Source organism: Spermophilus citellus (genome assembly GCF_964194105.1).
Source record: "Spermophilus citellus genome assembly, chromosome: 12".
Classification (NCBI taxonomy): domain Eukaryota; kingdom Metazoa; phylum Chordata; class Mammalia; order Rodentia; family Sciuridae; genus Spermophilus; species Spermophilus citellus.
In genome coordinates, this window is record NC_138198.1 from 1,788,800 (window position 1) to 1,860,888 (window position 72,089).

The window sequence follows — 72,089 nt, forward strand, 5'->3', positions numbered from 1 at the left end:
TCTCTGCTGGAGATGCTGCAGGACAGGTAGGGACCTGGAGAACAGGCAGCTTCTGATTAGGGAAAGTGGTTGGTGGACCCTTCCATCAGGAAGCTCAAATGTCAGAGGGATTTGATGAATAAGGTAAAGCATTGCAGAGGGTACAGTGATGTCTTGGGGGAGTAAACAAGAGGGGTGTGTTGAGCTGGACCCAGGGGTGTGTAGGGCCTTGTAGGTACACAGAGTTGCATTTCATGTGTATAATCATCAGTGTGTTTGCTAATATTTTGAGTGGACCATGAGAACTAGGTCAACCTTACATAAGGCTGCAATGAGAAACTCTGAGATTACAGAGAACAGATGTCAGCTTTAGCATCTGTGGAGCTTGGGTAAGCTGCAAAGATTAAGAACAGATAGCTAGCACATAGTGCCTCTTCCTTAATGGGGTACACAAGGCACCAAAGGAGGAGAGGAAGAAGAGAACCGAGAAGCTCAATAGACTTAAAAGCAGTTAGTGTATGTAGAGAGCCTGAAAGGGTAATTAGAAATACAGAATCAAGATGAAAATCAGTGGAATAACAAAGAACCTTCTCTTCTTTGCAAAGAGACCTAGCTCTGAGGTTCTTCATTTGCAACAAACTGATCCATCTGCAAATCACTCTAGGTTTCTGTCACCCACCCCCACGGCCATCAGTCAGGACTGAGCTATTGCCCTGGTTGGCTGGATGAGTATTTCTGCAGGAACCTTTCATCAACTTCTTCCCTGGGCATTGTCCTCTGCTGAAGAGACTGTCCCTGATTGCATTCCTTGGGGTAGGAGAAGAAAAAAACACCTACAGTGAGAAATCCCGGGGGTGCTCCCACGTTGTACCTGAAGAGAGCTCTTATTTGAGGGACAGTGAATTCATGGACAAAACTCTTAGCAAAGCTTCTTTTTTTTTTCTTCCTTTTTGGAGGAAGGCTTTATGGTTTAGGCCTGGGTTTGCTTTCTCCAAACTCTGCAGAGCTCGTTGCCATTGAGGGCTGAGATCTTGGTTTGCAGGGTCTGGATCCTCTGGAGATTAAGCCAGAATGATTTGATGGGACAGAATATGGGAACTGGAGTTCAAGGCAAAGAGAGATATGGACCAGCCCCAGGAAGGGAACATCTGGATTGCTGTCAGGATTGCTGGAAATGGGGTGTCCCCAGGGGAGCAGAATCCTGAGCTCCACCCTTATTTGGTAGCATCTTAGAAGGGATGGCTGCATAGACAGGTGAGGAATGATTGTGATACTGGAAGAATCTGCCACATCTTCACTACCAGAAACACTACCGGGATGGCCTGAATTCCTCCCCTGAGCAAACTCTATCAAGATGGTATCTTTTTGACAACTTTAAAGGAAATATGTTAACATGGCATTTGTCAAAAATATAAGTCATACAAAGACACATCTTGGGCAATGGATCTCAAAACTGTACTGTGCATTAGAATCACGATTATTTGCAAAAAAAAAAAAAAAAAAAAAATGCAGAATGCTGAGCTCCACCTTCAGAATGTCTAAGTCAGTAGGTCCAGGGTAGAGGTGAAATGTGCATTTCTGCCAACTCTCTCCAGTTCTGATCCTGCTGGTCCCCAGACCATTCATTGTCTTAGTGGACAAAGGCAGCAACACTCCTGGTGAACACAGCCCCACGGTATCTTTTCACCCATTACATGTTCACTTGCTCAGAGGCCAAGGGGGGGGGCTCCCACTTTCTCCCTCAGTTTGTGCCCCTGACGTCAGCATTCGGTTCTGACTGGTACTCTGTGGCCCCAGGGCATAAATGGAACCGCCATCCCTGACATAGACTGATGGGGAAGTGGGGATGATATGTAAGGTTAGGGGTTGGGCAGTTTGTGCCATGCAAAAAGATGTCTAGCAGAGGGCAGGGTTGGGACTGGGACTCAACCCATACCCCTTCCCCTAAAGCTGGGCACCTAGAGTAGGTTGCACCTGCCCAAGAAAGTTATTCGCACCAAGGGCCCTCTGCCCCTCAAATCATGCACTGTCTGGTGTGGTGAGGGATAGCCTCCCTCCAGAGAGGGGACTTCTTTTAATTTGACCATAAGCCAAGTGTAAGCTGGCATGGTTCTAAGAGCAAAGTGGGAACCTGGCTGCAGGAGACTCTTCTCACAACCACCCAAAGGCCCTAGGGCAGGTGTAAGTCTGTGAAGGACAGGCCTGCTCCAAAACCAGTCACACTGGATTGACGGGCTGAGCCAGTTTTTATTTGCCTTAGAAAAGGGAGTAGTTATGCTTCTTCCATTTGGGCAGTGAGAATCCCCGTTACTATTTGCTACCAGGTTCCGCATCATCTCACCTGGGGCCTAGCTCACCTGGATCCTGCTCTCAGCAACTGTTGCCTGGCCTTGTGCCCCAGGCCTAGTGAATCCAAGAATCTGGAGGTGTGGCCTAGCCCCCCTCCCAACCCAGGTGACTCAGTTGAGGCTAACATTTGAAAGACATTATTATGGAGCTCTTCCCCATCTCACAGGCCTAGAAATCTCCTGAGAGTGTTGTTAAAGTCAGATTCCAAGATCCATTTCCGTGGTGGGGTTTAAAAGTCTGTTGTCTTAATGAGTTTTGGGTAAGGTGATGCTGCAGACCCATAGCTCCGCTTTTGAGTATAAGGTTCTACATTAGTGCAATGCTTCTGGGCCTTGATTTCTGTCTTCCTCCAGGCTGCTCTAACAAAATACCACAGACTGGGTAGCTTATAAACAACAGAAATTCATTGCTCATAGTTCCAGAGGCTGGGACACACAAGAGCTAAGAACTTGAGATTCCATGTTTGGTGAAGGCTTATTTCCCAGTTCAAAGATAGTGCCTGATGGTTGTGCCCTCATGTGGGGCAAGAAAGAGGTGGTTCCCTGGGCCCTCTTTTAGGAGGGCACTAATCTGTACCCTCCCAAAGGCCTTCCTGCTTTCCATACCATTTCATTGGTGATTAGGTTTTTCAGGGTCTGACTTTCAGTGTATGAATTCAGACCATGGCAACCTCACCTATAATCATGATTTTACATATGGATGCTTGGGTCCCACCCACAGGGGTTCTGATCCAATTGTGTCATGCACTGGGCTGGAAATTAATCCTGGCTTTAAAATTTATTTACAGCTCCCCTGCTGATCCGAATGTGCAGCCAGATGTTAGGAGCTCCTAGTCTAGAAGCAAATGGGGCAGGCTCTTAGGAGGACATAAGTTAAGGGGAAGAGAAAGGAGGAATTTGGGAACAATCTGCTCCTCTGGCTGATGAAAGCTTAGGGCTCCCAGCAAATGACAAAGAGGCCAGGAACATCATTTCAAGTGAGCTGTTTCTTGTTTAAAGGGTCTCTGGGGGCCCTTGTTTCACATTCTCAGAACAAATTATGATGCTGTACAGCAAATGGCTGGATTCTTTTGCTTGTGGGATTTGCAGAATAGAAGGACTCCCTTCAGCTCCAGGTCTTTGTTCTCCAATTCGATGCTGGAAAGGCCTTCTTGCCTTCAATATTTGCATCTTTTTAATCTTTTCACCCTCCTCTGTTTGGTCTTCAAATTCCATTTTATCATTTAACCCAATAACCTACATTTTGGTTGTCATGGAAAAACAACATCCTGCCTTGTTAGCTTGGATGTTGTTTCAGGTCTCAGAAACAATAGCAGGCAGTGTCCAGACCCACGGTCAGCATATGCAGACCGTCCCCTGGGAGGGCTTTCCTGAAGAGAGGGCACATGGCAGGGGGTGGGGGACCCTGTTTTCAGGCATCATTAAAATAGGGGTAGATTTGTTGACAGTAGTCTTAAATGACTTTGGTAAAAAAATGGTGTATCTTTATTTACATATTCCAGTGGCCATAAACCCAAGGCCAGAATTATGCTAACCTAGTGCACAAAATAAATCTTTTTTGAATGATAAATAGTAAAATGCACAATTCTTCAGCAAGATTTAAAAAAAAAAAACACATACCTTTCTTGTGGATAGCAGGGCAGAAATTTACTTTGGAAATGCACTTCAAAGACTAATGCTGTTGGAAATTACAAAGGAAGTCAAAAGGGTGTCAGAACAGGTAAGCTAAACCGAATTGAAAGGACAAGAAAATGTGGATTTTGCTCAATTCTCCTAGTGCATTTGATATTTCAGAAGAACGAACAATATAAGCGGGAGAAGAAATCTTCATCTTTGGGGCTTAAATTCCATATGGATCCATGTTATTGTCAAACATTTGTAAAGATGCCTGTATAGAATTGTTGACCATCAATCTTTTTTTTTTTTTTTTTTTTTTTGCTGATTCACCTCTTTTTGATCAGTGGTTCTTTGACAAAATTGTTTATCAATGTCAGAAAAATAAACGTGCTTATTTCCTTGAAACGTTCATGTAAAAACCCCTCAGCGAAAAAGCCATTCTCACCCAATTTGACTGCCAAGGGCGGTTTGGGACCTAGGCTGCTGTTCAATGAGAGTCTCTTGGTGTGTGCTGTCTGGTTGGCTGGGAGCAGGGCATTCCGTCTGGCTGGGAAATGGGAAGGTCTTCAATTTAGTGTCTGCGAACTGGAAGGAGGTCTTACGTGGTCAGCAGTGATTCTCGCTTTGTCTACCACAAAGGAGAGGGCGTCCTTTCCCTGAGCCGATTTTACTGCCTTGAATTCAGAGAATCCCAGTCCTGGCCGTCGATGCCAGGAGCAGGCAGTAGGTGGCACCGACCAGCTCTTGCGGAGGCGAGCGGGCGCCATCGAAGCAGGAGCAGCTGCCGCTGCAGCACTGGCACGACTCCCGAGACTCAGGAGGGAGCAGGAGGCCGGGAGGCCGGGAGGAGGACGGTGCCAGGTGGTGACGCGCGAGCCGGCGGGCTCGGGCCGGCGCAGGTGCGGGGCCGCTGGGGCGGCGCGGGGCGCGGGGCGCGGGGCGCGGGGCGGAGAGCAGCTGACAGCGTCGTCACGGCTGCGGGCGGGAGCGCGCGGCCCCAGCCTCGGAGGGAGCCGCCTCCGCTCACCAGGCGCTGCCGGCCGGTCCTGCGCGAGCTGAGCCCGGGGAAGCTCTGAGCGGAGTCGAGTTCTCCTCCAGGTAACCGACTGCTCCCGCGGCTTCCCTGCACCCTGGCGGGGCTCCCGCGGCTTGGGCGTGAGCCCTCCGGGTGGGCGAATCGGTCTTTGGATACTGAAGTTGGGTAGTGGGGAAAGCCAGCTGCGTTTCTGCAAAAGGAGAAGGGAATTCTGTATCTTGCCCACTGTGGGGGATTCCTTGCAAAACAGGAGTTACCGTGTTGTTTTTGTTTTTTTTTTTTTTTTTTTTGGAAAATTCTGTGGTTGCAGGTGTTTCTGTTGTTGGAAGTTGATTTTAATGCATTTACAGAAAGTCATCCAAAGATGCGATCCCAAGTGAGGAAAATGCCAAAGCACGTTCAAGGCGGGGCGTTGGATTCAGCCTGTTTTCATTCTGGACCACTTCGTGTCCCTGGCTGGGACCTGTCTAAATATTTTATTATGTGTCTTTAAAAAGAAGATGCTCCCAGGTATCTACTGGTGTTTTTCCTCCTTGTCAGAGCTGAGGATAGGCCAGGCGCTGCATCTAGCCCTGAGTTGTAAGACTGTGATTTCCCCTCAGATGAGGTGACTGCCCACAGCTCCAGGCTCCCCTGCAAGTATTGCTGGCTCTTCCCAGCGTGGGCATCTCCGCACATCATCCGCTTGGGAATACAGTGTCCCTTGGCTCCTTTAAAAACTCCAATTCGCATACTGTGGAGGTTTGAGAGACTTTTTGAGCTAGAAGCTTGGGAATCATCTGCTCCATCCTTCAACTGTGGAATTCAGGGCTTAAGGGACAGTGACACAGCTGGTCTTCCTTAGGAATTTGTTTTTCATACTGACCCCTATTATCTTTTAAACAGCCCCCTGTGCTTGTGAGAAGCTAGTCTAGCATATCAGAACTTTCCTGGTTTGACATTAAAAACAAAACACCCGCCACCCTCCAAAAAAGCCCAACTTTTAAAAATATCACTTTAAAGGATATTTTCTAGATAGCAATAAAAGGTTGGAGCGTTTTACATTCCAAATCAGTCCAAATGTACTTGGTTTCCAGCGGCATTTGGATTTGAAGAGGTGGAGTGGGAGGGAGAGAACAGAGAAAGATAAAATTAGAATAAATGTAATGAATTTGTAGGGGAATCATACTATTTTTCCCCCCTGGTTGTTGCCTGAAATTGCAAATTGTCCACAATGCTGTCTATCCTATCTCTGGATATGCAGGCGGCCCTGTGAGCTAAAGGAAGGCTTTCAGTTCATCTTAGAGAAATAGAAGACACAACGACAAGGAAATCTTTCCATCCTATTTAAAAGATGACATTTAATTTGGTAATGAGGGTGATGTTCCCTGGTGAACACAGGAAAGGAGGTGGGGAGGAGAAGGGAGTTTGCTTTCTCTGTACCAAAGCAAGCACAGAATTGCTGCTCAGCCCTGCTGTCCTGCAGATGGGAGTTATATGTTCATGGTTCATACAGAAGCCTCCAGAATCTTTCCTCATTACTTCTTTAATAGTGTTGTTCCTAAGAAGAGCTGCAACCACAGTGAACACTAAGCTCAAGGAGTACTCTTTAGCAACTGGCTAGAGACCCAGCATCTCAGCAAAGCCATTCCACCCTGAGAGACGGCTGTTTTCCCCATCCACACATCACTTATTGCTTCGTGAGAAATATATTATTTCAGCAGTAAGTGACACCCATCTCAATGAGCAATTAAAACCTTTGAAAAATCATACAAGTTATTAAGAAGAAATTATATTGGTTATGATAAAACTATCATATCATTCTTCTAATTTGGGGGCCATTATTGATCTATTAGAAATCAATCTATTGATTTAGGCAAAACTCATCACTTCCCCAAGATGAATGCAGTACATTTGTGCACCAAAGAATTTCTTTGTGACCAAGGGGAGCATTTGGTTGTCTCGGGTGAGAAGGTTGCCAGCCAGAGATTTTAAGATAAAATTTTGCTCATGTTGGCCTGTAACTTAGAATTCATATAATCATTGTTGTCTGTTTTCCCTCACAAGGTGGACTGGATCTTTCTATTGATCATCTATCTTTCTGGTATGAGTATTAACTATGGACAGATGTCTCAGGGATGAACTGATTTATATGATATTACTTGGTTTGGGTTATGATTATTTTTTTGCAGAAAACAGCTGCTCTAAGAAAGAAGATGATGGTTTTCATGTTGTCCAAATTGTTGATGTTCCTTTAAAATCTAAGTTTATTAACAAGTGCATATATATTTGAGCATAATCTTAAAATTATTTAACTGCTTTCAAATAATGCTTTAGTTTTTATTGTGTGGCTTGCAAGTCTCCTCATTGATCAGGTAAGAAGAGGTCTTTAAAAAAATTGTCAGAACAAATACACTCTCATTCTCTTGTTTGCTCTTGCCACTAGCAAATTCTGGAAATAGATTTCTTGTAGCCCTTTTCTCAGTGCAGTGAAGTATTCTCCTATAAACCAGTGCTGTCCAATAGAAAACGTGTGAATAATCGAACGAGTCCTGTTAGTTACATTAGAAAAGTAAAAAGAATCAGGTGAAGTTAATTTAAACAGTATATCTCCTTTAACCCAGTACATCAAAAATAACCATTTAAACATGTAGTCAAAGGCTGGGGCTGGGGCTCAGTGGTAGAGCGCTTGCCTAGCACGCGTGAGGCACTGGGTTTGATCCTCAACTCCACATAAAAATGAAATAAAGATATTGGGTCCACCTACCCCTTTGCCCTTAAAAAAACAAAAACAAAAAGATGTAGTCAATACAAAATACCTGTAAGATATTATCTTTTTTTTTCTTCCTCCATGCTCAGTCTCATTACTTAGGAAGTCTCGGTTTGGATTAGCCAGACTTGCTTCAAGACCTCAATAGCCTGTGTGGTTGTGGCTGCTCTGTTGACCAGCACAGCTACAGACTGCTGACAGTTGACAAAGCAATTGAAAAGCTGAAATGTTAGGGCCATTGTCAATTAAACACCATCAAATATACAGATGGTGTCCAATTAATGAGAGACTTGTGTCCCTTCCTTTGCACAAACTTGAGCCTCTTATTTTACTTCTTTATCGGTAAAACAAGAGGGCAAGGTCAAATACTTAGATTCTATGAAAAATATCCAGTGGACAGATTTGTGGTCCAGTCTGCCTAAAGACTAGAGGGCTGTGTTATAGACACAGAGGAGACAGGTGCACCTGATCATTGCCAATTTTCACCACGTGTTCCCCCCGTGAGCTCCGGCCATCTCTGGTGACAGAGTTCAGCAACCAAGCCCCAGTCCCATTAGGGATCACTCAATTTTCAATTTAAATTCTTTTACTGGGGAAGTAGCAGCAAACCTGTCGTAAAGCTAATAAAAAACGGGTGTGCTATCATGGACCTTGTGATTAGATCCACTTCACAGATCTTTTAGTAACATCCTTACTGGATGAGTATTTTCAATGCTTGCATCTGTTTATTTTGACACCATGGAATAAAGACTAGTGAAATGTAATGGTTGATGATCGAGCCATGAACACTGCATTCTTGAAACACAGAAACTAATAACTTTCATGGAAAGATGTCAATTTCTTCTCGCTTCTCTGGATAGCCTCCATGATCAATGAGTGCTGGAGGGTAGACACTGTTTCCATTACAGGGCTCTCTGTCTAAGAAATCATGATAGGAAATTAATAGAGAGCAGCATTTTGTGCAAAAGAATCTTGGTCAGAATTTTTCTAAAGTTAATTAATGTCGGGAAAGTGATCTTATTTTTTGAGGAAATAAGAGAATGCAAGATCTTTCTCATAGGTCTTTCCACAGTAAACACACACCCATGCACACTACAGACCCACATGCACACTACATACCACACGAACACCACACATCACACACACCACATACACCTTACACACCACATACACCCACACGCACTACAGACCCCATGCACACTACTTATCACACGAACACTGCACATCACACACACCACATACACCTTACACACCACATACACCCACACGCACTACAGACCCCATGCACACTACCTATCACACGAACACTGCACATCACACACACCACATACACCTTACACACCACATACACCCACACGCACTACAGACCCCATGCACACTACCTATCACACGAACACTGCACATCACACACACCACATACACCTTACACACCACATACACCCACACGCACTACAGACCCCATGCACACTACTTATCACACGAACACTGCACATCACACACACCACATACACCTTACACACCACATACACCCACACGCACTACAGACCCCATGCACACTACCTATCACACGAACACTGCACATCACACACACCACATACACCTTACACACCACATACACCCACACGCACTACAGACCCCATGCACACTACCTATCACACGAACACTGCACATCACACACACCACATACACCTTACACACCACATACACCCACACGCACTACAGACCCCATGCACACTACCTATCACACGAACACTGCACATCACACACACCACATACACCTTACACACCACATACACCCACACGTACTACAGACCCACATGCACACTACATACCACACGAACACTACACATCACACACACCACATACACCCACACGCACTACAGACCCACATGCACACTACATACCACACGAACACTACACATCACACACACCACATACACCCACACGCACTACATACCCCATGCACACTACCTATCACACGAACACTGCACATCACACACACCACATACACCTTACACACCACATACACCCACACGCACTACAGACCCACATGCACACATATAAAACCTAAGTTCTCTAAAAGGATCCAGGCCCTCATCAGTGTTCAGATGAAGTCGCTCTTGGAAGGGAAGCTTTTCTTCCTCGGTCACTCTTAGGTTTCAGTTGTTTTATTGGAGCACCTCTGTGACTTTGGAGTCTGGGGATTTATCTGCAGATACAAACTAAATTATGTACTGAGCAAAGAGGGGAAAATGATCCCATGCCGAGTCTCTGCATCCAGGACAAATCCAGGTGGAATTCAGTCAACTCTCCATTGCATTGAAAACCTACCCCCATTACAAGTCCAGCTCAATGCCATTTTGCTGTTCTGAGTAAACTTGAACTCATCTCGCTAGGCTCACCCCATCCGCCCACCACCTCAGTATGCACACACTCGAGATCCATGGGTTGTCTCATTCCTTCCTGCCTACAAAATAGTTCCTGCGACTTAGAGGTGTCAATGGAAGAACCCCTTGGGACTTCTAGAATGCTCTTTACCTGTACCTCTTGGTACAGGTAAAGAACCTCTAGGTTCTTCATGAAGAATGAATGGTGGTTACAGCCGACTTAGAGGCGGAGGATGGGCAAAGGTTGATCAATAGGTATGAGGTTACAGTTAGACAGGAGCAAGAAGGCTTGGCTACGGTGTGCTGGTGCACAGTTTTCTTGACTAACGATAAGAGTCATGAACTGCAGGTTTCAAAAAGTAGCAGAAAGTATTTTGAAAGTTTTTACCCTAGAGAAATGATAAATATTGAGGAGAGAGGGATGTATAACCTGATCTAAACATTAGATGATTTAGCAGAGCATCACATTACCCCGTTAATATGAATGATTTTAATCTTTGTATCAGTTAAAAAATTTATTAAAATCGGAAGCAGAATGAATGGGAGGAGAAGACAAAGTGTAAAATATTACCACCATTTAGTAAGGTCTTTATGAATGTTTGCAAGTGAAGAGAAAGTTGGAACTGTTAGTTGATAGAAATGACTCAGTGACCTAGATTTGAAAAGAACCCGAATTTCCCAGAATATCATGACACTCAAGTGTGGCTTTTTGTTTTAATTTTTCGAGATAAACTTACAGAGGACACCCTGTGAATCTCTTCTTTGTCCTTCCATTCTTTAAATGTTTGTTTAAATGGACCTGTACCACAATTTCAAGATGCAAAAATGCATGAAAAATTTCAAATGCATGGAAATGATGTGAATATGGAAGAAACTTCAGTGATCTCAGGGGTTGGGAAGAATTTTCTGAGGAGGATCCTAAACTAGGATACTAAAAAAGGGCAAATGTGTTAAATTGGAAGAAAATAACAACTAACATAAAAGTACAGATAATCGTAACACACTTGAGATGAGGTCGGATGGATCTCAAATTTTCTGGTCCTTGGAGTCACCTGAGACTAGGGGCTGGGATGTGGCTCAGTGGTAGAGCTCTTGCCTAGCATCCTTGAGGTCCTGGGTTTGATCCCCAGCACTGTGCAAAACCATACCAACCCCCGAGACTCTGATTCGGCAGGTCTAATTCAGTGGGGCCCAGCATGTCTAACGAGGTTCCCGATGATGGTAATAATGCTGGGCTGCGGAGCATACTGTGTGAGCCACAGTCTTTAATACCATGTCAGATGAATATCATCCTTGCAAAGTAATAGGCAAGTGAGCAGGGGACAGGAACATGCAGGTTTCAAAGACACGGCTACTTTGAACATATGGAAAGATGCTTCATGTTCTCGTAGTAAGTGCAATTAAATCAGTAATGAGAAACAGACATCTTGTCACATGAGAAAGGATCAAAGAGTTTGATGTGTGCCAGGTCAGGTGTGAGGAGACAGACAGCACGCATGTACTATGGAGGGATAGGTGGTGGAGAAATCAGTGGTCATTTTTGGAGTGCAAAGGGCAATCCATATTAGATTTAAAATGCAGGTCCACTCATAGGAATTTCTCCTGCAGACTCCAACACTTGATGAGATACTTGTGATAAGGCTGTTGGTTGAGCCAAAGATGTCCCTTAAGGAGTCCCAGTGCAGCTGACACAAAGCACAGTATGGTCTAAATATACTCAGGGAGAAATCTACATGCAACACTGTAGGTGAGATACTCCCATCGGTGGGTCTCTCTCTCTCTCTCTCTCTCTCTCTCTCTCTCTCTCTCTCTCTGACTAAATGGTTGTCAATAGATGTCATTCTGACCGTATGCCCTTGTGTTAATGCCTGATCACAATGCTGGTCCCTTCCAGTGGCCGCTCAATTTGTTATTCACACAGGACCTGTTTGACCTCAGCTTTCCTTTTTCTATCTGATTTATGGCCGGTTACTATTACTGGAGATTGAGAAAAAAAAAAAAATCACTTTAAGTTGCCACTTTGGATTAATGTGAAGCCATGAGCCCATTATGTTAACATTAGAAAAACACTTTTCTTTTTTCTTTTAACTTTTTACATTTCCAAACGTGAAGTAGTATTGGTTTGTGCATTGGCAACCATTTTGTGATATTTTCTTTCTTACAGTGACATTCTGAGATCTTTCATGAGAGTTCCATCTCTGTCCTTTAGGACAATTTCAGATTTCATGGAAGCCATTCTGTTCTGGAAACAAACCATGTTTAGGGCTAAGGCTTCTTATGTTACAACCCCAGTGTGACTTGTACTAATAGAAACCATCCTATTTAGGAGAATTCTTGGCTCATTTTTATAATATATACACTTTCACCTACATACTTACCTTCCTTAGAAAATGCTCAAATACTCATCAGCTCAGATGAAGGAGCCTTTGGAGGCCAAAGCTCTCCTTCCTCTGTCATCTACCTGGTAAGAATATTAAACATCAGTCCGACTTCGATCTCAGTCTCCTGTGGTCTGGCCTTTGTAAGATTTATCAGGACACTTTTGCCTCTGGTGTTAGGGCTATATTAAAATAATGATTAGCATATCTCATGTTTTCCTCCAAACGTGTTACTACATTCGCTGTGATTATTTGGAGTTTGGCTTTGGGTGTGGCCCTTTTATGAAGCATCTAAAATATTTTTTGGAGGAGTCAGAAAAAATCCACAGTTATCCATTAGAAGCTGCTTAAAATCATCATTGCAGTTTTCAAATGAATAGGATGTAGACGTGAAAGTGGCAAAAGTATAGGTTAGTATGAAACACTTTATCAGCATCTAGAACCCTCCCAGGGCTGCTTGTATGGATTGGCATGTGGCCCTTCTCAGATCTACCGTGCCTCAGTGTAATTATATGCTATTGAAGATTTTTCTGCAAATACCCTGCACGACACATAGCGTTCCTCCAATGGTTTTCCTGTTTCTGTCAAAACCGGCCTTGTTTTTCTACTCTCCTGAGCTTTTATGTCTTTCTCCTCCTCCTCGTCCTTCCGTGTTTGGAAGTGCGGGTTCCATCACAGACTGGCTGTGCGATAACTGGCAGCTACTTTAACCATCCAGAATCTGTTTCCTCATTTGTAGAATGGGGCTACCAGTCCCTAGGTCAAAAGGCATTTCCAAGATATGCTTATCTTGAAACTCAGGTTTTTGCTACTCAGGGAAGATTCTTGGTGGTTTGGGTGTTTGCTGTCTGGTCAGCATTTCAGTGGCTCCTTTCTGAATCTGAGATTTATCCTTCTCCTCTATGACCTGGCAGGAAGCCCAGCGTCTAATAGGTGTACTCTGCATCTTCAGGGAATTCTGGCCTCTAGCCTCGGCCCCTCTTAACCTGCCCAGTGCTCACACTTGCAAATTAATCTGAACATATTGATTTTTCCCCCTTACATTCTCTCTTTTAGTTGGACCCACATGGACTCCGTTATCCATCTGGTTAACCCCTTGTTCCTTTTCTTGTCAATGCCCTTGCTCTGCTCTTTGAGCGTCTCTCTCTCCGTGGTGGGTCCTGCTTATCATTTTGAATAGGAAAGCCTAGGCCTCACTTGATATTTTTGTCTTTCTAACCTTGAGCTGTTCATCTCTGTAAAGTTTCCAGATTCCTCGGCCTCCCCTAGGAGGCTGCGGAGGAAGGCTACTCGGGTTCAAGGGCTGCAAGATGCTGTTGGTCAGTGGTCTAGACATATTGGTAGATTTGCCATTTTGCAGCACATATTACAAAGCTGCATAATAACTACAGAGTGGACTGAAATATTCTCTCATTCCACCAGGCTCCTTCTTGGATTTTCTTCTCTACCCCTCGAGGACAGTTCCGCTTCCTGCCCAGTGGTGTGGTCCAAATACCTCCAGCTGGGTCCACCGGTCACTCACTGTTTCCCACCGATGAACAATGACCAGTAACAGTGTCACTGGTGTAGTTATCTCCTATCCTGTTCTTTTTATCATTATTTTAGATTATAGTCCTACCCCATGTCTTGCCAGCAGTACCCTCGTGCATGCCCCTTGTTTACGTCGTCTTTGGGTTTATCAAGAGGCCAAGTTACATGATGGGCCCCTTCCATCCTGGTTTGCGTAACACGCTGTATGACATTCACATGAGGAAACTGCCCAAGGATGGCTTCTAAACTGTATCCCCCTTGTTAAGTGACACATGACAGTCTCATCCAACTCATTCAGCTCTATACAATGGAAACATTCCCTTTCCTTGATCCTTCTTCTCCATCCAGTTGCCATTGATGTCTAAGCTGACTTAATTTTTCACGACATGGTGGCCAGAAATGCCCCCCCCCCATGGTGGGTCATTGTCCTCTGAAGCCCCATGTGACGTTAGCTAGGATTCTTTTGCAGCCTCACCTCAGGTTGCTACCCTTTCTCTGACCACTATGGTCACTTTCCTCGCCTTCCAGTGTCTGCAAGGTTCCATACCGTCTCCCTCCACGGGGCCTGCCCAGGGCATGGTCTGGCTTTGTTAATCCTTCCCCACCAGAGGTGTGAAGGGACATCAGCAGGGGTGGCTCTGTCCTACTGTGGAAATGGCAGCAGGGTCTGCACTAGTATTCTGCGGTGATAGGTAGGGGCTCTCTCCCTGCCCACCAGGCATCCCTAACTCCCACAGGTGTGTGAAGGATGTCACAGCAGAGAAGAGACAAAGCCAGAGATTAAAGCCAGAGTGACACATAACAATCTCATCAACTCCACCCCCCCCCCATAGTTTTTGCCCAAGGCAAGTGCATTAGAAATAAAATACAGATTAAGTCAGACACTGAGCAATTATTTTGCATACTTTCTATGGGCCAGGTAAGCTTGGGTGGGGGTCGGGGGGGAGATGGCAATAGCCATCAATGGAATGGGTAAGAAACCCAATGGGTATGCTTTTACATAGTGGAAAGAAATACAAACCTTTTTTATTTTTTTTAAAGTAAATTTTCAAGTGGTAGGTCAGAAAGGGGATCGTGTTCAGGAGAAAATAAAGTGAAGATGGCTGTAAACGACCACACTTGAAGTTGGGGTTGTAGATGGAGACAGGCTAGTCAGGGGTATTCTCACAGACAAGGTGGTGTTCCAACACTGACCCGTGGGCCTCTGTGGGAACAGTGGTAGAAGGAACCGTGCGTGCAAAGATCCCGAGACAGGAGTGTGTTGGGTGTGTCCAGGAGGCAAGAGAAGTGTGGCTGGAATGAAGTGAGCTAGAGACCAAAGAGTGGGAATTTGGGGGTGTTTAGAGAGTGGGCAAAACCCTTTAGCTGTTATTCCCAGGAAGACTGGATACCGGGGTGGTGGGGGGGGAGGATTTGAGCGTATGAATGAATGTTCTGAAACCTAGGGTGAGAGTTGATGGAGCTGCTCAGGGCTTGGGCGGCTGCTGCAGGTAAGAGATGAGGAGTTTGGAGAGTCTGTGGATCATGGAAGAGGTGGGCGGTGACGTTAAGAGCTCAGTTTTGCAAGGTGACGTTTGGAATATCTCTTCAGCACCCAGAGATGTCAAGGAGAGAGAAGGTGGTCCCGGGTCTGCAGTTTAGGGAGGAGGACATGGCCATAGGTGTAAGGTTGGGAGTTGTTGGCATATGGGTGACATTTAAAGTAATGGAACCAGAGGGCACCACTGACCAACTGGACAGTAGAGAAGGGAGGTGTAACCAGGATGGAGATGCAAGACTATCTGGTGATGAATGATGGTGTGGATCTCCCTCTCTGGCCGCCATCCTGGCACAAGTCAGTCTAGGTACACGTCAGAACTCGCTGCTGGGTCCTCAAACTGTCATTTCACAATGGAGGTCAAAATCCATCATTTCCCTGCGTGAAACCCTCTGGCACCTTCCCATCTTTCTCAGAGGGAAAGCTGACTTGTGGCTCACGTTTCAAAGCTCTGCAGGGTCCTCCTGTCCGTGCCCATCCCTGCTCCACCACATGGCTGGCCTCATCTGCTTTGCTTCCATTGGAGAATGCCACCACGGGACTCAGCGTCTGGGACAGCACCTGTGTTTGCATTTGATGTTTCCTCTGCCAGGGGAGCTACCTCACAGATCCCCACAGGGCTCGCACGCCACCTCTCTAAAATCTTTGCTGAAATATCACCTTCTCAGGGAGTCCTTCCCTGACTTCTCAATGCCTCGGAAGCTCACAACATATTCTTGAAATGTAATGGAAAGATATTGCATTCATGTGTTTTAACCAGATGGATCCACTGAGAAATCTTGCATCTAGAAGACCTTTATGATGATTAAAATGTTTGATTTTCAAGCTTTTAATTGTGTTATAGGAAAGTTTCTTAAAAATACATTTGAATTATTTGAGGCAAAATCATGTAAAATTGCTCCCTTGGTATCTGAGAGGAGTTGTTTCAAGATGCCCCACAAATAGCAAATCTGCAGATTTTCAAATTCCTTATATAAAATTTAGTATTTGCATATAACCTATGCATATCCTCTTCTGCTTTAAATCATCTCTAGATTACTTATAATACCTAGTACAACATAAATGCTGCGTAATAGTTGTTATATTGTCTATGAAATATTGACAAGAAAATAAAAGTCAGAAAATAATGACAAGAAAATAAACTTGTTCAGAACAGATACTTTTTCTTCTAAAGATTTATTTTTGGGAGAGTACTGGGGATTGAACTCAGGGGCACTCGACCACTGAGCCACATCCCCAGCCCTACTTTGTATTTCATTTAGAGACAGGGTCTCATTGAGTTGCTTATTGCCTTATTTTTGCTGAGGCTTCCCGAGCCCCTGGGATTATAGGCATGCGCCACCATGTTCACCCTTTTCTAAAGATTTTTGATCCAAGATTGGTTGACTCCATGCATATAGAACTCATGGACATAGAGCCAACTGTAATAGTGGAATCATTAGGCATCTCTCTTCAAAAATGCTCTATGGGATGATTGATTTTCTAAAGCAGGTACTGTGCCTGTCATGTTAAAATGTTACCATTATATTGTAAGGATGGAGGAAGTATGCTTATTTTTGCAAAATATCTGCTCTGTGGCATGCTACTAAAAGCCTCCTGTCAAATGGAAAATGCTAATAAATTTAGAACAGTTGTTCTTTCCATAAAAGCAAAATGTAGAACTTGATATCAGTTCTACAACTTTCATTTGTTTGCTGCAAAATAACTAGTGAAACTCCTAGGGTAGCAATTATTTCTATTATATCTTAAAGTTCTTATTTTTTATTTCAAAAACAAAATATGCAAATGCTTGATATCTAGTTGCTCCTGCCTACTTTGGCTTCAATTTCTTTGCTGCAACAATATACACACTTTGCTGAGTGATACAGCCAAGTATTCACCTTGATTCTGTGCCTATCATGTTAATAGACATCTTTGTGTAATTTTTAAATTTCAGTGGACGTTGCCATACTGGGAATATTTATTCTCACATAGTTTCTCAAAAGACTGTGTTTTTATTTTGCTTCTTTTTTTTTGGAGGGGGAGGAGTCCTGGGGATTGAGCTCAGGGGCGCTCGATCACTGAACCACATCCCCAGCCCTATTTTGTATTTTATTTAGGGTCTCATTGAGTCACTTAGGGCCTTGCTTTTGCTGAAGCTGGATTTGAATTCACGATCCTCCTGCCTCAGCCTCCTGAGCTGCTGGTATTTTGCTTCTTTAAAGAGTTCATTTACTCTTTCTGGCACAACTTTCCTCCTGTTAGCACACACACACACATGTATTTTTTGCAGCGAATCATATGTGCCAAATGTTTTCCACGAGTCCGGCTTTGGGTTGGAAGGCAGTGATGTGCTGATGAGGGAGGCCAACAGTCCCTGCAGAGAGACTGCAGAAGTCTGTACACAAGTAAGTGCTGAGAGAAGGTTTTATAAACCAGAATATCGGTTATTGAAAGAGAATCATTCTAGTAAATAGCAGATGAGCTGAGATATGTTTAAAACATTTGTACTTCTACCCAACTGTCAAGCAATTCTCTCCATTATTTTGGTTTCTTTATACCTTCAGCATTTTGGTATTTTTTTCCCTATACATTTTCCTGTAGCATTTAAGAAAGGAATGAATTTGAGCTTGTCACAATACATTCTGGTGTGTTATTTTATATATTTCACAGTAGCAGGAAAATATTTTTTTTTCCCCCAGTGGTTTGTGGCTTTTGGTTTTTCCTTATTGATAACAAAAATCAAAAAAGAAGATTCTGGGCATTCTTTAGAAACCTAGGTTAGTTTAAATTTTGTGGCACTTTGGATTAAGTGTTATGTGTCACTAAACCTTGTTGAAAGGCGTACAGGGCTTTGTATTCATGGTCTTGAACAGTGCACACCAAGAGGCGTAAAATAGGAGCAAGCTAGTAGTTTTATGTTTTCTAGCAAAATCACAATTTAAATGAGTAAAAAGACACAGGTGAATTAATTTATATATTTCAATGAGACAGATGCTGTATTATCATTTCGACGGGTAATGGCTTCACGTGATCATTCACACGATCAAAACAGAAAATTCATGCCAAGATGTAAGTGTGCATTTTAATTGGTCTTCTTTAGTAACTAGATTTTGGTGGTGGAGGTGGGGGCTTGTCAGATCTGATTAGGTCTTCATTGTTTTTCTGGGTGCTGTGGATAAAGAGGAGGAGCCATCTGCCAACTGTGCTGAGACTGAGTGTCCTCTGTCATCCATAGCTCTGTCATTGCTAAAAAATGTTCACACACAGAATTTGCCATTTTAACCACTTTCAAGTGCACAGTCCGGTGGCATTAAGTATCTTCACCATCATCCAGAATTCCTCATCCTCCGAAATGCAGACTCCACACCCAATAAGTAACAACAACCCCCCCCCTCCCCCTAGTTCCCGGCCGCCTCATTCTGCTTCTGTCTCTCTGAATTAGATCGCTACCTCCTATATGTGGACTCACGTAGTACATGTCTTATGGCGGCTGGCTTCTGTCACTTGACATTGATTTTAAGTTCCATTCATTGTGTAACCACATGTCAGAATTTCTTTCCAAGGCTGAATTTTATTCACCCATTCATCTGTCGATAGATATTTGGGCTGCGTCAACCTCCAGGCTATGGCGAACAATGCAGCTGTGTACATGAGTGTATGACTAATCCCTCAGAGTCCCTCTTTTCAGTAATGTTGGGTTATACCCACAAGTGGAATTGCTGGAGCCTATGGTAATTATATGTTAAATTTTCCCACAGAGGTTGCGCCATTTTTGAGTTCCACCATCCATGCAAGAGGGTTTTGATTTCCATACTTTTGTTAACATTTGTGATTTTCTTTTTATTCTTAATAGTCATTCTGAGTGGGTATGAAGCATATTTCATATTTAATGGGCACCTGGTATCTTTTCCTGGAATGTCTACTGGTGAGTGAGTGATTTGCTGCTCTAGAGGGCTCTGTTCAAGATTTATTTTTCCTTTACCCATTGGAATTGCAACAATAGTAGCTTATTTACTCTGTGCTTGATGTTTTGTCCTATAATCTCCAAAAACACATTATACATAAATGGAGTGTAATTTCTCATCCTTCTGGTTGTACATGTGGTAGAATTACACCAGTCGTATAATCATATATATATATATCCAATATTAACAGTGCCTGTGGAAACCCCCCATCACCTGAATTTATTTCATGTTTTTCTTAATTTTTCTTGTAAGGCCCAAACTATTGCAAGAAAACACATGCATTGCATGTAATTTTTTTTAACTCATAGTACATGCTGGGAAAACTGGAAATCCATTTGCATCAAAATGAAACTGAATCCCTTTCTCTCGCCATGCACAAAAGTTAACTCAAAATGGATCAAGGAGCTTGATATTAAATCAGAGACACGGCATCTGATAGAAGAAAAAGTTGGCTATGACCTACATACTGTGGGGTCGGGCTCCAAATTCCTCAATAGGACACCCATAGCACAAGAGTTAACAACCAGAATCAACAAATGGGACTTACTAAATCCAACTCTCTACTTGTTCTTATCAAAACAGTTTTATTGGAACAGTCTGGCACTTTGTTTCTGTATTATTGGGTTTTGATCTCCAACAGCTTCCTTCTTGTTAGGATTTAGCTCAACTCCAAAAACCTTCCCTGAGTTTCTTGCATTTGCAATGCCTTCCCTGGGTGTTGTGAAAAGTCAAGGGGAAGCGTTCAAATACTGGGTTGACGTTATGCAGATGGTTCTCATCCTTCTGGTTGTACATGTGGTAGAATTACACCAGTCGTGTAATCATATATGCCCATAGGGTAACAATATCTGATCAATTCTACTCTTCTTCCTAATCCCTACCCCCTCCCCTTCCTTCACTTCCCTCTGCCTAATCCAAAGTAGGTCTATTATTTTTCCCTTGCCTCCCCCCCCCCCCCCGCACCTTATTATGAATTAGCACCTGCATATCAAAGAAAACATTTGGCCTTTGTTTTGGGGGAGATTGCTTATTTCGCTTAGCATGATATTCTTTCATTTTAATTTGCATTTCCGTAATGATTAATGGTGTTGAATATCTTTTCATGTGCTTGTTGGCCATTTATGTATCTTCTTTAGAAAAAGCCTATGCAAGTTATTTGCCCCTGTTTTATTTGGTCTGTCTTTCTATGATTCATTTGCATGTGCCTTTGTATATTATGGATACTAGATCCTTTTGAGATATATGATATTTTCGCCTGTAGATTCTCTTTTAACTTTTTTGGGGGGTGGGTGGCAGTTCTGGGGATTGAACTCGGGGGCACTCAACCACTGAGCCACATCCCCAGCTCTATTTTCTATTTTATTTATAGACAGGGTCTCACTGAGTTGCTTATCACCTGGCTTTTGCTGAGGCAGGTTTTGAACTCATGATCCTCTTGCCTCAGCCCCCTGAGCTGCTGGGATTACAAGTATGCACCACTGCACCTGGCTTATTTAACTTTTTTGATAATATTCTTTGTTGCACAAATGTTTTTAATTTGAAGAAGGTTGAATTTATCTACCCGTATAGAATTGCAAGGGGTCTTGAATAGCTAAAACAATCTTAAAAAAAGGACAAGGTTGGAGAACTTTGACTTCCAAATTTCAAAAACCTACTGCAAAGCAAAGCTACAACTAAAAAAACAAAAACAAAAACAAAAAAAGTGTATTTTTGGCATATGTGTCGAAATGTAGACCTGTGGGACAGAATTAAAAATCTGAAAGCAAACCTTCTTATTTACAGTTGATTGATTTTTAGCAAGGGTCCTAGACCATTTAATGGGGAAAAAATTGTCTCTCGGAGAACAAATGAAAACCTGGGTATCCACAGTTAAGAATGAAGTTATTCACACAAGAATAACTCAGGGTAGATCAGTGCTCTACATATAGAAACGAAAACCGTAAGACTCTTAGAAGAAACAGGTGTGAATCTTCACAACCTGGGATTTGGAAATGGATTCTTAACATGGTATTAAGAGAATGAGCAGGGCTGGGGATGTGGCTCAGGGGCTGGGGATGTGGCTCAAGCGGTAGCGCGCTCGCCTGGAATGCGTGTGGCTCGGGTTCGATCCTCAGCACCACGTACAAAGATGTTGTGTCTGCCAAAAAGTAAAAAATAAATATTAAAAAAATTCTTTCTCTCCCCTCTCTTTCTCTCTCTCTCTCTCTTAAAAAAAATGTTTAAAAAAAAGAAAATGAGCAATACAATTATTCATGATATTTTTTTAAAAAATTGTTTTTAGTCAGTTGCCCATTTGTAAGTCTTGTATTTTGCTGACACTAGAAATCAACCTATCCAAGCACACACACCGGTAGCCCTGTGTTCCAATCTGCTGGCCGTGAAGGGGGCACCTGAGCTGGGTACAGTGTCCCCCCAGTCACCGTGACCAGGCTGTGTACCTCCTCCACAGGTGCAGAGGCTGGTGCCCAGGGAGACTTTACTCTTTAGTTTTCATTTCCCTCCAGGGATTAGCATGCTGCACTGGTATTGGTCCTTAACCAGAGCGACCATGATATTTATTATGTACATGATTTTCCTTCCCCATACCCACATGGAAATGAAAGCGATAAAACAGAAATCATCCCAACATAATCAGGCTCAGGGCAGTCTTAAAAATATCTCTAAGAACAATTTCTGTGGTCCCTGGCCATCCAGGGACCTAGTTTCATCCTAAATGAGATTGTTTCAAACAAACATCAGCGAATCTTAAGCTGTGAGCTTATTGGTCTCTTGGAAATGAAACTCCTAAAAATCATTTATTCCACTTCTTCTATTCCAAGAAGTAACCTGTTTCTTTCCACTTGATCATTCTTTCCAATATTATGCATCTTATAATGAGCACCTGAGACCCCCTGGCTATGTCCACCACTTCTGTACCTGGGGGTCAGGGGATAGGCTGTCTCCAAATATCATAAAACAAGATTCCTGAGAGAGGATTTTGCATTTCTGGAGAAAGATGAACCATAGGTGTTGGCTTTTACTATTACATATCTTTTACTATCAGAAAGAGATCTCCCACTGTCAAACAGATCTTTCACGTTTAGGTTCAGCTAAGAAAGTAGACGAAACAAACTTTTATTTAAACTGAGCTTCTAAAAATATACAAAAGTGTATGCCTTACCTAGAGAGGTATATCTTACTAGAGAATTTAAACCCTGTTGAAAATTACCCTGTTGGAATTTGTTTCAAGTTAATAATGATTCAGGGTTATGATCTGGAGAAAGTATTATGGGCAACCAGGGTAATAGCTGATCAGAGATTATCTATGTACCCATGAAAACATGCTACTCTAAGCTCAGGATACAGAGGGGTGTTTGGGGCAGGAAAGTACACCAAATTTTCAGGCATTTCCAAATGTTTACTTTTAAAGGGGTGAATTCTTCTGCTCTTTAATTTTTCTCTGCTTTCAACTATAGTCATCGTTGATATCTACAGGGTTCCAGGAAACACAACCTCCCACCACCAGCAGAACAAATCTTAAAGATGCTCAAGTCTGGGATAAGGAATAGTTTTGCATAGAACTTATACTTCTACTTTAAATAATCACTAGACTGCTTACAATGCCTCAGGTAATGTGAATGCTATAAGGCATCATTTAGGGAATACTGACAAGAAAATGTCTTTTCAATATTGACAGCACTTCAATATTGTTCAATATTGTTCAATATTGACAGCACTTCTTTTTCCGAATAATTTTGATTGTGGTCGGTTCAATCTGTGGGTGTGGAATGCACAGATACAGAGGACTGACGATATTTGCTTTTTCTTAAACAGGTCTAATGCTGGGTACAATACAGAGAACAACGACTGTGGGTGTGTTTCACCTGAGGTCTTCCTTGTATTTTATTCACATGAACCTAAGTTTCTTCAAAGGATGTTTGAGTGAGAACCTTTCGTGACCCAGAAAATCAAAATCTATTTCCCTAGAATCTGAATCCTTAGTGTCCAGGATAGCCCCTCACCTGATTTTCATTATTAAAAAGTTCTGAATTCTTTATTGACATGCATTTTTATATCAGTTGATAGTGGGGATGGGTAGAGTATTTCCTTTCCTTGTTCCTTCCGTTCCTCTCCCTGTCTGTGCATACGCCTTTTAGAAGTGTAAGGGACTGCAGTGACAGTTCAGTCCCACCAAGTATTAAGAAGAGAGAAATGAATCTCGGCATCTAAAGTTGTCCAGACAGCTTTCCTATGAAGGGGATGGCTGTGGTCAGCAGACCGGTGCGTCCAAGAGAATTTATTGTGACACCTTCGTAGCTATGATGGTGTTTTCCTAGGTCCAGTTGAAATCCAGAGACCAACAGGCATTTGGGGAAACCAACAATGTGATGGAGAAGAATCCAAATGAACAGAGCCAGGGAGATCTTAGATAAGGGAGGAGAACAGGAACAGCCAATTTCAGTGAGCATTCTCATTCAAATTCAGTGTGGTATCACAGTTCCTAAGATAAGAAAGTGCTTCTATGAAAAAGCAAAAAAAAAAAATCAGCACAAGAAAGGTTACTGAAAATATAAGGGAGAAGCTTCTAGAGGAATCAAGAATAGAAACCATCAACCTATCATCTAACAGAAGCTATAGAAAGAAAAGATACAGGGGTGGAAATGATGTCATGTTGAGAGAGAGAAGAAAATTTCCCTGAGATGCAGACGAAAACCAGGGATTTTTGCCCTTTCTGCCCCCTCCCCTTCAAACAAAGTTCAAAAGCAATTCTAGATACATGATGATTAAGTGGTATAACTTCAAGGTGAGATAAGTGAGGACCCTAACTCTTTTGAAGAGAAGGAAAAAAATCCATAATTTCTTGCAAAGGAAAGAGAATCATACTGACTCTGGATTTCATGATCAAAATGCTGGATGCTAAAGTCAAAAATAAAATAACCCTTAAAATCTGAAGAAGAAAGAATTTGAATTTAGTTTGGCTATATTTCTGAATTTTATCAATCCAGTGAGCGGGCACACACTCATATATTTTAATAACATCTGTATTAGTTCATTATTCATTACTATAATGTAATATCTGAGGCAGACTACTTTATAAAGAAAAAGAAGTTTATTTAGGCTCATGGTTCTTGAGGAGCATGGTCAAGGGGGGCTGTATCTGGTCAGTGTCCTAAGGTGGCACAGGGCAGAACATGGCAAGAGACAGGGAGCGGGTGATCGGGTGTGTGTTCACGTCTGTCTCCTTACAGATTCAATCCTGGGGTTCCACCTTAATGACTTTATCTAATACTAACCAATTTCTTAAAAAACAAAAAGCCCCACCTCTAAACACTTAATCAGATGAGGTTTCTACTCTCTCAGTGACTCCAATTAGGGTGTAAATTTCAGTGTATGAACCCTTGAGGGACACGGAAATCATACCCAAATCATAGAACGTCTACAGTGATTTGTCAGAAATGTTTATACCAACACATTCAATGGATTCCAGGAAACAGACAAATTGAGATTTTTAAAGTTGCTAACAGAGAGTTATTTTAGGGAAAAGATAATCCATAAAAAGTGTAAAATAAAGTGTTACAGACAGAAAATTGCCCTTCAATTAGAAAAGTTTGATGGAAGAAGTTGACCTTTTTTCTCCTGAACGGCTCCAATCTGCTGTCCACTTTGGCAGTGAAAAATACTTTTAAGATTCGATGAATGCCACTGTCGACAGGATTCAGAAACAACCTGCAGACAAAGCACAGGAGGCTGATTTTATACTTTGGAACAGCCGGGCACAGTGGCACACACCTGTACTCCCAGTCACTCAGGGAGGCTGAGGCCGGAGGACTGCACTTTCAAAAGGCAGCCTCAGCAATTCAACGAGGCCCTAAGCAGCTTAGCCAGACCCTGTCTCAAAATGAAAAAATATAAATGGGTTGGGGGATACGGTTCGGTGGTTAAGTGATCCTGGATTCGATCCCTAGTACCATAAATAAATAAATATAAAATTTAGAATAAATTGCAATATTGTCTCTCAAAACTTAATGATTGGTATATACTTTAAAATATAGCATAACTACCAAAACATCAGATAATGGACCACAAAATTGTTTGGGTGTATCTCCTAGAACTCCTGTGTTGGAGGTTTGATCCCTAAGGTCCTATGTTAATGGGATGTGGAGGTGACATTGAGAGGTAGTTAGGATTAGATTAGGTCAGGAGGATGAGGCCCCCATGATGATATTGGTGGCTTTATAAGAAGAAAAGAGCCTAAGGTAGCACACTTACTGTGTGGCTGTATGATGCTCTGAGCTCCCTCAGCGTGATGCAGAACCCTCACCAGCATGAAGGCCCTCCCCAGATACAGCCCCTTGGATCTCCAAGCTGAGTTAACTTTCTTTCTTTCTTTCTTTCTTTCTTTCTTTCTTTCTTTCTTTCTTTCTTTCTTTCTTTCTTTCTTTCTTTTCTTTCTTTTCTTTCTTTTCTTTCTTTTCTTTCCTTTCTTTCCTTTCTTTCCTTTCTTCCTTTCTCTCTCTCTCTCTCTCTCTCTCTCTCTCTCTCTCTCTCTCTCTCTCTCTCTCTCTTGTATTAGAGATTGAACTCATGGTTGCTTAACCACTGAGCCATATCCCCAGCCTTTTTTTTTTTAATATATTTTACTTAGAGTCAGGGTCTTGCTGAGTTACTTAGGGCCTCACTAGATTGCTGAGGCTGGCTTTAAACTCGAAATCCTCCTGCCTCAGCCTCCAAAACCACTGGGAATACAGGCATGCAACCATCATGCCTGGCTAACTTTTAAAAAATATTTTTTAAAAATTTTGTTGGCTTTTTAAATTTATACATGGCAGTAGAATCTATTTGATATAATCATAACCATCATGGAATAGATCTTATTTTAACTAGGACCCCTGTCTTGTGGATGTACACAATTGGTAAGATTCACTTTGGTATATTTATATGTGTACCTAGAAAAGTTGTGTCAGATTTATTCTACTGACCCCAGTTAACTTTTATTCTTTATAAATTATCCCGTCTCTGATATTCAGTTATAGCCACTGAAAACAGAATAAGACATGAGGGAATGTAATTTGTTAATTTCATAAATATGGTCTCAAATCATTAAGTCAGGACATTAAGATTTATTCAAGTCATGAGTGCATGATTTAAAATCATAAGGTCAGATGCCAGAAAAGGAGAATGGTTTCAGTCTTTGTAACAGCGGTTGTTTCTGAGAAGACAGAGTGGGGTCGTCTAAAGAAAGGGCCTGGGTTTCGACAAAAGAACATTTTATACTTTCCTTACATATTGGTAATCAAGTGCATGCACTGTTATTTCTTGCTTGTTTTGAAGTTTACCATGTGTCGGTGGTTATTAAACATAGATCACGGCGGCTTTCTCCTGCTCTGCTGGTAAGCTCAGTGGTTTGGGTGGGTCTGGGAAGGTTTAGTGTGAGCATCCTGGGCTGCCGCCGCCACGCTCTCCTTCCTGCTGTCTTTGAGGACAGGCCTGCCACGCGCACCCTGGACCCCAGTGACCTGCTACCTTCCGGATGTGCTTCCTGATTACCCACCACCAACTCTATATAGAACTTTCCTGCTCCTCTGGTCTCTACCGGACCCTTCACCCATTAATGGTCCTCCCCCGCCCCCTTCCTTAATCTCCAGGTCTCAAGAAAGAGAAATCTACATTTCTTATCTCGTTACTAGCAATCTCTTCAATTTTCATCATTGCCACACCCTGAGCCACAGGATTTACCTCTCCCCGACCCCACTGTATCATTTATAGGAAACCTTGCTCATCTTCCTTTAGCTCCTGTGTTTCCAACCCAAAACTTTGCTTCCTGTTTCTTTCATTTTGGATCCCTGAGCTCATTTTCCTCAAATTGTGGGAGACGGAGAACAAATCCTATTGGACTCCCCAGTTTTTTTATGATTTTTTTTTCTTTCAAATTTTGGGATTTTGTTTCTGTGATCATTTTAAATGAATCACATCATTCAGAATCATCAAGGTAATGACCTTATATAACAGCCCGTAGTGGCCTGTGTTGACCTCTCACCCGCGTGGAGGTGCTCAGCATACCTAGTGCCCAGAAGGTCAGGTTCAATCAGGTGTTGAGGCGGTGTCTTTTACATTACCCTTGGGTATTTGTGGACGTTTTCATTCAGGGTTATTATTTCTCACGGAGCCGATGCTTTCTATTGTGAATATCTGGGATGTTCCCAATATCTGGCTATTAGGAATAAAGCTGAGCCTCTTACTGTGTTATTTTTTTCACACAGAGATCCATGACCTGTTATTACAGGCCATCGACTCTTGCTTCTCTTTTAAATTCACAGCTTTATGGCACTATAACTCTCTCAATTAAAATGTACACCTCAGTAGTTTTTAGCATATTCCTACAGTTTTGACATTATTGCCACAATTAATGTTGAGACATCTTCACTGCCAAAGAAACCCTGTACCCACTAATGATCACTTTCCATTTCTCCCCGGTGCCTGCCTACTGTATGTCTAGGCAGCCACAAATATACCTCTGTTTCTGTGTTAGCCAGCTTTCTGTCACTGTAACAGAAATACCTGAGATACTTCACTTATCATGAGAAAAGGTTTATTTTGACTCACACTTTTAGAGGTTTTTGGTCCAGGATGGACCCCTTTGCTTTGGGCCTTTGGTGGCATACCATGGCAGGAGTAGCAAAATTTCAGCTCATGGCTGTGGAGTGAGAGAGAAAGAGACCAGAGTCTCCTTGGAGGAAGCACTCCCAATGACCCAAAGATCTCCCATCAGGTTCCACCGCCTGCCAATGGCACCCCTCTGGGAAATAGCCTTTCCCACATGGATCTTTGGAGAATACTTAGATTTAAGGCACAGCAGACTCTATAAATTTACAATTGTGCATATTGCATATAAGAGGGTTCAAATGTGTGTGTGTGTGTGTGTGTTTTGGTTAACATTTCTTTCATCTGCACTAATGTTTCCAAGGTTTAGCCACGTTGCAGCCTGAATCAGTCCTTCATTCCTTTTTATTTGCGGTAATATTTCCTTGTATTTCACTTATCCACCAAGTTGATGGATATTTGTATTGTTTCTACTTTTTGGCTACTGTGAATAACATTGCTGTGAGCATTCATGTATAAGTTCTTGCATAACCATATGTTTTCATTTCTTATGGGTATGTACCTAGGAGGGGGATTTCTGAGTCACATGATAATTTTATGTTGACCTTTTTAAGGTACTGATAGAATGTCTTCCAAAGAAGCATGACCATTTTGCATCTTGACTAGCAATGTCTGGGGGTTCCAGTTTCTCCACATCCCTACTAACATTTGATGGTGTCTGTTTTTGTTATTGTATATTGCAGCCATCTGAGTGGGTGTGAGGTCGTATTTTGATAATCTTTAAATTTGTTTATGTTGCATTTTCCTAATGACTAGTGATGTTGAGAATGTTGCCATATGCCTTCATATATTTTTTTTTTTCTGAAGAAATGACTATTCAACTCTTTTCCCCACTTCTTAATTGGGTTCCTTGGTTGTTGAATTACAGAAATTGTACTGAAATTAATCCCATTTCAGATACATGATTTAAAAACGTTCTCCTATCCTGTGGGTTTCCTTTCTTGATAGTGTCGTTTAATTCTGCCAAAGTCAAATTTGCCTGGTTTTAATCTTATTGCTCACCAATGTAGTGTCACATCTATAAAATACTTTTTTAAAAAGACAATATGAGAGTTGTTATCATAGTATGATATTTAGCGTTCACAGTTCTGGGCTTGATTCAGTACCACCAGAAAAGTTACTTCATCCTTTTCCCATTTCCTCACGTTTGTAAAGGAGCATTCGTGTGTCTATCTGTAGGGCTGTTGTTAGTGTTAAAAGATACGTGCAAGGCACAGTGAACATAGTGTGTGCTCAATAAAAATCACTATTGTTCATACTATTATCACCGAATATTTGGAAAGTTCACTTGGGAAGCGTGTAAGAAGCTGATTAGTTTTATGGGGCTGAAATATTAATGGTAGTTTAAGTTTAGCACAAAGAAGAAAAAAACATTATTTAATCCAACATCATAAAGGTTTAGGCCTGTTTTCTTCCGAGAGCTTTTTAGCTTAGGTATTTGATCGTTTGGCGTCACTTCATTATATGGTATGAGGGAGGGCTCCAGCGTCATTCTTCTGCCTGCGGACATCCAGCACATTTGTTGAAAGGGCTATTCTTTCTCCATTGAGTTTCCTTGGGAGCTTTGTCAGAATCAATTGATTATTTCTGGACTCTGGATTCTATTCTAGGCCTCTCTGTATCAATACTGCGCCAGTACCAGGCTGTGTGGACTATTTTAGCCTTGTAGTGAATGAATTCAAAGCACAAAGTCTCTAGCATTTTTCTTTCATTTGTCTCCAACACAAAACTTTTGGTTTTGTTGATTTTTCTCTATTCTTTAATAATTCTGTAAATCTGATCTAACTTAGACTGTAATCTAAGTGTTCCTTGGATTTGGTTTGCTCTTTCTTCCTTACAGTTTTAAGGTGGAGGGTTGGGATTCTGACTTGAGGTCTGTGTTCTTTCTCCATCAGGTGCTGGTAGCTACGATTCCCCTCTGGACGGTGTTCCTACCTCCTGCTCCCTTGACTTCTTGTCGCCTTCTTGCTCATTTTCCTCCCTTTCCATCTTCCTGCTCCTTGGTGACCCTTCTCTGCTTGATCCTTCCTGAAAGAAGCCAGACAACCCGTGGCTGGGGCTTGTGCTGAGCGCCTCGTGGTACCGTCTCGCGCCCCCTCCCTCCACAGCAGCCCCTGTGAAGAGGGGGGCTTATCATTCCACTTTGTCATTCATGCAACTCAAATGCACAAAGTTTAAGTAACTCGACGAGTTCTTTTAATAGTACAAATCAGATCTGGCATTTGCTCTTCTCCTTCCACTCTCTCCCTGGGGGAGTTCTGTAGGTTTTAGTGCTATTTTTGTATGGATGACATCCCTGTATCTATCATTAGCTTGTAGATCTCTGCTGAGCTTCTAAACGGAAGCCCAGTCACCTACCAGATGTCTCCCCCCGCCCTGCAAGCCGGACCCCTCTGCAGCTCCTTCCTGGCCACTACCTTGTCTCCAAACCTCCTTCCCGTGTCTGTCCTTTGGGTAATAACGCTGGCTCCTTCAGACTGACTCCCAGATGCCAGTTTACACCAACTTCCTGCCCTGAGATGAATGTCAGTGTTATTTCCTGTATTTGTTCCTTTCCATAAAATCCTTTCTTCTGAGGGACATGCTTCTCATTCCCCAGCCATCTGGTGAGTTGCCTCCCGGGCTCCAGGCAGAATTCGATGCCCCCCTAAGTTCTTCTTGAGTCCTTGTTTGTAATTTCATGATAGCATCCTCCACGTGGGGTGTAATGTTTCCATTCTTGAGGTTTTCTGCTATCTACTGCTAGAAGGTGAGCATTGAGGTTGCATAGTGTGTAGAAGGTATTGCAGAAAGCTGGTGAAATACATGAATAGTTCTAAGGTGAGGGAATAGTATTTACAGCTGGAATAAGACTTGTTTGAGACAGAGGTCATTGCAGAGTTATTGCCCCAGATCTCCCTTGCACATTAAACATCAGTCCCACCAGGGACATTATTCCTGATATCCCAGGTCTGATCAGGTGGTTCCTTTAGATCTCTCTTTTGCAGAACTAGTTATATATATATATCACTCAGGATTGTGGTGCTCGGGATTGAACCCAGGACTTTGTGCATGCAAGGCAAGCACTCTACCAACTGAGCTATATCCCCAGCCTGTGATGTACATTTTTAAATATTTGTGAAGTTATATTTTTTATTCCGTCTGCTCCACTTGATTCTGAACTCTATGGGTAGACACTGCATAGGTCTCGCTTCTGCACAGTTGTCTCCTGTTCCCTCATCCAGAGCCTGGCCTGTAGCCAAAGCTCAATTGATATTTATCTGGACAAATGAAAAACAGGTCACCATGATTCTTTTTATGTTTAGTAGTTGCTATCTCTATTTTGGTTGCTAGTTTTATTATGGAGATGCCTTAGCACCAAAAAGAAATGCTCACATATTCAGCAAACTCATAAAAAAAGCAAATCCCGTGGACCTAGAGATCTTTGGGTGATATTGGGATTTGGGGCTTGTTAGGACAGGTTTTCTTCCAGCTAGATTCTTGGACTCAGTTCTGGAGTTAAATAAACATAATACTAAACAAGTCTGAGTGAGAAAACCAGCTTCCAAGCCTCACTTGGAGAATGCAGAGAGGACCTTCCAATCGGGTTCCATGTGCCACTGATTTTTTTTTTTTTTTTAGATTTAACTTATATGACAATTTATTTCATTTGTCCCAACCCTACACTCTTGGGTTGATCTTGATTATTTCATGAGCATTGAATACACTTCATCAAACTCTTCAGCAGGCTCTCTTTTAGTCTTTTCTTGTTAATGAACTTCCTGACATTTTTCTATTTCTTCTTTTATCATAGATGCTTCTGAAGTTTCTTTGCAGGTCTAGGATTCCAAAGTATGCACAAGAACAACTGAGGATTTGATGGAGCTAATTTGTAGGCAGATGTGCGTGTTGAAAGCAGAAGACGGGAGGTTGCAGTCTGGACTTTGATCTGACATTCTGTCTGCCAGGAGATTATATATATATTCATTGCCTAAACCCATTTCCTCCCATTGTTAATTATGTTTAATAATTTTTACTGGACTCTGAAAATGATTTTGCTCAGCAATGCTGATTATTATTCCATAATTACTCTAGGAATAGAAAGGGGAAAATGAGTACAATGCTTGTCTGCAGAAATGAATGGATTCCAGGATTCGCATGAGCTTTACCTCTCTGTTTTAGTTTAAAAAATGTGAATATTGCTTATTTCTCTGTTTTTTGCATATTATGTCCTTCCTTGCCAAAGAGGAGACAGGATAAAAGATATTTGATGGTTTATAAATGAAAAAAAACACATGTACAATTCCCATGGACCAGGGGTCAGGTTTGTGATGGAAGGAACTTCCATTCTACTCAGTTTTAACGACTGCTAATAATTTTAATGACAGCGAGCCTGGTGATATTCCATTCCTTGTGATTCTTAAAAATAAAACACATCATTTTAGGTGTGATGAATAAAACGACTATCCAAGCTTCTTCGTTAACTTTTAAGTCTTTGTACATGGTGGTGGTAATCTCTGCTGGAGTAATATCCAGGACACCATGACCAGCCCTTCTGCAGACAGCCTGTGGCTGGCCTGGCATCCAGAGTACCTTGGTTGGTGGCCCAGTCTTGTTCCTCGCTGGCTGAATAACACTGTAGTCCTGAGCCCTTCTGTGTTTCCAGTTTCAACATGACACCTCAGAAATAGTGACACCAGGTTCTTCAAGGTGGTAGGATTTCATGAGTTAACATGAACTTCAAATAAATATTAAAAGCTTCCTCATTCCTCCCTCCAAATATTTAAAAAAAAATCACACATGCTGTGTGTGTGTGTGTCTTCAGGGCATTGGTGAATTTCTCATCTCCCCCCATGGCCTATCCTGGATTCTGTCCCTCTTGGGATGACTCTGCATCTCCTTTTTTTTTTTTTTAAATTTCTTACATATATGACAACAGTGGAGTGCATGACAATCATAATCATCCATTCACAACACCATTTTTTTGTGACTCTGTATATAAAATATGTTCACTCCAAATTATGCCATTATACATGAGCTCTTTATTATCATTATTATCATCATTATTTTGCATGACAGTTCTTCATACACCTTGAGAGCACATTTCACCATCTCTCTGACTGTACATAAGGTCTGTTGACACCCAACTCACATCTTCATACCTGTGTTCTGTATCATGAGGAGGGTCTCCTTCCACCACCCATGCTCTTCCCCTTCTCCCTGCCTGTCCCTCCCAGCCCTCTGCCTCTTCTCCCCGAGCAGACGGTCGGTCTGTGTGTGATGAAAGTTGCTCAGTCAGGATCCAAGGAGGAGAAACAGGCTGGTGGCAGTCCAGCTCCTGCGCAGATGAGCTGCGCTCTGGGAGCTGCGGACTGGCCCGATGCGTTCAATTTAGAGTCGTGGGTGTCTCTAAATGGAACCTCTTCTTGGGCTGGGAGGGCGAAAGCAGAGTCAGAAAGAAAGCCCAGGCTACTTTTCAAAGTGGGTTTTTTTTTTAAATCTCAAATACACTCATTGTCCACATCTGGTTCCTTTGCCAGGTGTCTCCGGTGCACGGTGGCAGCCCCCCAGCGACATGCCTGAGCAGAGCAACGACTACCGCGTGGCCGTGTTCGGGGCCGGGGGCGTGGGCAAGAGCTCCCTGGTCCTGCGGTTCGTGAAGGGCACCTTCCGGGAGAGCTACATCCCCACGGTGGAGGACACCTACCGGCAGGTGATCAGCTGCGACAAGAGCATCTGCACGCTGCAGATCACCGACACCACCGGGAGCCACCAGTTCCCGGCCATGCAGCGCCTGTCCATCTCCAAGGGGCACGCCTTCATCCTGGTGTACTCCATCACCAGCCGGCAGTCCCTGGAGGAGCTCAAGCCCATCTACGAGCAGATCTGCGAGATCAAGGGCGACGTGGAGAGCATCCCCATCATGCTGGTGGGCAACAAGTGCGACGAGAGCCCCAACCGCGAGGTGCCGAGCGGCGAGGCCGAGGCCCTGGCGCGCTCCTGGAAGTGCGCCTTCATGGAGACCTCGGCCAAGCTCAACCACAACGTCAAGGAGCTCTTCCAGGAGCTGCTCAACCTGGAGAAGCGCAGGACCGTGAGCCTCCAGATCGACGGCAAGAAGAGCAAGCAGCAGAAGAGGAAGGAGAAGCTCAAGGGCAAGTGCGTGGTCATGTGAGCGCCCGGGCCACCCCAGGAGCCTCTGCCGTCCCCCGGCCTCGCCCCTGCCCCACCCCATGTGAACCCCTGGTCCGGGCAGCATGTCCGATGCCCACGTGTTGAAACCTGGCACCTGACCCAGGCCCGCCCCCGTGTCCTGAAGAAGGCCTTCCACACCCCCCACCCATGATGACCAGCCACCCTTCTGTGGAGTGGCCGAGTCCGCCAGGCGGTGACCTCGAAAGCCCGCACGCTCGCTCAGCCTCCCAGGGAACTGAGAGAGGTGACAGTCATGGACGAGGGCGGCTTCTGCCCTGAGGAGGTAGGAAGACTCGTACCCTTCAAAGCAGGAGAAGCTGGGAAGGCTGGATGTCATCTACCTGCACGAAAGAGAGCCAGAGCTACTGGCACCAACTCCAAACCAGCCATTTCTCTCGCTCAGAAGTCAATTACATCTTTGGGGGGAGGAGGGAACCATCAGGCAGAGTTCGTGGGAAAACCAGTTGGTCCACAGTGAACCACAGTGGCTCCCTTCCACAGATTTTTAACTGTATTAAAGATAAAGTCAGACAGCCTTCCTCAAAGGATGTGCATTCTCAGTTAATTCCCACCCCATCCTACCCTAAGGGGATGTGTTCACCTCCTCTAGACCTAGTGAGCAAGTGTCATGTCAACTTACTACTTCTTATTTATTTTCACCTACCAGGATGAGTTCACTAATAGCACACTGCTGTGTCAGAAGTTCTTCAATTTTTGAGTAAAGGTATTGTGACATTATTATTCAAACACCGCAATAATGTTCCTGTGTTATACTTTGAGGGTTTTAGAATGTGGAGTTCCTTTCCTTTCGCCCGTGAGGGCTATAACTTCTACCCCTCAGATTTTAAATTCAAGCAAATAAAGTAGCTATTTTTAGAAAAAAAAAATTCCCCTTGCCCCTCCAAGATTTTTGTTTTCCTCTTCAATAACTTGATCTGTATCCAGCTGGGTAACAGCCAACAAAGGCCATCCAGTGACCAGAAGCACATCATTTTTCTAAGTGACGTGAACATGTATATGCTACACTTTGCACCTTCATGAAATATTTTGCAACAGAAGTTGTCCACTGTGTTTGTGACGACCTACCCAAATCAGGACTGTATTCCTGGACAATGCGTTTAATCGATAGCAAACTCTTGCATGTTCTATTACACACATCCTTAAAGACCTGTTCAATGCAGTGTCCACCCTAGAAACCGTGGTCCTCTTCTCTTAATGATTGTGTGTGCATCCTTAATACTTCAAACCAAATTCCAGCCACTGCTAGTTCCTGCAGGAGGCATGGGAGGTGATGGTGTCTGTAGACAAGGCTGGTTGTTCTGTCCTGGGCAGAGCCTACTCAGCTTAACCATTCTGCCATGGTGGTTGGGCTCTGCTTCTTGAGAAATTCCCACAAAGCCTGAGTTTTCCTGTTTTAGTTGGCAGAATGCATGCCTGCCCCAACTGGTGGATCATCCTCTTGGACATCTGGGTAGGCAGCAGTGCACGCTTCTTGCAGACAGGGTCTTCCTGGATGTTGGGCATCAGTGCCAACCCCAGGCAGGACTTCCCAGCTGGAGATGTTACACAAACTACCTTCTGCACCTGCTATTTTGATGACCCTTCCTATATGCAGGGTTTCCTGTTACAGCCACATAGACACCTTCATCCTCCAAAGCATACTTGGGTTCTCAGTACTTCCTAGTTTCCTTTTAGTCCTTTCTTATTCAATTCTCTTATCTGGTCTCATCGGGGCTCTACCAGTGACCCTCCCTGGTGATGTATTTAGTGTGTAGGAGGTGCCTTCAAAAACCTCTTGGCTTCACGGTCTTACCATCTCTTTGGGATTCTAGAAAAAAAATTCCCTTGTCTTTACCTGGGGAAATGATCATGCTGAGAAAGGAAGGGAGCCAGTAGGGAGCTCAGATAATTGGGGCATTTCTAGGCCCTCTTTAAATGCTTCATGTAGGTGCCTTCCAAAGGCCATTCCATAGTATTCCATCACATTCCCAATGAGATCTCGTTGTTGGATATTCTGGAACATGTTTTTCAACACGTCCCTACATAGTTTTCCCTATTCTCAGAAATTATTAGTTTGTCACCCAAATGTGAAGGAAATGGAAGAAGTTACAGAACTTCATGGCCAACGGGGATTTTCTAGAGTTGGGTGTGTTCTTTCTAACGGCTTTGCCACCAGCTGTCATGTTAATAAGGCGTTTATTGTGAATGCTTCCTACCAAGTGTCCCATTTCCAATTCCCACCCTGAATGAGTCAGGGTTTCTTTCCTTGGAAGACAGTTTCTCCAGGTTTGAGCGCTCGGGGCTTCATCAATTTGAGGAGCTTATAATTCTTGACAATCCGAGCTCACTCAAGATGCACTCCATTCCTTTGTTCTTTGCCGGAGGGTTTATAGGGTAGGAAGGAAGGAAGCCTCCACCCTGGGGCTCCGTTCTGCCATCTTTTTTGTGAACCCAACTGAGGATGTTGATGGTTGTATCATCCTCGTCTTTCAGGAGCTCCCCAACTGACTTGGGGCTTGAGGGGTCAGTAGCACTGAGCAGGTGGATTTCACCATGTGTTTGTTCCCATCCTCGAATATGGAGTGGTGATTCCTGAGAATCTGTCCTACACTGCACATGGGTACAAACGTTTTTTAACCCAGTCCTAGAAAGTTATAAAACTCAAAATATTGCTTTGAAGATGGCACTGTGGGATTACGCATGGGGCTCCATGAGTTCCCTTCTGTCCCCACTGGTCCCCTCTCCATCCAGTGACAAGCCATTGGCATGCATACAATGCAGCAAGACCAACACAAGAGCAATATTGAATTGTTCACTCTATCTAAAATTATGTATATTATATAGTTTATCTTCCTGCATTTTTGAAATATTAAAGTAGTAAACTGTACATATCTGTAAGCTAGTATATTTGTTTCACTGTTTGTAATATTTAAGAAAGGCTCATTCTTTGTAGAACAAAAGATGTACTCGATATTTTAAAAAATCGCTCTGTGATACTTTTTTTCTCCCCCAAATTTGTAATGTGTTGCACCTACATAAGCTCTCTGGAAATATCCACAACGAATGGGACACGTGTAAATCCCTGAAGATATGTTGGAATTCAGTAGCCCACAGATCGTCTGTAGACAAAGTATTTGCAGAGCATGACTTTTATATGTGTGGGATATCAATATGTATATTTATATTAAGGTGTATCTATTGTTACAATTCCATTCTCTTATATTTTATTTACTCTGCAGGTCTAAAAATCACCCTTGCATACAAGTTTCTAGTTGCAGTGATGTTCTGAAAATCATGGAACATATTACAATAAAGTTTCAGATAATGACACCCTGGCTGGGAGGTGCTGGTGTCTCTTGTCCGTAAGTGTGCGGTGGATGTGTGATGGTCTTCACTGGCTGCAGATGTGTATGCTGGCCAGCTTATGACGGGATGTCTTGGGAGACCTTGGGGATGGGGAAGTCCTGCTGATCCCTGTCACTGGGTGGAAATGAAGCTGATGTTCCAGGCTATGAAATGAGTTTGTGATAGAAAACCTACGTACCTTCTGCAAGGTGGGTGAGACTCAATCAAGAGGAGCTTAATGATCATAAAGCGTTTGAAGGTGTCTTGTCACATAGTGAGCTTTCAAGGGTGACAAATGAAACCAGCAGCTCACAGGACTCTACCTGGAAAGTTCACTGCAGTGTGAAAATCAATCTATGCAAGTAAAGAAACCACCAGCAACTTTCCATTTTCTGCAGGCCACTCCCTACTCCAGTCTCTGTCTCTTTTCAATTCTTATCCCCCCTCCCCCATCAGTGTTGCTACATTATTCAGAGTTTCCCGTTTATGCAAGATAATTACAATTAGCAGGTCCCATTAGGCCCCATTAAAGGACATTCTGGTACTTATTAAACTTTAATGTGCAAATGAAGCACTCAGGGCTGGGATTCAGAAACCTCTGAGACAGGTGGGGGTGGGACCTAGGATTCAGCATTTATGGCTCTTCTACAGGCCCACAGACTGCTACTTTTCCTTTTCCCAAATGAGAAATTTTTTCCATATTTTTATTGGTGTATTATAGTTGAACATGATGGTGAAATTTGTTGTTACATATTCATACACACACTCCACACGTAAAAAGAATTTGGCCAATATCATTTCTCTTTCTCTTCCCTTCCCTTCTCCCTTTCTTTCCTCTGTTGATCTTTGAATTTTTAGGGAGATCGCCCCCTGCAACACATGCACACATCTTTCTTTTTTTTCATTGATTTTTAAAAAATAAACCACAGTGGAATGCATTACAATTCTTATTACATATATACAGCACAGTTTTTCATATCTCTGCTTGTATATGAAGTATGTTGATACCAATTCGTGTCTCCATACACGTACTTTGGATGATAATGTTCATCACATTCCACCATCCTTGCTAACCCCCTGCCCCTTCCCTTCCCCTCCCACCCCTCTACCCCATCTAGAATTCATCTATTCCTCCCATGCCCCCCCCTCCCTACCCCACTATGAGTCAGCCTTCTTCTATCAGAGAAAACATTCAGCATTTGTTTTTTGGGGGGATTGGCTGACTTCACTTAGCATTATCTTTTCCAGTGCCATCCATTTACCTGCAAATGCCATGATTTTATTCTCTTTTATTGCTGAGTAATATTCCATTGTGTATGTATGCCACATTTTTTTTTTATCCTTCATCCATTGAAGGACATCTAGGTTGGCTCCACAGTTTAGCTATTGTGAATTGTGCTGCTATAAACATTGATGTGGCTGTGTCCCTGTAGTATGCTGTTTTTAAGGCCTTTGGGTATAGACCACAGAGAGGGATAGCTGGGTCAAATGGTGGTTCCATTCCCAGATTTCCAAGGATTCCTACCTAGCTTCCACATGAGAGAGACAGTGTACACCCCTTGACCTTCTGGTTTGGCTTATTTCACTTTATCTTCTCAAGTTCATCTATTTCCAAGCAAATGATATAATTTTATTTTTCTTTATGGATAAATAAAACTCCCTGGTGTATCTAGACCACCTTTTCTTCAACCATACATCTGTTGATGGACCCCTAGGCTGGTCCTGTAGTTCAGCTATTGGGAATTATGTTACTCTAAACAGGGGTATGCTTGGATTGCTTTAGTGTGATGCCTTTAAACTCTTTAGGATAAATACTGAGTTTATTCTTGCTGGGCATAGACCTCTCTCTAGGAGCAAGGCTATAATCTACTTGTTTTCCAATTTTACTGCACTTTGAAATCACCTGGAGAAGTTTGGCTGACTCCTGATTCTCAAACCCCTCTCCAGAAATTACGATATAGCAGCTCAGAAATGTGGCATCCTCTCAGGGTATTTAAAGGCCCCAGGTAATTATGGAATCAAGTATAAGAACAGCTGCTATTAGCCAAAGTTAATTGGAAATGCTGGCCAACTCCCTAAACCTCCTGGGGTAGTGTGAGGGAGGGGTTGCTTGCAAACCAAGTTCCCTTTCAGTGAATATTTTCCAGGTAGCACATTGGTGGTATCCGTGTGAGGCTGTTGGTCTCCTCTATTACAGTATGTCCCAATGTTGTCACTGAGAGAAAATTGTAATTCAGGCATAGAGTTGGCACCCACCTGTGCTACCTGGGAGGAACTACATCAGTGCCAGGTGTGAGGTGAGGTTATTTGTCTTGGATCGGAGCTGCCACAGCTGTCTAGAGTGTCCAACCCTCACGCTGACCTAGTCTCAGTATGGTGCATGCACCATTCTTGGCAGGGACTCAGGTTCCTTTGGCTCCTGAGAATACAGAAGACCCAGCTGCAGTGCTACCTTGCAGCTGGGGACTATGTCTGCCTGGTTCCTTTGACTCAAGGTACTAGCTCTGCCCAGCCAATGTGCTTCCTCACACTGGGCCATGAACGCTCATGTCTTAATATTTTCCCATTTCTGGATTGTTCTCACTTTCCATCTTCATTAACTTTTTCTTAAGTAAAAGAGGTTTCTATCCATCCTGTTCTATCCCAAGTCTCCACGGGCCCCAAAGAGGCAGGCATCTGTCTGACATTTTAGTACCACTTCTATTGCCAAAGTACCCTAGTTATCATAAGACTGCGGTCATTATTGGTTTCCCTTTATAACCCCTTAGTCTCTTTGCCGCAAGCAACATGGAAGGGGTTAGTTTAGGTCACAGTGTACTATTACTCAGCCATCAATGGATGGATCTGGAGACTATCACACTAAGTGAAGTAAACCAATCCCCCCAAACCAAAGGTGGACTGTTTTCTGTTAGGTAGGAGCTAACCCACAAAGTGTGTTTGTGTGGAGAATAGACGTTCAGTGCCTTAGATAAAGGGGAATGAAGGGAAGGGAGGAGGGACAGGAAAAGGACAGACAGTGGAATGAATCTGTTGTGACTTTCCTATGTCCATATATGAAGACCCCAGAGTGAATCTCACCCTCATGGGCATCCTCAAGAAATGAACTTTAAAAATACCTCTGGGTAAAGGGCAGAAAGATCAATAGAGGAAGGAAGCAGAGGGTGAGAAAGGGAAGGAGATGGAGAGGTACTGATGGCAGAAAAAGAATAGTGTGTATCCCATGCTGAATATAATCACGTGTCATGTATAATTGAACAATACAATAAGAAAAAAGGAGACCCACATTTCCCACTGAACATCTGTAGGCACCATTCTATTTTTTTTTTCTTCTTTTGGTACTGGGGATTGAACTCAGGGGCACTCGACCACTGAACCACCTCCCCAGCCCTTTTTTGTATTTTATTTAGAGGCCAGGTCTCTTTTTTGAGTTGCTTAGTGCTTTGCCATAGCTGAGGCTGGCTTTGAACTCGCGCGATCCTCCTCTCTCAGCCTCCCAACCTGCTAGGATTATGGGCATGGGCCACTGCGCCCAGCAGCACCATTCTTAATGAGATTAAGATAAAAGAGAAATAAAGTAGAAGTGAAATCTCTTCTTAATTCTAGCGAAAGTTCTAGACAGCCTTGTGCATGCAAGGCAAGGACTCTTCCAACTGAGCTATATCCCCAGCCCCTGCAGTCTTGTTAACAACAAATACACACTGGCACTCAAGAAGCTCCTTTCAAAGTGCTCATCGTGACTGAATGTGTTCTCGCTGTGCACACGTGCTCCAGCACAACACGAAAACAGCCCCAAAGTCGGGCAGACACCCGCCTCACTCCCATTACAAGGTTAGGATACACATCGGGAACTCAGAGCGGGCTGGGAGATGGGCCTCCACACCTCTGGTTCATATTCTCAAGGACTGGTATTTGTCTTCTTGTCAACTTTCACCTTTTAAAATCCGAATAAGAGATGAATAAAGAAAATCTTTACAATATAAATAAATGAAGTACTGTAAAGGATGAACTTATCAAACGCTTGTAGTGTTTTTTTTTTTTTACTCCTGTTTGACAGACGTATTTTTAAAAAAATATTTTCCATTTTAACCCAACTTTATTTCTTTATTTGCAATGCTAGGGATCCACAGCCTTGCACATGAGAGGCAAATGTCCTACCACTGAGCAACATTCTCTTTTTCTTTTATTGTGATGGAACAAGGCAGGGCAGGGCAGACAGTTTGGGGTAATTCCAGTGGGCTCTGAGATTTGAGGGCTGTCCCTACTTGTTGTCTGTCAGCTGGCCCTCAGATGATGGGGGCAGGGAGAATCTGGTGGAGGAGGTGGGTGGGCTAGACGGGAGGTGGGTAGGTTTTGGATTGTTCAGTTTGCATAAGAAAGGTGTGCTTTTAAGGATGCCTTTAACTGTTCCTCGTAACTGGCTCATCCTGAGAGGGGCATCCCTCCAAATTAGCAAAGTCCCAGGTGTCAAGACTCCTGAAATGCAGGAAATAGAAAGGCATGATTTATAGACTGTGGATCTCTCCCATGCCCAGGATGGCAACGTGTCATGAGAGGGTGGAGTGGCTCAGTCATCATTTCCCCAACATGTTACAATTTCCCAAACTTGTTGGAGAAATAAAGGAAGGTCATAGTATAAATAATGCAAAATCGCAGGCAAACGCTGATAAACACAGGGGCTGGGAAACACCTTCTAAAGTCGAAGGAAGCTGCGCACAGTGGCACATGTCTGTAATCCCAGCTGCTTGGGAGGCTGAGGCAGGAGGATCACGAGTTCAAAGCCAGGCTCAGCAACTTAGTGAGGCCCTAAGCAACTCAGCGAGACCCTGTTTCTAAATAAAATATAAAAAAAGGGCTGGGGATGTGGCTCAGGGTTAAGAACCCCTGGGTTTAATTCCTGGCATCAAAATAAACACATAAATTTGAATGAAATAAATGACCATGTCTTGAGTCCCTTTTGAGTCTCTCAGGCTCTTTGGCCGGCATCACCGGAAACATGAAAACAGGGTCCACTGAGAAGCCCATCCCCCATCTTAGTGTCCTGGAATGTGACAGAATAATCAACCTCTGACAGTCGTTCACAGTTGGCTCTTATTCCTCTGAGTTAGAGTTTTCTGATTGGTAGAAATGGAGGACCAGTAAGAGACCCTGACCATGCAGTGAAATCCAGGATGTTTGAGATTGATCAGGAGACTCCATGGTCCCAAGAACACACTGTGTCCTCCACACACAGGGCTTTCCCTGTTCAGCTGGACCATGCTTTTCTCGATCACAGGGCATCCAGGGGTCCCAGTCCTCCATGCAGGGGGTCTTTAGTGGGCAGACTATTGGCTGTCCAGTGTGAAGGAGGGTGGAGGCATTCCCACACCCAGAGAGACTCATCCTCACTTCTGTTCACTCCCTTGGTCCCTGGTGGTCAGGGGCCAGTTCCCACTGGGTCACAAGAACTGATTTGTTTCCCAAGTCCTCAATCAGTAACTTGAAATGGGCCTTGGCCAGAATATTTCCATCTTGAAAAAGACTCTACGCCTGGGTCTTCTCCTTCGTTCTGGGAGCTGTGTTTTACAAACATGCATCACACACTACCGCTCCCCGTGGGTGCAGAGTGTTATTTCCCCTTCTCTCTGTATCCTTCTCTGCACCCTTCCTTTTCTGGTTCATCGTGATCCACCTTCATTCTCCTGTCACCCAGAGTCTTCTTCCCTGGTCTCCCCAGGCATCTGTCACCACCGTGGTGTTAAACTCATCATTAGGAAATCAGGCGTTCGCCAGCCATAGAATGATGTCTTAGTATCAGACCACCTATACGATCATTGTCTCATGACCACGATAGGGAGACATAGAAGGGCTGGGGCCGTCAGGGCAAGATGGGGCCAGAACAAAGGAGCCTGGAGAGAGTCTTCTGAGGAGGTCAACTTCCTGCTTGGTGAAATTGCTCAAGGACACAAGCAGGGGATCCAATCAGACAGACAGTTCGGTGCTCCTAAGTGGGGAATCCAGAAGAAAAACTAAAACAGACTCATGGACAGAGGGGACACTGCTCAAGAATGGAGGACATAAGGAAAGGAGGAAATTCCAGAAACCACAAAAAGAACAGGCCAAACCCCCACTGGACTCCCAGCTCTAGGGCCCTTCTCTTCGGAGAAGTCTGTCTCTGTTGCTTTTGCAGAAACCCCGCTGCTTGCTTGCTAACTCTGTGTTTCAGTCAGCTTGTTCTTTCGCTGCTGTGATTAAAGGCCTGCCCAGCACAATTGTAGAGGAGGAAAAGTTTATCTGAGGACTTACGGTTTCAGAAGTCTTAGTTCATAGAAGGCAGGCTCCATTCCTCAGGGCTCCAGGTGAGGCTGAACTTCAGGGCCAGAGTGTGGCAGAGGGAAGCAGCTCACATGACGATCAGGAAGTAGAGAGACTCCACTGTCCAGATACAAAAATGTCTACCTACCAGCCACGCCCCAATTCCCACCCCCTCCAGCCACACCCACCACTTCAGTTACCTCTCAGTCAATCCCTATCTGGGATTAATCCACTGATTGGGTCCAGACTCTCACAACCCAGTCATTTCTCTTCTGCACCTTCTTGCATAGTCTCACATGTGAGCTTTTGGGGACACCTCACACCCAAACCCTAACACTCTGTGTCCTATTCTTTAATTTTTTGTTGAACAGATGCAATAAACCCAGTACCCCTAGATGGTAAAACAGAACTGAAAACTTTCTGTTTCACAGTGACAGGGTAGCTGTCATAACATCATAGCACAACCATTTCTCATTGCTTGTGCTGATTCTGGTGTAACCAGTCTCACTGAGACGCCAGTTATATTAAGTACAGCACATGTGATTACGTACGGTGCACACTTGATGTGAGGACAACAGGCTTTGGGCTTGTGTAAGCATGTGCGGTGATGTGCGAATAAGGACGACGAGATCATTTAGCAAAGCCCTTCCCAGAAGTTATCCCTTTTTTTTTTTAAAGGACACAGGACTGTAATTTTGAGAGCCAGTAACCACATGATGAATATTCATGGGCATTTTGGAAATATTCTTAGAAGTATTTAAAAGACACATAAAATATTGTTTAACCCAAATGGCCCAATATTGCCCTTTCGACATAGAAAACGAATGTGGAATACAAGAGAAACAATCTCATGCTTAGAGATACCCTTTGCAGCCTTCATTAGTAGAAGATTGGTAAAAATTTAAAAGTCTGACACAGCACAGAGCACTGTGTGCCACTGAACCATAAGTGATTTTTGCAAGAGCCATCCCGAGGCTCTGTCAGTGACTTAATTATCAAAGAAAACTTAAATTGGGTTCACAAAGTCAAGAAAGTGTGTTCTATAGACGATGCATTTTAATGGAAAAGTTTTTCTGGGTAGAGCTCAAATGAAGTCAGGAAATTAAATTACCTGGAACACTCAATTAATTGAAGACTCCTCTTAATTGAGATTTTTTTTTTTTTTTGTCAATCACATTTAAAACAGAAAGCTTTGTAGTGTCTTTAGAGTAGGGCTGTTGGCTTCTGCTGTAGGTTTCAGGGAGAGAGAATGATGTCAAAGCCATCAAGAGCTATGATTGACAGCAGATTGCAATGCCAGTTTCCTCACTTAACTGGGAGCGATGGTCATGTCACTAGGATTAAATGAGACTGCAAATAGGTAACAGACCTGGCACGGTGCTGGCTTGTAGTACACACTCCCTGTTCTGCAGCAGCGATCATATCCATTCAAGGAGAGCGGGGGCCCAGGCAGGATACGGGAGAGCACCTTTAGTACCCTACCTCCTGCAAACCCCCACTCTTTCTTTCTTTTCTAATTGTAAGGCCACGCTTTCTACTAATTAAGGAGGATTGAACTAAAATATGGAGTTTAGGATTGCTGTGCTATAAACATTCTTTTTTTGGTTACATTTTTCACTGTTTCCTTCCACACTCTTTCAAAATCCACTGTCGCTTTCATTCACGCACAACTCAGAATAGCTGCTTTCAGGAACTGCTAAATATAGCCAGTTCAAAGTAGCCATTTTTACCCTTCCTTGTACAGATTTTTTTTTTAACATTCTGAGTTCTTTGTGAGGGGTTTGCAGTGGGCTCCTGCTCGCTCTTCCTGAGGCAGATCTTGTGACTCCGTATGAAATCAGGAGGACTTCCAGGCTGGCTGGGGCCACTGGCCATCTTGCTGGGGGCCAGGGTCTCCATGAAAGGTAGGACCCCCTCCAAGAAGCACCATGACAGTGATGGGCACTGGGCACCCACCTCCTGAAACCTGTGCTCGTTGGCATGTGACAGAAACCCGCAGGCCAAGGGCTCCAGCAAGATTTTCTATGGGGGTGCCCGGTTTCTGTTCTTGCAACCAAAAGGCTCAGGGGTCACTCCAGTTGAACTGGGCTAACTGGGCTGTGAAGAGTAACCACACAAGAGACACAAAGACCTGTTTCTTTGGGGCGGCTGTGACGGCTCCTCTTCAGGGTCCGCAGGAAGAGAGAGAGAGCGCGAGAGCAGGCGCTGACCCCTTTTATCGAGGAGAAGCTATTCAAATGAGGCCAGGGGTCAGGTTTCAGGGGGCTGAGTCTATCTTCATGATGTCCCCTGTCAGCAGGTTGACTGACACCTGGGTAGGCCACACCCCAGGGCACAGTAAGAGGAGGGGACACACACAAGGCACTTCCATGGAAGATTCTATCCTATACAAAGGAACAGGTACGTGTGGCTTCACCCCAGGGGCTGTAGCAGGACACACCCAGGCAGGAGACACTGACCCTCAGACCCAAGAAGGGTGGGGAAAGCTCTGCCACATTTCTGCGACTGAGCGCCTCAGCACCCAGCCGGGGAGTGTGACTCAGTGGTCTCCCACAGGGTTATTAGGAAGTCTTTGGGAAACATGCCAGGGATTTGGGGGATTTCTCTGGACTTTTCCACCTTGGTTACTTGCAAAGATGGTCGCTGTAGCACTGGCAGCTGAGCCACAGCAGGGGGAGAAAGAGCATCCGAGCTCCATTAGTCCTTTACAGAAGCCTTCTAGAAGCCCTGCCTAATAACTTGCATTTATGTTTCATTGCCTGGCTCCACGTGACAGGGCATCCCCTCGACAGCAAATGCAGAGAAGTGGGAACAGCTCTTATAGAACTGGAAACACTGCTATCCTCAATGAACCAGGATTCTGGAAGGACAGGAAAAAGGGGACGTGGGCGTGGTCTCTTTGTTATCCACGTTGTCCTGATGCAAAATGTGCATTCTCCATACCCACAGGCTCTGCATTTCGGGATCAAACTTGTTAAAAAAAATTACATCTGAACCCAACATGAACAGACTATCATCATGATTCCCTTAAGAATATAGTACAACAACCATTTACATAGCTTTTGTGTTGTATTAGGCATAAATTATCCAGAGATGATTCAAAGTATAGGGGCAGGTGTAGGTTATAAGCAAATACCACACCACTTCATGGAAGAGACTGGAGTATCCATGGAGCTTGGTGCCTGCTGAGGTCCTGGAGCCCACAGATACCAAAGGATAACTGTCTTTTAATTACTTACCAAATAAAACTGAAGATCTGGGCAACTAAAGATGATGGTATCATAGAAGATGTCTCACCTCTTACCCTGCCCCGTGGCTAGCTGTTTAAATAGTCCCATCAATTCTTCAAGAAGCCCCACCCCTACGCACAGGAAAGGGGCTTTACTTCTGAACTTTGCCCCCTTCTTCTCTCACCCATAGCAGTTACCCCAAACTCCACAATCCCCTCCAAACAGTACTTCTCTACTGCCAGCAATGAATGCATAACTTTGAAAAGAAAGAGACTGGGAAAACTGACTGGAGTTCGGCCTATTTACAATTTAATGTTGCCTACTGTATACTCGTACATAACTTGCTTGACTTCGTAAGCTCATGACGTTTCTGCAACTTAAAAGCCAAATTCCACAGTAGTTTTTAAAAAGCCATTGCACTATCCATTAATATCAAATTAGCATAATAAGTTTAATGGGAAGCAGGTATTTTTTTTTTTTTCCTCTATAGCTGCTCTCAGTGGAATGTAACCTTGATGGCTCAGAGTCTGAAAATGTGTGGTGTCTGTGGAAGACGATGCTATGCACTGGCTCAATCTGTCATTCCATCTCTCTCTTTGGGTCATTGCAAAAATCATTATTTCACAGTACAGCAGATGCCACTTGGCCTCCATTTCTTTCTCCCTTAATGATAAATAAAGTTGGTTTTGGTACCAGGGGTAACATAGATACGAGGGCAGATTCAAGGCAAGATGTCATCCATGTCAGGTGACCTTCCCGTTGTTCCCCATAATGCTTAACTCCTCTGTTTCCCCTCTACCTTCCCACCAAATTTTACTTCTAGGTGCCACCTGAAATAAGAAACTTCCAAAGTTCCTGGAAACTTAGAAACACAACTTTTGCCTGCGTTGGTTTAAGAATCTCAGGTACACCCTATAATAGCAAAGTAGCATAAAAATGTCTCTCATGCTATTAAGGTAACAGAACAGCTCAATCGGGCTGTGACCGTGTGTTTGGCCTTGAGCATTGGTTGATCACCTTTACTGAGTAGAAACTATTTGCACAGCATTCAAATAAAGGAAAGGAGAAAGGAAAAATCTGATTCTCTCTTCTCTAGAGCCAAGTCTAAGGACAGTTTGGGAGAGCAGAGCTCACCTGAGTACCTGACCTTGTTATATCAGGTAGCAATGAATTCAAAGGTCTCTTAGTACATTCTTATTATTTTGCCATATAATCTGACCCCAGAATCTCTCAACTCAAATTTCCTGAGAAACTTTTTGCCACACATCATGCCGGCATCCTGTATGTGTTGAGGGTTTCTGCTAAAAAGTAAGAGAGGAAAGATAAAGAAATGTTATGGAGGTATTTTGGAATCACTTGTATTTGCTTGTGTTTTGGACAAATGGCATGTTTACTGCACTGATTCTGATAGGACCTTCTCTTACCCACCAGAAAGAAACAGGCCCCTAGCTAAGGGACACTTACTGCATCCCTGAGTACCCCTGGCCATATAAGACATTGATTGTCCACATTCATCTCGTTTACCTGTGGTGTAGAGTTGCTCTTGTGCTTAGATACTTCTTGGATGAATTTCCTCTTCTGGCTACTCCTCTGTTCATTGAACCAAGTCAGCTCTTGGCTTAGCATCAGAAATAATCCTGGAAATAAGGCAGAAAATTGTTCTGCAGAAGCACACTTCTCACTTGTATCAGTCAGGATCGGCTATATTATGTGGTGATAACAAATAGCACCCGGATCTAAGTAACCTAAAACAGCAAAATTTTATTTCCTATTGATAGATCCAACAGATCTTTTCTTAAAATTGGGCATCTCGCCACAAAGCCATGAAAAGCTAATTTCGGCTTTACTATAAATTACTGCAAATTCTGAACCTGCTTGGAATGCCTGCCCGTGCCCTGAACTCACCCATGCCTGACCAGAGAGCAGCCCTCTCTGAAATTTTAGTGATGCCTCACAAATCTTGGCCTTCCCTGGCCAGACAAGGACCCTCTCTGAGGCTCTAATGGTCCTCATAAATTCTGATGTTGGGGCCAGCAAAAAATGTAAACTACCATTAGTGTGATGCTCGTCAGAGTTCTGCTATCTGTAACCCCCCTTGGTGTAACTTTCTGGGCTATAAAGCTGGGCTGCAAGAAGCTGGGTTGCTGTCTTGTTCCTGCCATTTTGGGAGGGAGAGGCAGCCCGGCCGGTCGAAATAATAAGCTTGCTTTAATTTGGTTTTAATTGGAGTCAGTGGTCTTTTCTTGCGTCCTGGTCTAACATTTTGAAGGCCCCAGCGAGATGACCCTGCCCGGCCAGACCACAAGACCAGACTGCTGGAAATTCTGAAGCCGGCCTTTGCTCCAGGGCTCCGGGCTGGAGAGCCACTCTAGGGGGTGCGCAACTTGAGACGTTCCAAGGCCTCGGAGTGAGCCTCGATCCCCGGAGCACTGCAGTGAACTGGCGCACTAAAACTATCAGCAAGCACCTGGTGGAGGAGGCCTCCATAGGTAAGTGGCGCCTTTATAACATCTGGTATCCGGTTAAGGGAGATCTCTTCTGATGACAGAGAGGTGGCCTGGCGAGGCTCACATATACTCCTGTGCGGACAGTAACGAGAAATCGTTCTGTCCTCTGTTCTGTTCTGTAGGGAATTCCTCTGGAAGGGTAGAGAGGTGCCGACGGGCACGCACGCGCTCCTACCCCGGAGCTTTGGCAAGACGTTGCATTGCTCCTCTGTTTTTCTGTTTTGGCGCTGGTTTCTGTTTTCTTGTGTTTTGTTCTGTGTTCTATATGTTTTTTGTTTGTTTGTTTTTGTGCCTTTTGTTGTGTGACTTCTGTGGTGAAAACTTAAGGATATTGGACGTGAAAATGGGTAATAAGGCAAGTCAGCCTGACACCCCTTTGGACTGTGTTTTAAGGAACTGCGATGAACTTTACCCCCCTTTGTTAAGCAGGAGGAGAGACGCCCCTGGCTGGCTGCTGGAGCACACCCACTGCAGAGGGCAATGCCTGCTGGGGATCTAAGAACTGAGTATCTCCCAGGTTAACAAGTGAGACTCCTTTAAAACCCCTTGTCCCTCCAGATCCAGAGAGTCACAACCTTTGGGCAGAGTCCCCGGTGTTTCTCCTTTGTTAGCAAAGCAATAAAACTCCCTTTTTCTTTTTCTCAAAACCCTGTCCTCATTATTGAATTGGCATAAATTGGCTCTAAGGTCAGGAACTGAACTTTCAGTTACAAATTTTGATACCACCCCCCCCCCCCCGGAACTTTTTGAGAGCTGACTACTGAAATGTTAGGAGATGGAGCGTGCCTGGGGTGGAACCTAACCAGAGCAGCTAATCCTGTAAGTAAAAGGAGGGTCTGAGGGACTCCCAGCAGCTGCCGAAGCCCTGTTGCTTCGGGGATTCCCTCCTTCTTTCCCTGCACTGTAAGGATTATGCCACCTCTGTCTTCTTGAAAAGAGAAAAAGAAAAAGGAGACACTTAATGCAGTAAAGTCGCCATGGAGACCCTTGATTTTACATTTCAGGTTGCCCCTCTGTGAAAACATCTGGTCCCCTTGTGGGGACATCTATGGGGCCACTGGTGTAGGAGATTTTTCTCTTATCTGCTCTGTTTTAAAGGTTTCTGTCTGTCAGCCATAGTCTGGAGCTCCTTTCTGTCTGTCTGTCCTGTGTCTTTGTTTCTGGCCCTTTAAGACATGTGCAATAATGTGTTGATATTATAAATTGTTTCTTGGGAATGATCTTGGCTGAATGTGTGTCTAAAAGATGATGCTTTATTGTAACAATCTGGTATCTGAATGGGTTTTGATGCATTACACAATGCTGCAGTTAAAAGTTGGGTTTAGGTAATTGTTTAGTTTATGATTTCAGATAATTCATGCCACAGAACTTAAATACTTAGGATGGAAAAATAAAGAACTCTACTTCCAAGTTGCCAAGTAACTTCCCAATCATTCAGTCTTTTTTCACCAATTTTGAATTGGGTAGCCTGGGAAAATGTCACTGTGTGTACCAGTGCATTAATTTGGACAAGGATAGTAAATCATAGTATGGTATCTGTTGACAAAACAAGATGTAAAGATATAAAATTTTGTGAATTGTATCTTAAACTTATATCATAATTTTCAACATTCGAACCTGAAAATTATGACTTATGGTTAAAATGCCTTAGGCCTGAGGTGTCTGCTCAGAATAGCAGTTTTTCCCTGCTCCTTCAGACCTCAGCCAGGACTTATTTGAAATGCAAATGAAAGAAGCCTGCAAGCTCAGTAGGAGACTGATCTGAGGCCTAAGGGGAAAAAAAGTAAATTGTATGGTATTTACTAATTACTGGCCAGTCATTTTTTCTAGGACTCTTGTTTTTTCCTTAGATTCTGTATTTTTTTGAGCTTGTGATTTTGATCCTACAGACCTAGGTTAATGTTTTTCTGATCAGTTCTATCTTTGACCAACTGTGGAGTTTCTGAAACATTGCAATGCAGATTTCACCTGCGAAAAGCTACTAAGGCCTTCACTATTGTTATGTGTGCACACTTTTGTTATGTGTTGTATGTCTATATATACATATGTCCGTATATCATATATATGATATACAAATTAGCATATATAAGGAGCGCTCATAAAAACAAATTTAAAAAAATGGATCCATAGATCTTTAATTCATGTGATTTAAATGGTTCAATTTAAATTGGATAAACAGATAAAAATAAATGTCTTTAAATTTAAGCTTACAAGTTTTTCTAGGTGTTCAAAAACTCATAAAATATTAATGTCTATAAAATGTCTAATATGCCTTGATTCTAGGACTTTTCCTTCAACAAAAAAGTGGTTTACACTGTTCAATACATTTGTCTAATATTTTGATAAATAAGTAAAGTAAATTTGATATGGGATTACTCATTCATGAGTACTTTTGTTAGATATCTGATTGATTTACTAAGGTCTGTATAAGTTTGTACTAAGGTCTGTATAAGATTGTAAAAATCAGTCATGTGTTAAAGAGACAAAATTTCTTAAAACATAAGTTTACCCATAACATTGTGTTTATTAAGTTTTATTTTTTTCTAGAGCAAGCAACCATAAAAATTAAATAACTGGTTAAAAAAGAACTGTTATTTTAGAACATTATACTGTCATTTTTTAAAAGCTCAACTTGGTTAATATAAAAACATCAATGTAATTGTGGTGCTATTAATGTGCTCATATCTTCCAGGTATACAAGTCTGTAAGGTAGAAACTTTAAAAGAGCATTATATCAAGCTGGTGTTCTGAAGTTGTATGGTAAAAAATATATTGGGGATTTATTTACCTGTTATCAATAAGATATGTAAAGTTTTATGTTACTTTTTACATTGGGAAACAATTTAAATGTATTTTTAAGTTAATGAGAGCCTAATCTATGTAAAGGTTAAAAACTTTCAGCCTTTCTTTAATTCATATTTTAAATGTGATATCATACGGTGTTAGCTAATATTCATGTGACCTCAAACAATTTATGTAAACCTTGTAAAATGATATTTAAAAAACAAAGATCAGCTTTAGAACTAAAACACTTAAGATTTATAAAGAGCCCTGCCTTACCTGAGATGAGGCTCTGTGTCCCATCTTACTACATGTGAGAATGACTACGAAAGCAGTAGGCCAAATTTTAGTTCATTTAAAGTTATGTTCAAAAGTTGTTTTTTCTGTCAAGATTACTAAGATCTCAAACAGGGGATATAATGTATAACTCAGCCAAAAATTCAGGGTAGCTATTACACGAACTAAGTGTTTTTACTCTTCTTAATTTTGTAATTTCCTTATAAGTGATCTAAAGATTCCCTGTTAGTGTTTTACAGAAGTGTTGCTTTAAGAACACAACATGGAACTGGAACAAAACAGGGATGCCCTCTACCACCACTTCTATTCAATATAGTTCTCGAAACACTGGCCAGAGCAATTAAACAGACGAAAGAAATTAAAGGCATAAAAATAGGAAAAGAAGAACTTAAATTATCACTATTTGCAGATGACATGATTCTATACCTAGAAGACCCAAAAGGGTCTACAAAGAAACTACTAGAACTAATAAATGAATTCAGCAAAGTGGCAGGATATAAAATCAACACGCATAAATCAAAGGCATTTCTGTATATCAGCGACAAAACTTCTGAAATGGAAATGAGGAAAAACACTCCATTCACAATATCCTCAAAAAAAATAAAATACTTGGGAACCAACCTAACAAAAGAGGTGAAAGATTTATACAATGAAAACTACAGAACCCTAAAGAGAGAGATAGAAGAAGATCTTAGAAGATGGAAAAATATACCCTGTTCATGGATAGGCAGAATTAACATCATCAAAATGGCGATATTACCAAAAGTTCTCTATAGGTTTAATGCAATGCCAATCAAAATCCCAATGGCATTTCTTGTAGAAATAGATAAAGCAATCATGAAATTCATATGGAAAAATAAAAGACCCAGAATAGCAAAAGCAATTCTAAACAGGAAGTGTGAATCAGGCGGTATAGCGATACCAGATTTCAAACTATACTACAGAGCAATAGTGACAAAAACAGCATGGTACTGGTACCAAAACAGGCGGGTGGACCAATGGTATAGAATAGAGGACACAGAGACTAATCCACAAAGTTACAACTATCTTATATTTGATAAAGGGCTAAAAGCATGCAATGGAGGAAGGATAGCATCTTCAACAAATGGTGTTGGGAAAACTGGAAATCCATATGCAACAAAATGAAACTGAATCCCTTTCTCTCGCCATGCACAAAAGTTAACTCAAAGTGGATCAAGGAGCTAGATATCAAATCAGAGACTCTGCGTCTGATAGAAGAAAAAGTTGGCTCCGATCTACATATTGTGGGGTCGGGCTCCAAATTCCTTAATAGGACACCCATAGCACAAGAGTTAATAACAAGAATCAACAAATGGGACTTTCTTAAACTGAAAAGTTTCTTCTCAGCAAGAGAAACAATAAGAGAGGTAAATAGGGAGCCTACATCATGGGAACAAATCTTTACTCCTCACACTTCAGATAGAGTCCTAATATCCAGAGTATACAAAGAACTCAAAAAATTAGACAATAAGATAACAAATAACCCAATCAACAAATGGGCCAAGGACCTGAACAGACACTTCTCAGAGGAGGATATACAATCAATCAACAAGTACATGAAAAAATGCTCACCATCTCTAGCAGTCAGAGAAATGCAAATCAAAACCACCCTAAGATACCATCTCACTCCAGTAAGATTGGCAGCCACTATGAAGTCAAACAACAAGTGCTGGCCAGGATGTGGAGAAAAGGGTACACCTGTACATTGCTGGTGGGACTGCAAACTGGTGCGGCCAATTTGGAAAGCAGTATGGAGATTCCTGGGAAAGCTGGGAATGGAACCACCATTTGACCCAGCTATTGCCCTTCTCGGACTATTCCCTGAAGACCTTAAAAGAGCGTGCTACAGGGATACTGCCACATCAATGTTCATAGCAGCACAATTCACAATAACTAGACTGTGGAACCAATTCAGATGCCCTTCAATAGATGAATGGATAAAAAAATGTGGCATCTATACACAATGGAGTACTATGCAGCAATAAAAAATGACAAAATCATAGAATTTGCAGGGAAATGGATGGCACTAGAGCAGATTATGCTTAGTGAAGCTAGCCAATCCCTAAAAAACAAATACCAAATGTCTTCTTTGATATAATGAGAGCAACTATGAACAGAGCAGGGAGGAAGAGCAGGAAGAAAAGATTAACATTAAACAGAGACATGAGGTGGGAGGGAAAGGGAGAGAAAAGGGAAATTGCATGGAAATGAAGGGAGACCCTCATTGTTATACAAAATTACATATAAGGAGGTTGTGAGGGGAATGGGATAATAAACAAGGAGGGAAATGAATTACCGTAGATAGGGTAGAGAGAGAATATGGGAGGGGAGGGGAGGGGGGATAGTAGGGGATAGGAAAGGTAGCAGAATACAACAGTTACTAATAGGGCATTATGTAAAATTGTGGATGTGTAACCGACGTGATTCTGCAATCTGTATTTGGGGTAAAAATGGGAGTTCATAACCCACTTGAATCTAATGTATGAAATATGATATGTCAAGAGCTTTGTAATGTTGTGAACAACCAATAAAAAAAAATTAAAAAGGAAAAAAGAAGAACACAACATGGGTTAATTTAAGATAACAAGCCATCACCTACAATACAGATAGGATAATACAGATCCCAATTAATAAAAAGATAAGTAATTATAAAGTCACAGACATTAAAGCCCAGTACTCTTAATATAAGGCTGTTAAAATTTATTTGCTGGATGTTTAAGATTAAGTTTTAAAATTAAAGTTAAATTAAAAGGGCCAGAAAAACCAATATTTGGCTCTTGCTTTGTGAGTCAGTCTGAATCCAGGGAACAGGGGACTTCTCTAAAGAGCTTTGCAACTCTGGGCCACATAACCTCCCGATCAGGGAGACTAATGAGACCACGGGAGAACAGAAAGCCAATCAGTGCATTTGCTATGAAGATGAGAGTCATCAGAGAAGGGAGACATCCCTGGTGCTTCTGAGGGAAGCCACATGGTCAAGCAAGACCTGGACCCATCCTAGCGCAAATGGCACTAGCAGAACTGAGAAGTTTCCCCAGGAATGACTCCCACAAAAGCTCAGCTGACTGTTAACAGTAGATAGAAACAAGAGTCAGTTTGACTGCTTCATCTTAAACACTTAGCAAAGACAGTTAAAACCAAAATACAGCCATTCCTGGGCATTTTAAATAATAATAATGATGATAATAATAATAATAATGATTATTATTATTTAAGGTATACACTTTATGTTAGCCTCCCGAAATAAGTAAGACTGGAGGCTACAAAGAAGGATTCTCAGACAGAAACACCTGACAACTATAAAAAGAGACTATCAAGAGGAGCTGCCAGAGACAGAAGTTTTTAGCCTAAGGCCTACAGATATTCCTAACCTACACAGGTAGGCTTCATGTTTGCTAGTATGAGTATCCAGCCCTGAGTAACAGAATTAAGGGTTTCTCTATTAGACACAGAGGTCATACTAGTAAAAGGATTTTGCAAGATCAGTTGACATTAAATTATTAAACTGTATCTTAAGGGGAAGGACATCTGTAACACTAAAAGTTAAATGTTAGATTTACAGTCCTGATAACTGGGGATGTTAAAGCCTGGGGAGGGAACTTCTATACAGTGACACGTTCCAGCTGCTGCAACATTTACTCAGTACTCATGGTTTTTGTTTCTCTCATAGAAGCACCAGCCCCAGATGACTTTACAACCTGTTCTTCCCCAACCAGACTTCAAACGGAACTAAAAGGCAACTCATGTCCCTCACGGCGTGCCCCCTCACGTCACCCTCTCTCAGCTCAGAAGAAGCCAAAATGAGCGATACCCCTCTTCTTACAACAATGGAGCCAAAAACAGACTGTCAATATAAGTAATTAAGTCAGGTGAAATCAGGGAGACCGGTTTTGGGTGAGTTCTAAAAATTTGGAGACTGTTACCTGAGGGATTAAAATTCCCTCAGTGCTCTTCCCCTACCCTATCAAAGACTTGAAAGGGACACATAAGGAAAGGGGGGAATGATAGACCCAACCTGATCTTTTCTTAAAATTGGGAGCCATCTTGCCACAAAGCCATGAAAAGCTAATTTCGGCTTTACTATAAATTACTGCAAATTCTGAACCTGCTTGGAAGGCCTGCCCGTGCCCTGAACTCACCCCTGCCTGGCTCTCCGACCAGAGAGCAGCCCTCTCTGAAACTTAGTGACACCTCATAAATATTGGCCTTCCCTGGCCAGACAACGACCCTCTCTGAGGCTCTAATGGTCCTCATAAATTCTGATGTTGGGGCCAGCAAAAAATGTAAACTACCATTAGTGTGATGCTCGTCAGAGTTCTGCTATCTGTAACCCCCCTTTGTGTAACTTTCTGGGCTATAAAGCTGGGCTGCAGGAAGCTGGGGTGCTGTCTTGTTCCCGCCGTTTTGGGAGGGAGAGGCAGCCCGGCCGGTCGAAATCATCAGCTTGCTTTAATTTGATTTCAATTGGAGTCAGTGGTCTTTTCTTGCATCCTGGTCTCACACTATCCTGCTACTTGTCCTCTGTGCCCAAGTTAGGGTTGTCTGTCCAGCAGGAGTAAGGACATTAATATAGCTATTTCCCTCGGGAACGAAAGGGACACATTATTTCTGCCTACAACTCGTGGGCCAGAATTAGTCACTGGTGTTCCCTCAAGCCCAAAGGAGTCAAGAAATATAGGTCTAACATATTCCCAGAGGGAGAAAGATCGTGAGGAAGGAAAATGTGCTGAAAACAGTCCATAAATCCAGCATGCTGGCTGGAGCGAGGGACCAGCAGGCTGCAAACACTACACAGAACTTGTGAAGTCAGTGGGTCAGCTCTCTCCCGAGAACAGAACCACTGGATTCTGAGATAGATAGACAGACAGACAGGGAGAGAGAAAGAGACTGATTAAGAAATTGACTCAAGCTGGGTGCAGTGGTGCACACCTGTAATCCCAGCAGCTAGGGAGGCTGAGGCAGGAGGATCACGAGTTCAAAGCCGGCCTCAAAATAAAATATTAAAAAGAAACCTCAGGATGTGGGTCAATGGTTTAGTGCTGCTGGGTCCAATCCCTGTCACAGAGGTTGAAAAGAGTCACCTTGGAATCAGGGTGACCAAAAATACAGCCTTCGGTATGTCCTGATTGAACTGTTTTAGGCTCTCTGTGGGTCTATGGGTATAAAACCAGAGTTCAAAGAGCTGAAGAATCTGGATTCTGATGTTCAAGGGAAACACACCCCACTCAGGAAGAAAGAAGAAGGGGGAGGAGGAGGAGAAAGAGGAGGAGGAGGAGGAGGAGGAGGAGGAGGAGGAAGAGGAGGAGGGAGCTCTTTTCCTTCTGATTATTTATTTATTTATTTTTAAATTTTGAGACAGGGTGTCACTAAGTCAACTAGGGCCTCACCAAGTTGCTGAGGCTGGCTTTGAACCTGCAGTCCTCCTGCCTCTGCCATTCAAAGAGGCTGGGATTACAGGTGTGTGCGATCGTGTGGCACTGCAACTGGCTCATGCTTTTTATTTCACAGTTAATAGTAAATGATAAGGAATGTGGACCAAATGATCTGGCTCCAGGTAAGAGATGGGGGACCCATGGACCTCTGTGCCATTGGACACTGGGTTTGGTGGAGGACCATCGAGGTTCACAGCAGAGGATGTGTGTGTCTTATGAAGGAAATACCAGAAGAGGGAGTCTGTGATCCCAAGATCAGAGGGCGGAGAGAGTCTTCGGGAGGGACTGTGGCCCCGAGGAACGACCAGGAACAAGAATTCCCAAACAAGCCCTATATTAAAATGACAGGTGTCTTACATTAAGGTTTTGTGTTCAACCCTCTAAAAAACCAGGAGCCAATGGCGATTCTCCTTCACTTCCCAAGAAGAACCCCCGCCAGGTTGTTCTTGTCCTTGGAGCCAGGATCCGTGAAGTAATGGGACCTTCCCCCAGGTGGGTGGCCACCTACAGAGGGAAACATGGATGGCCACAGCAACATGGGGTCTTATTTGTGCCAAGTTGGTCTGGGACTGGTGGCCTCTCAGCCTCATTTCTGAACCATCCCTGTTGTGGAAGGAGGAAAGTTTTATCTCTTTGTAATCTTTCCTACCTCCCTGCAACAGCAGAGACCCCATTAAAAAGGAGGGAAAGACCCTTCAGGAGAGACGGTGCACAGAGTTGGAGACCCCATGCTTCCTGCATGGGCGCCAACCTTCATGCTAAGCAAATACGTTCTTTTCATTGACATCTATCAGACTTTCAATGGCTTCACAAAGAAATTACTCCGTGAACACTTGATGTCAGCAATAAATAAGGAACGTGTTTTAGATTCGAAAGACCTAGACCTAGAAATTGCACTTTTTGGCCCTTATCCCAGACAAATGAAGTGATTTTCATGAAGAAACTTGTACATAAACATACAGAATAACCGTAACAGCTACAAACTAAAACTCACCCGAATGTTCTTCAGTGGGCTACTGGTTATTCCACCCATCCTGCCCTCATCTCACGGAACATGACTCAGCAGTAAAAAGGGACAGGTGATCATTCCACACCATAAATGGGATGCACCCTAAAGAAATGGTGCTACGTGATAAAAGTCAATCTCAGAAAGGCCTTGAAAGACCTAAGGAATATATTTCTAAGGTCATATGGCTGACCAATTTCAAGATCATTTTAGTATACTAATTAATTAAACCAAAGTGCATCACCACGTTTTTGCAATGTCATGTCAATGATAGGACTCTGCTGTAGGTTCACAGATCCCAAGCGTCAGCTGTCAGTTCCCCCAAGAGATCACTAATACCATTCCTGTTGACCAAGCAAGGCTGCCCTTATAAACTGCATTGTAGCACAGGGGTAAGCCACCAAAAATGGTGACAGGGTCAGAAAGAAGGGACCTACAGGGTCTTAGGAACCGGGATGGGTGGATTTTAAAAGGTAGCATTTTAAAAGCAGAACTGGTGGGGGCTGAGGGCAGGCTCTGCCAATAACCTAGGTGGGCGTGTATCGTGAGATCAGGGTCCTAAAGAAAGCACTGACGGTCTAAGGTGTTGGTCTTGAGAAGCTATTTCACTCATGGCTTTTGCCTGGTTTCAGTACTGTTTAGCTCAAAAGTGGGAAATGTCTTTGTGCTATATGTGTTTAGCATAAGGACAAGAAAATAGCTTTGACCTGAAAGTGTCTAAGGACAAGAACAGGTAAGCGGTTGCTTTCATGGGTAGCAAACAACTCCTTGCATCCTTCATTAGTAGGGGGCAGGCCTGGGCCTCTGTAGGCAGCCAAGGTCCGAGAGGGACAAGGCACTGTGGTGTTCTGCTGCCCTGCTGGGATGACACACGCGCATCTGTCAGGAACCAGGGCTGCGTCAAGCAGGGCGACTGATCTTCAGAGTCCCCTCAACCCTTGCCCATCTGTGCTTTTACTTGGCTGTTTTTATGAGGCTGTTTTGATGGCTTTGTTAAAAAAAAAAAAAAAAAAAACAACTTTGAGTGAAAGCACATCACAGTGGGGACTTCCTGCTTAGAATAAAAAAGAAAAAAACTCCGTGGGCATCGGAAATAGAAAGTGTGAGAAGAATTGAGACAACATTTTGCATGAATCACCGATGACATCGACTACAGTTGCATGACGGTTTTGGGTTCCCTGGAGCATGACATACACCCTCAGAGGAGACAGGATGTGCCTGTTCTGGGGAGGTACAGTGCTGCTCAGCACCCTGCTCCTAGGGCTCTCTAATGGCCACTGGTGAACTCTGCTCGTCACTGATGACCAAATGTGTGGCCACTAAGGCTTCTTACATTTGACTCTCACATCATGTCGAGACCCATTTTAGGTAAGTACTGAACAGTGCTCACTGTGCAGGACCAAAGTACTCCAAGCCCAGGACCAAAGTAGAGATCTTTGGCCAGCTAGTATTTTTATCAATCATATGTTATTAATTTGTGCTATATTACTAAGATGCTTTATTTGGCTCTACGACTGCTTTTGGTTACTGAATGACTTTTTTTTTTTTTTTAAAAAAAAAAAAACAACACTTTGATGTTAGCACCCAGTAGCAATATAAAAAGTAGGAAATGTTGATTTTGCCATGATTGCTCTCAAGTCTGAAGATAATGATGGTATGGAAGGAAGATATTGACGGAAAGAGCTCACAGGAGTGTTTACTCATAAGGCTATGATTTGAACATTTTTTCCCTCTCCAAACTCATGTTGAAATTTTATTTCCAGCATAAAAATAAGAAGTATAGACACTGAAGAGGTGATTCAACCATAGAGGATCCACCCTCATAGGCAAGGTCTGTGCTATTTTAAAAGCTCAGATTTAGCTCTCTCTTGCCTTTCTGTCTTTCCTCATGTGATTATACGACCAAATGCTAAACTCTGGTGGACCTCCCAGTCTCCAGAACTGTGGGCCAATATATTTCTATTCATTGTAAATTACCCAGTCTCAGGCATTATGTTATAGCAGCACAAACAGACTAAGACATTCAATTTGAGAATTCCATTTCCTCTTAATGTGCCTGTTTTCCTTTCTGCTAAGCAATAGCTGGCAGCTTCTAAAATGGCTCCTGATGATCTCAACCTCCTGGTATTTGCACCCTGTGTATTCCTTTCCCTGTGAGTGAGACTTGGACCCAGTGACTTGCACACAGTATGGGAAAAGTGATGGGTGTCACCTCTGAGAATAGTTATAGAAGATTCCAATTCCATCTTGCTCATTCTCTCTCTACGGCTCTTTATTTGCTCACCCTGATTCACCCAGTCTGCCATATGTGACTGCTCTATGGAGACACAAATGTAAGGAACTGAGGGCCGCCTCACCCCAAGAGTAGGTGAGCATGTGGGCCTTCAGTCCAACAGCCTGTGAGAAATAATCCAACCCACAACCCTGACGGTCAGCACAGAAGCAGAACTTGAGGCAACCTCAATCAGAGCTTTGTGAACAACCTTGACCCAAAGCTGAATCATGGCTGAGTTCCTGATCCACAGAAACTGTGAGATGATACATGTTGTTTTGATCTTCTTGATTTTGTAGTTCTTGGTTATGCAGCAATGGATAACCAAATACTGGCTAATAGTTAACTGATCGCAGATTCTACCATCAATAAATACATTTTTAGCTTATGTACATTTTCTCCAAACAATAGTCCTTTTTCCCTGTCTGAAAAGGGAAGTCTTACTTGGGTACCATGGTATTTTCACAGCGTGGAAAATAATACAACTGCAAAAATATCTCTTTGTGTTTCACAGCCTTATTGAAGAGTTTAAAATTATTAGCCTTGGAAAGACAGGTCTGTGATTTACGTCTGTAATTCAGAGAACATTTTGTCTTGATTATTATGTTGGTTCTGGTTGATGGAGTTAGATTCCACATGGAATGTTCTGAAGGGTGGCAGGAAAGACCCTCTGTCCACTGGATTTAAAAATAGGACCGAAGACAAATATTCCCAGAATAGGTCATTTAAACCATTTCAATCTACACATGATCTATAGTGGAGAATTTTTGGGGTGAGTCTCATTTGGTACAAGAAGAGTCCATGGATACACTAAGATTCTAGAAAGGAAACAGAAAAGAGGGAAAGAAGAGTTGAGGGAAGAAAAGGGACTCTAAAGAAAGCTGATTTCTCTTCTAGACTGCCTCAGGCTTGGCCACTGTTCAGGGGACTCAATGCAGCTGTGTGCCTGGGCGCAGTGACCAGACTCTGTGTTGGGGTTTCGAACTTACCAATCCATGGCAAACTGCTCGATGAGCCTTTTGGCTTGAACATCCATTTGCTACCGATAGCAAAAGCCCCATTACAAACAAAAGGCCACATCATTTGAGAATGTTCTAAAAAGCTGTAGTAACCTTGCCTTGTATATGGCACAATATCCTCTGCACCTCTTGAGGGATCTACAGTAAATACTGTGAGAAATCTAAGCATCGTGTCCAATGCATGCAGTGGGCTACCACCAGCTGTCACTCAAATTATAGCTTTATTACCCACCATTCAATCTGGTTCCTACAGAGTGTATCTTTCCTCAGGGAATACAAAAATGTACGTTCTAATTAAAGAATAATTATCCATCAAGTGAGGAAGGGCAGCCGCCATATTGCTTCTATAGCCTCACCACACCCGAGGCTACCTTTGTACTCCCACCTGGTTGTCTCATAGGATGTATGGCATTTTGATGGAAATATAAGATGTTTGCCAAACCTTTCCATTTTGAGTTAAAAAAAATAAAATCTAAAACATACAGAGTCATTGAAATATGGTCAAGTTTGTTGTGTCAACGCTTCAATGTTTTACTGAAATGGATGCTTTTCAGGTCAAGCACATTTTGGTTGATGGTTTGCAACAATCTTAGGGTAACACAGCCATTAAGGGCCAGAGTTTAATACCAGTGATGTCACCCTTTCACTCCTGATGTCTAAGCTCTCTTTAGCTCCTTCTGCTTTTCCTATGTCTTGCCCCACTCTCCTTTTGATAACCAGTCCTAATACTCATTAAGGTATATTTTTTTAATTGAGTGGTGTTTCGATGCTTCACTTCATTTTAGTGTGGTGCTTGGTATCTGATCAACAGGTAGATGGAGGTCCACAGGCACAGGACTATTGGTGTCAAGAAGTCAAGGCTATCCTTTGAGCATGCAGTCAGGGCCTGAGGGTGCACTGATGACTATGCGTCCTGCTGTTTTCCTTGTTTATGTCCATCTGGGTGCTCTACCTTCCCTTTATAATTTATTTTTAATTGAAATGAAAATCACTCCCAACTGCTCACATGTTAGTGTGAGAAAATGGTACACAACTGTCTGAAAGAGAAAAATTGCCCAGGAAATGGACTAGTATCCTCGGGGCCAGTGTCTGCTTTTAGAGAAGTATGGAAATGCAGATGACCACAGCAGGGCACCCAGATGCGCTGGTGAGGATGGAGCATTTCCAGGGATTTCTGCTATTTCACTCAACCTCCTCGGTGGCTGTGTCCCTAAACAAACCCCATTCCTGTTCCTCTTGTGATTTTTCACTTTAACTGTTATCTAAAGGCTGAACTTGGGGAAAGAGCAGTTTGCAGGTTGCACAGACTCAACCCCTAGTCAGAGACTGACTCACTCTAATGAGAGCATATACAATGCAGTTAACCTAGGGGAGCAGGAACACATCTAAAAACAGGTCAAGAAATGTCCTCAGGGCGTACTTCCTCCCTCCTTCTGGGTATTCCCCTCTGCCACGGTGCACAGGGGGCCATGCATAAAACCGAGGAGGAGGAGAGAATGTGAAATGTGCCCCAGGGTGTAGTCTATATCTGACTAGAAGAATAGACAGTTTGTAGTAAAACCAGCTCTAAGTGAATTACAAAGAAAGAGTCAAAACTATGGATCTGAAAGTTGACTAAATTCTAGGCAAAATCAATAAGCTGTGAATGAACACTTATGATATCTCTAATGGATTTTTTCATGAGCAAAAAATATACATGGAGAAGAAAAATGTTTACGTATATTTTTATTCTGTTTCTTTTCTATAAAGAAACAGAAATGAGGTTTGTCTTGAAATTTATGGCATGAAAATACTGTTCAAAATATGGAACAGAGCTTATAAATAAGAGAAAAAAAATAAGTATAAGGAGACACGTAAATCGTGTAAGTTCCATTAACTGTATCAGTCAATGATTTATTCTGTTTAGTGTTCTACTGGTCAACAAATAATGTCAGTAGAGAAATCAACAATAGTGGAATTAGAATATAGAAAACTAATGATAAAGAGAAATGACATTCAATAAATATTGTTTCATTTTTTTAAGTTTCTAATAGAAAATATTATGAAAATGTTCACATTAGAAAAAAACTCTTAGAAGAAAAAGTATCAAATTCTTAATATAAAAAAAAAAACCATAGCAATCAAAGTAGCTTCTTATTTACCAGCATAAACCGAGAATCACCGAGCATTAAAGGAAAGAGAAAGACTATGATTTAATTTAATTTAAAAACATACATACATAAAAAAACATACAAAAAAAGTTTTGCTAGAAGAAAGAAAGAGACATTTAGCTGGAAAATGGGAGAAATGTCTAACCTAATTCGAGTTAGCATCTTCAGAGAGATGTGAAAAGTCTGGTTTTATCACTAAAATGAAAAGAGACTACTACAGAAAAAAACAAAAAACTGTAGAGTAATGAAGTACTTTTAGAAATTAAAATGGTGCCCAACAGATGATGTCAGTAAAAGTGCTGAGCTATTAAAAGAAAACAGCCAGAGATAGAATCAAGGATATGGAAAATGTTGCAAAGCTCCCCAGAGTCGTTAAAGGAAACAGAAAGAACAAAACAGTGAAGAAGGAAAGTTTACAGACATAGTCGCCTTCCTTCAGGAATGCAGTGTGACTGGCAGGGCCTCTGATAGAAGGTTCTAGAAGGAGAAGTAATAACAAGAAGAACAAGTAAACAAGAAAAACAAAGGACAGCATCATAGACTAACAGTGAGAGAGATAGCAATGTTAAATACAATAAAGCACAATGTTTCACATGTTATTGAGAAAGACAGATTAATAAAGACAGAAAAGACCCTCACCTGACCATTTCTAATACAATTTTAACTCAACATATAAAAAGATAATCTGAAAGGTGACTTGAAAAGCAGTAAAAAAAAAAATAGATATAGAAGACATAGAATCATTAGGATTCTATAAATTTCTTTTTCCTTTTTTGAACAGGGGATTGAACCCAGAGGTTTTGAACCATTAAACCACATCCCATCCCTTTTTATACTTTAATTTTGAGGCAGGGTCTCACTAAGTTGCTTAGGGCCTTGCTAATTGGCTGAGGCTGGACTTGAACTCATGATCCTTGTGCCTCAGCCTCCTGAACCACTGGGGTTACAGGCATGTGCCACCATGACTGGCCTAAGATTTCTATTCAGCACAAATAGATGCTGAAAAATAAATGTATACACTGATCCATCAATTTAAAAATTTTAAATTAAAAAATAACACAATGACTCTCCCTCCCTCCCTCCCTTCCTTCCTTCCTTTATCTCTCTCTCTTTCTCAGCTATGTATCTATCATCTATCAATCTATCCATCATCTATCTCTCTTATCTTCTATCTATAGCCACCCATCTATTTATTCAGTGTGAAAATTATAGATTCTCATTAATAGAATTAATTTTTTTGTTTTTTTTTTTGGTTTGTCAAAACGTTTTTTTTAATTATTGGTTGTTCAAAATATTTTTTATTATTGGTTGTTCAAAGCTCTTGACATACCATATTTCATAAATTTGATTCAAGTGGGTTATGAACTCCCATTTTTACCCCAAATGCAGATTGCAGAATCACGTTGGTTACACATCCACAATTTTACATAATGCCCTAATAGTAATTGTTGTATTCTGCTGCCTTTCCTATCCCCTACTATCCCTCCTCCCCTCCCCTCCCATCTTCTCTCTCTACCCCATCTGCTGTAATTCATTTCTCTTTCTTGTTTTTTTCCCCCTTTCCCCTCACATCCTCTTGTATGTAATTTTGTATAACCCTGAGGGTCTCCTTCCATTTCCATGCAATTTCCCTTCTCTCTCCCTTTCCCTCCCACCTCTCACCCCTGTTTAATGTTAATCTTCTTCTCCTGCTCTTCCTCCCTGCTCTGTTCTTCAAAATAACAGCAGTTCCCTGAAGGGCATGCAAACAATGGGCAGGGGTGGGGATGAGAGGTTCTTCCCTGGGTCTTGGTCCCAAAGTCAAATCGCCTTACTTAACTGAAGAACATAATCGCCCTGTTTTCTTGAGTACATTTTATGGTTCCACCTTTTGAACTTGAAGTTGGAAAAGTAGTTGGCTTTTCCAATGTTCTAAAGACCTGGTTTTTCTGGATTCTTCTGATTGCAACCTGGATAATGCTTTCCTAAGTTTCTTTCTTTCTCCTTGGAACTAGCTCAACGCAGAAAGTGAACGCCATTGCCGTCTGTTTAGGTGACATTTCTCAGACCCTTTGCGGAAGCCCCAAGCTGAGTGGTGACTGTGGAGGAGCCTCGTCTACTCACATTCCCTTATGTGGAACTCAGCTCCCTGCTGCATGGAGGTCCATGGGCAGCCAGGAATCCAGCCTGGCCCTCTGTGCAAGGAGAGGAAGCATTCTGCAAACCCCAAGCTAATTTCTGCCACAATATCATCTCAGCAAGCCCTTAGAGAAATACGGTAAGAAAGGCAGGCAGCGGCTATGTGGTCATGAATTTAAAAGGAAGTGGCTCAAGCTGGCTGCAGGATGTTCTTCTCCAACTTTGGTTACTGGGTTTCAGGACTGAAGAAACTAGAGAATTAGTTGTAACCAGGGTGAGGTATTTGGGCCAGATGATTAAAACAAGGGGAGAAAAGAAAATAGTGACGTTAGGTGTTTTAGGTTGAGTGAAAAATACTGATGAAGCAAGGAGTCCAAATTGGAAAACAAGGGGAAAGGAGGTAGGAATGGTGGCTAGATAGATCGTGGGTCGATGAACTGGGGTTCTCGACATGCTGAAGAGTTATCAGGGTTGTTTCTAAGGGGACAGGTGGTGAGGTTTTGTAGTCACTGTGACCCATGGAGAATACAATGGAAAAGTAAATATTTGTTTTGTTCTAAGTGAAAATATCAACAAATAGGCAATGGTGTCAAGTGGACTCACTCACCCCAGGGATGCTGAATATCTGCAAATTTGTGGGGATTAAGAGGATCCCGTGATTCTGGTAGGGTGAAGGAATGGTGGAAATGGATGCTACTGACTCAAGCAAACTACAGAAGGGGTGGAAATTATTTCCACAAGAAGAGGGGTTCCAGTGAGCAGGTGGTTTTACCGTTTAGTTGTTCTTGCTCTTATTTTTGGTTTGTGTTTAGGGGGAAGGATAATCTGGAAGTATCAGTGGGACACTGACCAGAAACTCTACAATGATAACAGGTTCCTTCTTAGGTAAAAAGCAGAGAGACTTTTAGAGAAGATGCTGAGAAGGTAGTAGGGCCATTGCTTGAATGTGGGTCAAAATTCTAATATGCATACAAGAAACACTCAGGAATGAGGGGAGGTGGAGGTTGGGGTCAGAAGAGGGGCTGGTAGGCCAGGTGGACAGAGCCTGGGTCATGCTGGTGTTCTGGTTTTGATCTAGAATGACCCTCACAAACTCATGTGTTACTAGTAATGCTGCATGTTCAGAGGTGATAGGATTGGACCATGAGGGCTCTGATTCCATAGTGGATTAATCCATTTGGTGGATTAATGATTTGAATGCATTACCAGGACTTGGTGAAAACTATAGGCAAGTGGGACATGGCTGTAGAGACATGTATCCGTGGCTCCTTCCTGTCTCTCTCTCAGCTTCCCAACTGCCAGAGGCTAATAAGCTTTCCTCTTTTCTGAAGTACCACGATGCGTCCTGGGGAATTTTCCCTACCCATTGAAAGAAGATGTTCTACTCTGATTTCAGTTAGATTCTCTTTTATGTTTAAATTGCCTCTGTGGCGTCCACCCTCTAGGATGGACCTCAGTGATTCTTACCTACCTCTTGGGAATTCACATCCTGTAGAATCTCTTCCCTTCCATTTGGGCTGGCCTTGTGGACACCATTCTGATAGACAGAACTTGGCAGAAGTGATAGGTGATCATTTTGAGATTAGCATATAAAAGACTGGTTTTCACATGTGGTTCTTTCTCCTCTCTCTCTCTCTCTCTCTCTCTCTCTCTCTCTCTCTCTCTCTCTTTCTTGTTTTTCCCCCATGATACTATGGGGATTGAACCCAGGGGCACTTTACCACTGAGTTACATCCCTAGCTTTTATTTTTAGTTTTTAAATTTTGAGACAGAGTCTCACTAAAGTGCTGAGGCTGACCTTGAACTCGCAATCCTTCTGCCTCAGCCTCCCCATCACTGGGATTTCAGGTGTGCTGGTGTGCGTCTGACTTTCTCTCTCCCTTCCCTCATTCTCTCTGGGAAGTCCAGCTGTCACATCATGAGGCAACTGTTTGAGAGGCCTAACAGTTTGAACTCTGTGTTCAATCCCATAGTTTATAGTGTGGGTTCTGCGTTTGGCTGAGTCTACTGCAGAGTCAGGAGCAGGGAGTGCATTGGCCAGATTTTTCATTTCAGAAATAACTGCTCTGGCATTTACATGGAGAGTAGATTTAAAGAGGGAAAATCAAGGCACATTGTATCATAAAATCCTATCACGTTGTATCCCAAATCCTTGGTAGCATAGAACAATTCCTTACTGGTTAAGGAATGAGGTCAGCCATGACATGTAAATGAGCTAGGTAACTGCAGCCTCGTGAGAAACCTCAGCCCGGAGGTCATGACCAGTCTAGGTCATGACCAGTTTCCTTACCCACAGAAATGAAGAGATAATGAATGGCTGTTTAAGTTGCTTGTTGTTGGGCAATTTGTTCTGTAGCAATAGAAAATTAGTATACTATAGTAGTCAGTTTTATGTCACTATGATGAAATACCTGAAACAGGTTTTTTATAATATAAAGAGAGGTTGATTTTGGTTCATGAGTCTGGAGGGCCAAGTCCAAGATGAAGTGGTTCCTTCTGGTTTCAGCTTCTGGCAGAGGCCACACATTATGGCATGAGTGTGTCACAGCTAGAGTTCAAATCTCAAATCTCAAGCCAGAAGTGAAGGAGAGAGTGAGAAGGAGGGCTGGGGTCCCACAATCCCCTTTGAAGACATGTACTCAGTAACTGAAAGACCTCTCCCAAGTCTGCACTTCCTAAAAGTTCTGTTACCTCTCAACAGAACCATCCTGGGAACCAAGCTTTTAACACATGGGCCTTTGGGGATGCTTATCCAACCCAAAGCATTTACCAGACCTGATCCAAAGAAATTTGGTGGGGTGGGCTGGAAAGGGAAGAAGGAAAGGCTGGGGGAGTGGCATATTTCATCTCAATACTAAGAAAATGAAATGGTAAGTGGAAATCTGATTACAGTTCTACTTCTAATGGATAATGACAGCGTTCTGTGTCTGCTAGTTTCTTCAGGGTTATAATAATAGAGGATTCTTTGGGCCATGAAATGACTCTCTAGAAGATTCTATGAGACTTAAGAGGTCATCACATTTGCATCATCTTAAAATGCAAGGAGTTGGGGTGTATGCAGCATGTGCAGAGGCCCGATCACAGTTGTATAACAGGGAAGGAAATGTTGGATTTCACGGTGACCCAGAAAGAAGAATGATTAGTTCTGCAGAATGAGACTGAAAATTGGAGTAGGGGCCACTCTGTGTTCAATCCCATAGTTTATAGTGTGGGTTCTGCGTTTGGCTGAGTCTAGTGCAGAGGCAGGAGCAGGGAGTTCATTGGCCAGATTTTTCATTTCAGAAATAACTGCTCTGGCATTTACATGGAGAGTGGATTTAAAGAGGGAAAATCAAGGCACGTTGTATCATAGAGAATCCCAAATCCTTGGTAGCATAGAACAGCAACAATACATTCTGAGGAACAGGGGCTCAGGGAGAGGAGTGGTCCTGATATAGAAAGGGACCCTCTTTCAGAAAGAGGGATGGCCAAGTGGGGGTTAAGCATGATGGCCAACGGCAGAAGGCTCTGGAGTTCAGCCCCCAAACATCCTCTTGAGCTACGAAGGCAGAACTGACCACACCTCACTGTAGTACCACACCTGCCCCCCACTTCAGAGTTAGGTTCTTTGGATGTGGCCTCAGTGCCAATTGCCAATATCCCTCACCTATGGCAGGTGGCTGGTCACGTGCTCCTGTCATCGAATTCTTAGAGATATTTGTTAGGCAGAGGATGAGTCTCCCGGAAAATCCATTCTGAAGAAGAATAAGCTTTGATTAATAATATACTACAGAGACGTGGCAGACTCCAAGGAAACCTCGCCAATGGCTAGAGAAACTGCTGATAGGAGCAGGAGAAACCAGGTGCATGTGCTCACCAAGGGAACCTGTTTGAGCTAAAAGTAATAAACCTGAAGCATCATTTGTTTACAAGCAGTGTGGAGGATACCAGGGCATCCTAAACCTCCAGACAATGAATAATATGGATCAGGAATCTACGCTAAGAATGGGAAAGTTCTGTGACTCTGGAATTAGGAGATGGGAATCACAATTCAGCAGTTAATATTTTTAAAGAAATAGAAGTATACATGTGTACCCAGTTCTCCTACAGAATCCATTGGGAATTGGTTCCGGGACCTTCCACAGATACCAAAATCATTGGATGTTCAAGTCCCATATGTACAATTGCAAAGCACATGCATATAACCTATGTATATTCTCCCATATACTTTAAATCATCTCTTGGTTACTTACAGTACCCAATACAATGTGAAAATAGCTGTTACGCTTTACGGAAATACTATTGGAAAGTGTCTGTGCATCTTCAGTGCAAATGCACATTGTTTTCATTTTTTTTCCATGCAATTGGTTAAATCCATGCTTGTGGTAGCCATGAACATGGAAGGCTGGCTGTAAATTTATATTCAGGAGGGATGAGAGAAAGGAGAATCTGAGAGGAACTCATCAATATGGTTTGGTACCAGGTGCATAGCCTTTATGGAAGTGAGGGATTTAGGAAATAGAGTAGAAATTTATGCTTGCTTTTCTGAAGTGGGCTCACGAGCCCACTTCACTGTGATCTCTACTTTTATTGACAGATGCCTTCCAATGAGTCTGACGCTCCTGCCTCTCTCTTGTGAGCACCTTTGGATTGCACTGGGCCCAGCTGGGCCATCCAAGTATATTTGGTTTCTGATACTATGACAATATACCTGAGAAAATTGACTTCAAGGAGAAAAGATTATTTGGCTCCTGGGTTCAGAGGTTGCAGTTCCTAGTAGCTAATGCTTCTGGGCCCGTGGAAGCACAGTGCATCACGGTGGGAAGCATGTGGCAGGGGAAACATTTTCACTACGTGACAGCCAGGAAGCAAAGAGTGAGACAGGGATCCAAATAGCGCCACCAAGGACCTGCCCCCAGTGACCTGATTTCCTTCCATGAAGCCCCCCTTCTCCCAATAGCATCCTAAGCCAGTAACCAAGCCTTAAGCTCATGGGCCTCTGGGAGTCCCTTCAGATCCAAACCCAAACACCAGGACCTTCCCTCTATCTCAAAATCCCTAATCTCATCTGCAGAGTCTGTTTTACCACGTAGAATAACGTATTCCAAGGATCCAGGGATTAGTGGACACCCTTAGGGATCATTATTTGCCCAACCTCAGCAGGAATGCTTGGGATTCAACACTACAAGTGAGTCTGAGGCCTGCCTCCCCTCTTATCATGCATTGGAACCTGGAAGTACGCTCACCTCCTGTTAGCCTCTGGTTTCCGACCTGCGAACCAGAGATGGTATTTATGCTTCTTCTGCCTCCTTCCACAGG

At 42.8% G+C, this 72,089-nt stretch overlaps 1 protein-coding gene across 2 annotated transcripts; it reads left to right on the top strand.

Annotated features, from left to right (window-relative positions):
- Nucleotides 1-4,749: 4,749 nt before the first annotated feature.
- On the top strand, nt 4,750-35,129 carry DIRAS2 (DIRAS family GTPase 2). Of its 2 annotated transcripts, none has more exons than XM_081263677.1 (2): nt 4,750-4,843; nt 33,668-35,129. In XM_081263677.1, exon 2 carries the CDS (start codon nt 33,703-33,705, stop codon nt 34,300-34,302), a length of 600 nt encoding a protein of 199 aa, XP_081119803.1. In that variant the 5' UTR covers nt 4,750-4,843; nt 33,668-33,702; the 3' UTR covers nt 34,303-35,129. The 2 variants fall into 2 exon arrangements, with proteins under 2 accessions (XP_081119803.1, XP_081119804.1); XM_081263678.1 differs by lacking the exon at nt 4,750-4,843 and adding an exon at nt 4,905-5,042.
- The last annotated feature ends 36,960 nt before the right edge of the window (nt 35,130-72,089 follow it).

Bases quoted from the DNA above. Each gene is read 5' to 3' on its own strand.
- DIRAS2 (XM_081263677.1), top strand. From the start codon at position 33,703: ATGCCTGAGCAGAGCAACGACTACCGCGTGGCCGTGTTCGGGGCCGGG.